General features: G+C 46.3%; 1 protein-coding gene across 1 annotated transcript; it reads left to right on the top strand.

The window, feature by feature from the left end:
• The first annotated feature begins 35,385 nt into the window (after nucleotides 1–35,385).
• LOC134387371 (protein FAM240B-like) lies at nucleotides 35,386–41,810 on the top strand. The gene is made up of 2 exons (XM_063109857.1): nucleotides 35,386–35,528; nucleotides 41,636–41,810. The coding sequence occupies exons 1-2, from the start codon at nucleotides 35,386–35,388 to the stop codon at nucleotides 41,808–41,810; spliced, it is 318 nt and encodes a 105-aa protein (XP_062965927.1).
• Nucleotides 41,811–72,089: the final 30,279 nt, after the last annotated feature.

The raw sequence follows: 72,089 nt of genomic DNA, 5'->3' as shown, positions 1-72,089 counted from the left end.
ACTTCTAATCTTTTTACATGTTAGAGAAGAGATAGAAAGTCTTTCCACAATTAACATTTTTCTTCTTATTTGTAATAAGTTCATCCTTTAAAGTATACTTCATAGTGTTTGATCACAGATGAATTTAGGCATAGTCACCCATCAGATGTCATTTCTAAACTATACTTATATATTCACTTACTTTTTCTTTCCTCTGCACAAATATCATGGTGGGGTTATGGAAATAAGATGCCCCCGGGTCCTCTCTTCTCGGCACATTCATAAAATGCTCTGAAACGAGACTTCCAAGGATGGCCACACAACAGTGCTATATTAAGTTTCATCATTAATAGTTTTTAAAAACAATAATAGGACACTGTCTTAACTCAATAGTTGTTCACTGATTGATAAGTCAAAGAAGCCATTGGAGAACCAAGGTTATTTCTATTTTCCTTTCATAGAATAGGCAACGGGGTTTCTGGACTTTGGTGAGAAGCTTATCATGTTCACATTTTGGAGTGGCAGAAGAAAATCCTATTAAACCTTGAGTCATCACTGTAAACGTGAATTCAGCTGGACAAGAACAGTGCTTGGCTCTGCCCAGTGAGGTTATCAATCTCCATGTTAATAGAAGTGAACATTTCTCCTTTAGATTAAAATTAAGTAAAATCCCTTTGCCCAGGATGCAATGATCTAATACGAGAAAGAAGAGGAAAAATAAGGGTATTCTTTCTTTACTCCTGAACAATAAATTTATTCTACTATCAGGTAAAATATTTGTTAAAATTCTCCTGTGACCTGATACTTTATTGTGTTTAGAGGTCAAGCTATACCTCAGTCTTGGTAGGCAAAGGAAATGCAAAATGTTTTAGGACTGTAGCTTTTTAAGATATAAATAACCCATTATTCAACCAAAATGTGGTAAGCAACAAAGGAAATTTTAGAGATTTGAAGATCTTAATTTTATTGTCTCTTATAGATGGCAAACTACATTTACTCTTTGGAAAATGATTATAGAGGAAGTATAGGCTCTGTTTCCTTTTTATGTAAGACAATAGAAACCAGTTTTCTATCTTTGTCTTTGAGCTTTGCCAGTTTGACTATAACGTGTCTCAGAGAGGATCTTTTTGGATTGGATCTGTTTGGTGATCCATGGATTGGATCTGTTTGGTGATCCTTGGGCTTCCTGCATCTGAAGGTCCATGTCACTCCCTATATCTGGGAAGTTACCATTATTATTTCATTGAATAGGTTTTCCATGACTTTTCCTTTGTTCTCCCTTTCTGGAGCACTCATGATTTAGTCCACCCAGTTAAGGTTGTCTGCTAGATCGCTTAGATTTTCTTCATTTTTTAAATTCTTTTTTTTTCTTTTTCTCTTTCTTCCTTTTTTTCTTATTTTTTATTTATTTATTTTTTGCCTGCCTGGGTTATTTCAAAAAGACCATCTTTGAGATCTGAAATTCTTTCTTCTGCTTGCTCTAACATGCTGCTTTTCAGTTCCAGAAGTTCTGCTGTATTCTTTTATAAGGTATTAATCTTTTTGTGAATTTCTTCCTTCATATCTTGGATACTTTTTCTCCTTTCATTACATTGTCTAACTGAGTCTTCTTGTAACTCATTGAGTTTCCTGAAGATTGTTGCTTAAAATTCCTTTTCAGTCATTTCAAGGGTTTCCTGCTCTATGGGTTCTAGTATTTGAGAATTACTGTATTCCGTTGTGTCATATTTTCTTGGGTTTTTTTTTTTTTTAGTATTTGGAGTATGTCTACATTGATGTCTGGTCATCTGGTAGAGCAGTTGCTTCTTCTATTACTCTGGAGTGGGTTTTGATGAGAGTTCCTCCTCTTTTTTCTGGACTCTGCTGGTGACTCTCCTTGTGTCAGTGCAGTCAAGTGGTCAGCAGACTGCCTGCATGGTGATTGTGGCTGCTGCCATGGTGGCAAGCTGCCCTTGTAGCAGTAGTGGCTGTGGCAGTGGCTGTTGTGGGCCACCCGCCTGGAAGCAGTATTTGTGGCAATGGTGGAGGCTATGGTCCCCAGGCATGCTCCTGCCTTCTGTCAGATGGGAGGCAGCCTGCAGGAGCCAAATTTTAAAATGCTCCTTATATCTCTGACAAGTTTAAAAGTATTGTGAATTCAGAACTTGGAAAAACCAGGAAGTTACTCATAATATTATATAGCCAAAAATCAAACATTTAAAATGTCTATTCAAAATATATGGCTGATTAAGTAAAATAGAAATAGAATATTTATAACTTACTTTAAAATATATACCCGTGAGAATGAGGCGAGCAGATGATGATTTGTCTTGAAAACAGTTGAATTCCATGTGACTGTTTTCTTTTCTTTTTTTCTTTTTTTTTTTTTGGGACCGGTAAGGGGATCATAACTCTTGGCTTGGTGTCACCCACACCACGCTCAGCCAGTGAGCGCACCAGCCATCCCTATATAGGATCCGAACCTGCGGCCTCTGCGCTCCCAGCACCACACTCTCCCGAGTGAGCCACGGGGTCAGCCCATGTGACTGTTTTGTGCTTTCAGCTTCTTTTGTACTCCAGCAAACTATGATCTCTGTTCTTGAGAGAATATAGTGTACATTCATTTAAAAGAGTCTTATTATGTTATGTGTTCCTATAGAGGTCTAATTTCCTTCCCATTTTTGTTTGGATTTTATCTAATTTTAAAGTGATTGAATTGGCATGAGTTTCTGATAATTTCCAAGCCACAGACTGGGAGAAAATATTTGCAAAACATTTATTTGATAAAGGATTATTTCCAGAAAATATAAAGAATTCCTACCAATCAACAATAAAAAAACAAACAATCCAATAGGAAATGGTTTGAATGACACCCAAAAGAAGATACGCAAGTGACCAGTAATAGCCAATGAAAAAGTATTCAACAATATTAGCCATCAGAAAAGTGTAAATGAAAATTGCAATTACACACTTATCAGAATGACTAAAATTAAAGTGCCTGACAACACTACACGTTGGAAAGAATTCGGAAGCCTCAAACTTTGTTGTTAGGAGTGTGAATTGGTACTATTGAAACCACCAACCAAGAACGGCCACCCCTTCACCCAGAAATAAAAGACTTGATGTGGGGCTTGGAAGCTTTACTGTCAGGAGGTGCAACCTGGGAGACAGTTTGGCTATAAACCTGTCTTGGAGGCTCAGAGCCTCAGCAAGGATTTTTAAAGGGAAGAGTGTGAGAAACAAAAGCAGGAAGCTAGTCCCATCAGAAAACTGCTACATGAGTCTTGCTCGTTCCGGGCTTTCTTGTCTTGGAGCCAGTTCTGTAACTCTTTCATCTGATTCTGTAATTCTTTCATTCATCCTTGAGTGTGAATGTTGTCCATCTCCCACAAGCTGGATAGGGGTTATCTGTCCACCCACAGCTACCAAAAGAAAAGGTAAAATTTCCAGTTTTAGAACACCATTTAAAAGTCCTCCGATTCTCAAAGGGATCCAAGAAAATAAAGAAAACCAGTCCTTAAAACCTTGAGCTCCCTGCACTTGTTGTGGCCAAGTAGCTTGTTGCCTGATTTTTTTCCAGATGGAGTTCAACCTCTGAAGAGGTGTTTATGTACACACAGCATAAGCTATTGATTACAGAGCCTGGTGTTGAGTCTAACTGATAATAAGCTTGACATAAAAGGGGAGACGGTGTCCAGACCATTCTCCTAGCGTGTCTGGGAGGCCAAAGACCACCAAGATAAGGGTTTGCTATACCAATAGTTCACATGTATATAGAACTGTTTGTCCCTGGTTTTGCTCAGAGGGATTCCAGCTAGTAAAGAGGCAATGGTTTTATTCACTGGATAGGAAAAGTTTCCCAAAGTGGGGTAATGTATAGCCCTTTACTTGGAATAAGGAGGGGTCATTATGAAACATGAAACACCCACATTTGGCTGTGTCATTAGCCTCACCCAACAGTGTCTCACTGGAGGCCTGAAACACTATTGGGAAAAATTGAAAGCTGGCATGACGAATGGGTCTGAGTGGTCCCCCATCAAATGCAGTTTGGGGTGACAAATGCAACAGTGTGAAGCATTCACGGTAGAGGCAATAGTCTGAGAAATTCTAACGAAAGCATTATTTTTCCAAGGATAAACGTGGTTAGGAAAGAAAAGAAAGCATGTAACAGACGAAGTTAAAATTTCCATGTTTTATTAGTTCTCTTCCATAATTGAGGCCTTCCGCAGGGCTACAGCTCCACTTCTGTCTTGAGGCAGGGTCTTCTCTGTCCAAATTCTCTACAGGAGGCACCTTCATAATTCCTGAATGAGAGATTCACGCCTCTACTCCTGCTGACTTTAAGGCAGAATGGGTTGTTCATCAAACATCGCAAGGCCCTTCCCGTCTCCCTCTCAGCTGCTCTGGGCCTTGTGCTCCCCAGGTTTGTAGAAGGACCTGTTCTCCTGCCCAGGAAGGGTGGAGAGGCTCTTGAGCAGGACAAGTTGATCTAGAGAGAGCAAACTGGTGCACGTTATTTAGTATTTTATTTAATTGTACTACCTACTGTTTAATAAGGGTTTCCTTTTCTAAATCCGGGTTTGACATTCCCTACCTGGCCTGAAATGGTCTCCCACAAGTAATTTCAAAAGGGCTCAGTTTTAACCCACTTCTATGTACCACACTGACGTGACACAGTGCAAGTGGTAAACCCTTGTATCATTTTAAGTAGGTTTCCTGACAAGTCCTTGTCACTGTCTTCTTCCAAGTGTGATTCATCTTCTCTGTTTTTCCTGAAGATTGAGATCTCCAGGAGGCATGTAGCCTCCACTTGATTTATAATGCTTGACTTAGAGTTTGTGTTATTTCAGACATGAATGCTGGTCTGTTGTCACTCTGCAGAGTGCTAGGCAGGCCAAACCTAGGAATTACTTCCTTAAGTAAAACTTTCACTACTTCTGTGGCTTTTTCAGTCCTCGTTGGAAAAGCCTCCACCCATCCCAAAAAGGTTTCCACCATGACTAATAAATACTTCAGATTTCCTGTGGACTTTGGCACTTGGGTAAAGTCTATCTGCCAATCCTCAAAAGGATCAATGCCTTTATATTGCACCCCTCTCTGCATAGAGTGCACCTCAATTTTAGGGTTATTTTTGGCACAAATCTGACACCTCTCAGTGACTTATTGCACAGTTTTCCTCGAGTGTGTTCCCTTCAGGTGTGGTCTCATGTATTTCATCAGAACATCTCTGACATAATGAGTCCCTTCATGTAGATGTTTTACTATTGGATACACAAGTGTCTCTGGAATTAGCACCGACCCATGTGCATTCGTTTTCCGTTTAGTGGAGGGGTCTGTACTGGTGAAACCCTGTTGTTGAGTTCTTCTACTGTCCTGTTCAGTGTACTTATGTGTAAACTCTGACAGGTCTACGTGAGGGACAAGGACTCCCTGTGCATACGTTTTCTTGGCAGCTTCATCAGCCACTTGATTGCCCAGAATTATCAGAGATGTATCCTTTTGGTGTCCAGGGCAATGCTTATGGCTACTTGGGCCAGCTGTCGACCTGCAGAAGTGTTAGAATTTCATTAGAATATTTTACATCCTTGTTTCTTGAGGTTAACAAGCCTCTTTCTCTCCAGATGGCCCCATATGCATGTACTGTCACAAAAACATACCTGGAGTTCCTGCAAAGTTTCACATTCTTCCCTCTGGAAAGTTTCATGGCTCTGGTCAGGGTAATTAGCTCAGCCTTTTGAGCAGAGGTGCTAGCAGGGAGTGGGCAGGCCTCAGTCACCTGGCTTTGGGTGACCACTGCATACCTGTGACGTCACCCATGAAACTGTTACCATCTGTAAAGAGTTTCCACTCCAGATCTGGTGGTGGTTGGTCAGCTAGGCCAGGCCTACTGGAGTAGACTAGATCCAACATCTCAACACACTGGTGCTGTTAGGGGCACTCTAGTCAGAGTAGAAAGGTAGCAGGGTTGAGTGCCAAGGTGGTATGCAAACTCATGCTGGGATTGTCCAATAATATGGCCTGGTATTTCCCCATTTGACCTGTCATCAGCCAGTACCCTCCCTTCTGTTTAATTAAGATCAATACCTAATGTGGAACCTATATGGCCACTGTTTGCCCAAAGTGAAATTCTCAGCTCCCTGTAAGATATTACAGGTGACTGCCACTGTACACAAACATGCGGACCATCCCTTGGTTGTTTGCTCCAGCTGTTCCGAGAAACAGGCAGCAGGTTGGGGCACACCCCTGAGCATCTAGAGAGGACTCCCAGCCCGAGGCCTTGCCTCTCATGTACATATAACTTAAAGGGCTTTTGGGGTTTGGTAAGCTGAGGGCAGGTGCTGACATCAGTTTCCCTTTTAGGTTCTCAAAGTCTTGCTGGCATTCTTTAGTCCATTCTAGGGGCTCTGAACCTAGCCCTAAGTCCATAATTAAGTATCCAGATTGGACAGAATCAAGCCATTCCCAGAAACTGCCATGACTGGCAGCGGTTTGTGGGGGCCTTGATGGCTTCTATAGCCTGTTTTCTTCCTGCTAAAAGGCTTCTCTGTCCATCCTGTAACTGGAATCCCAGAGAGGTGACAGACCTTTTGCGTATCTGAGCCTGCTTAGCAGATAAATTGTATCAACGTTGTCCTAGATGGTTTAAAACAGTTATTGTGGGGCCGGCCCATGGGCTCACTCAGGAGAGTGTGGTGCTGATAACACCAAGGGCACGGGTTCGGATCCTATATAGGGATGGCCGGTTCGCTCACTGGCTGAGCACGGTGCTGACAACACCAAGTCAAGGGTTAAGATCCCCTTACCAGTCATCTTTTAAAAAATAAAATAAAATAAAATAAAACAATTATTGTGCTTTCTAAGCACCTTTCATAGGTGGGACTGGCCAACAATAAATAATCTACATATTGTAAGAGGTGACCCTCGTTTAACTGTAGTCATCTTAAATCTGGGCCTCCCTAAACAAGGTCGGAGAATTTTTGAATCCTTGGGGAAGCATAGTCCAACAGTACTGGAAAACAGTCTTAGTCTCTGGGTCTTGCCACTCAAAGGCAAACAGTAATTGAGCTTCCTCATCTACAGGGATGAAAAACAAAGCATCCTTCAAGTCCAGCCCAGTAAACCAGATATAATTTCCAGGAATTGCTGTCAGAAAGGTGTATGGATTAGGTACAGTTGGATAGAGATCTTGAATGATTTCAGCTCATTTCATGGCTCATTAATCTTGTACAAAGGAGCATTCCCCAGTATGAGGATTTTTTACTGGGAGGATGGGGATATTGTATGATGATTGACAAGGTCTAATGAGTCCATGTTTTAGGAAATTTTGCAAGATTGACTGAATCCCTTCTAGTGCCCTCCTTTTTAGAGGACATTGTTTTTTCTTTGGAGTGCCAGCATTAGGTTTTAACTTAATTGATAGCAGTTGGATATTGATTGCATTTCCAGGCACCCCATCAACCCAGACCTGCTTATTCGCTTGTTCATAGATCTCAGGAGGCAGTGGCTCCTCCTGGGGTCCTTCTCGTCAAATGAGCAGCATCTGCAGTTGTAGCACCTGCTCAGGGGGTACTTGTACCTGAAGCTGCTGGTTTTTAGGAAAGGACACCTGGGCATCTAGTCTAAAGATCAAATGTCTTCCAAGTGACAGGATAGGGCACTCAGGCACAAACAAGAAAATGTGCTTCAGCACTGTATCCCCTCGATGTAAACTGTCTTTTGTTGCATTTTACCAGGTGCTCCTGCCACCAGCATAGTTTGCTGTGAGTTATGAGTCAGTTTGGTATTTAAAATAGAAAAAGCGGCCCCAGTGTCTGCAAGAAAGTCAATTCATTGTCTCCCCATAGTCAGTTGTACCCAGGGCTTTTGTGGGGAAATCAAAATAGGCCTACTTAGGTCTAAGGGAGCCCCCAGGCCTCTTCATTCCTCGTCAGAGCCACAGTTCTGTTCTATCATCTGCTCTGTGCTTTTCCCTTTCTTTTTACTTTCCTTTTCCTTTTTTCTTTGGGAAATTGTGTTTCCAGTGTCCCTCACAACAATAGGCACATTGATTACCCCCTGGTGCCTTTCTCTCTGCTCCCTGGCCACCCTTGCTTTGCTGCTTTTTGTTACTCCTCTTGGTCACAGTCTCTAGAAAGATGGTGGCTTGTCCAGGCTGTGAGTCTCTCTGGCATTGAATACCTCGTAAGCCACGTCCACTAGCTGAGAGGGATTTCGCCCCACAGCTTGCTCCAGCTTCTGCAGCCTCCTCCAGATATCCAGGGTGCTTTGGCCAAGAGAACACACGTTCACCACCCTCTTGTTCTCAGGAGCCTCTAGATCCCATCTGAACACTTTCTGTATGCTTGATATGTTTTTGCTGAAAACCGTGCAGGGTTTTCTGTAGCCCCTTGCTGCAATTCCTGGATCTTGCTCTGAGCTTGTCTGTTTTGGCACATCTTTCCTGAGTCCTGCCAGAATGCATCTCTTATAGTGGTCTAGTCTCCCTGTTCCCCCATTATTTGGGTCCCAGGAGGGTCCGCTACTGGAACTGCCCCTGGGGGTTCTAAGGAACCTCCTGGATCCTCATCATGGAAGTGCTGTGCCTTCTCATTAGACTTATCAATTACCAGTCACCGCTCACCATCAGTCAACATGACCTTCATCAGAACTTGTACATCTGCCCACATAGGATGATGAGTAACAAAGGTGCTAGTGAAGAGATCAGTCATCCTAGGAGGATCTTCTGTGTAAGGGGGGTTTCTCCAGTTGTGTAGTCAGAGGTGGAGAAAGGAGTGTAAGACCAGAAGTACCCTGCTCACTGTCCCTGTGCATTCAATCTTCCAGCTGGAAATTGTCTCAAAGGAATTTATCCTGCTCGACATGGGTATGCACCTTGGCCAAATTGGGTGCCTTGTGAGGTCTTAGAAGGAGAGACCATTTCAGTTACCTGACAATAATCAGATGGGGTGCTGGCCCCTTCCCCTGGGAGAGGCTCTTCATGTGGTAACGGAGGGTAGAGGGGCATTTCAGGTCCATCTGAAGGTCCTGGTTCAGGATCAACAGGTGCTGGGGCAAAGTCAGGTTGCTGTTGAGCTGGATTCAATGCCTCCAGCAAATGCTGATCCTTCACCTCCCATTACTCAGCTTGTTCAGTATCCTCTGTCAGTGGTTTTGAGTTTTTTCAAAAAAAACCTCTTTCTGAGCCTCCTGATTATGCAGTGACATAAAAGTTTGCATATAAGGTATTTCAACCCACTTTCCTGGTCTCTGGCAAAACAATTCTAATTGGAATATGGTATGATAATTTAAAGAACAATTCAATGGCTACTTTCCCTCAGAAGCCAATACACACATGCATAGGCCATACTGTATTACAGTAGAAAAACAGTTTGTCACATGAAAAAATGCTCAGCATTACTCAGCATTCAGGAAATGCAAATCAAAACCACACTGAGATACCATCTCACTCCAGTCAGGATGGCTAAAATCCAAAAGACTGAGAATGATAAATGCTGGCGAGGTTGCGGAGAAAAAGGAACTCTCATACATTGTTGATGGGACTGCAAAATGGCGCAGCCTCTATGGAAAATGGTATGGAGGTTCCTCAAACAATTGCAGATAGATCTACCATACGACCCAGCTATCCCACTGCTGGGAATATACCCAGAGGAATGGAAATCATCAAGTCGAAGGTATACCTGTTCCCCAATGTTCATCGCAGCACTCTTTACAATAGCCAAGAGTTGGAACCAGCCCAAATGTCCATCATCAGATGAGTGGATACGGAAAATGTGGTACATCTACACAATGGAATACTACTCAGCTATAAAAACGAATGAAATACTGCCATTTGCAACGACACGGATGGACCTTGAGAGAATTATATTAAGTGAAACGAGTCAGGCACAGAAAGAGAAATACCACATGTTCTCACTTATTGGTGGGAGCTAAAAATAAATAAATAAATAAACGTACAAACAAATGGTGGGGGGCGGGGTGGGGCAGGGAGAAGACATAACAGTCACAACAATTCCTTGAACTTGTTAAGACAAGTGAACAGACGTGATGTTGATGGGTGTGGGGGGAGAGGGGGGGCGAGAGGAATCGGTAAAGGAACATGAAAATCAGCTACACTGTATATTGATAAATTAAAATAAAAAATAAATTAATTTTTTAAAAAAAGAAAGAAAAGCAGTTTCTTTTTACTGATGGGGGACAGCTAAAATTGGACCACTTAGTTAGCAACTGCCCCAAGGCACTCTCTTGGATGGAACAGACAGATATCCTCCCATATGTTTTAAATTCCTTGGCTGATGACACATTTTAGGAAGGAATCTCTTGCCTCACCGCACCAGGGAGCTCCAGTCTAACATATGGTGCCGACTGCCTAAAGGAAGTCTTTTGTGATTGATAGGAACACAGACATCACACTTCTTGACCCAGGTGAGGTCACTTACCTGGAGTACATGGTACTGACTCCAAACACCCACAGGGTGGCAGGACATGTGGGATGTGGGACAGAGGCAGGCACCAAGCTGTGCAAAGAGAGAGCCAATCTCCCTCGGTGAGAATTCCGCACTTCTAGGATGTCTACAAGTTTACCCTCCTTATCCAAATGACGTGCTGGATAACGGGCAGGCATAGGCATCACTAGAACCTTGGCCAGAAAGTGTAGATCCTGATGCAAATAGTTATTAACCACTAGAAACAACTGATCAAACTGCCAGTCATCCAGAAAGCTCCCATGGAAGTGAATCATTCTATGAACGTCCACCAACGTGAGAAATTCCTCCCAGTGAGTTTGTTTACCATCCTTCCTCCCTTCCCGTGGTAAAACTGCCACACTCGAGGAGCAATTCCCACACATCAACCTTCTGTCCTAGTGACCTGGAGGTCAACAGGCAAGGAAAGATCTAAGCCACTTTGGGTTTCTGACATGACAGGCAGACACAGACGTAGTCAAAGCACACAAACAAGCACCCAGACGAAACATTCGCAGATGGACAGACTGATCAGTAAAAGGCCCCTAGAAGTCTTGACTCATGCCTGGGGCCACAATCTGCAGGCAGCACAGACAGAGGACCTGCGGTGTGCACACCAGTGAGGACTTGCCTGATCCTGGGGGCTCATCAGCCCCTCTCGATCATCTTCACCTTCATCCATGAAGTGAAAACAGCAGCCGGTGCTGTGGCTGAGAGGCAGGGATATCCTCAGGATGAAAGGTCCTGGTGGCCACTTTTGGGAAAGTCCCAGAATCTCTGCTGCAGGGCCCACTTGCCAAGAGTGGCAGGTTCTCCGTTTGGTACAAGGCAGTCCCCAGAAGCATGATTACACCGGCCCAAGCATGCTTCGGTGGCTCACTGCCCTAGCCGTTGGAATCCGGGGAAGCCCAGGCCACCCGGGGGTGGGGGTGCGGGGCGGGCATGATCTCCTAGCTGGTTCATCAAGCTGAAACCAGCAACCAAGAACGGCCACTCCTTTGCCCAGACATAAAGAACTCAAGAGGCCAACGTCAGTGCAAGATTTGGAAGCTTTATTGTCAGGAAGCACAACCTGAGAGACAATTCAGCCATAAACTATCCCAGAGGCTTAGAGCCTGGGCAAGGGTTTTTAAAGGGAAGAGTGTAGGAAACGAAGTGGGGATTTAGTCCCATCAGAAAGACGCTGTTTGAGATCTCGCCAGTTGCGGGCTTTCTCTGTCTCAGAGCTGGTTCTGTACGTCTTTCATCCAATTCTGTGATTCCTCCATCCATCCTTGACTGCAGGTGTTATCTGCCTCCGACAAGCTGGACAACTGCTGTCCAGCTCCTGGCCAGATGTGCTTCAAAGGAAGAATGCTTAGTTCTGTAAGTTACTGGTTCGCTTCTATTTTCTTTGTTCTTTCTAAGCACCGAGGTCTGCAGCATTTTCTCAAGAACTACACTGCCCGTTAAAGTTACAGAAAGAAACTTTTTGCAGCTGGCATTCTGCTGGAAGCTGCAGGTTACTCGATAGCTCGTTTAAGGCTAATTATCTTTGACTATTCACCGAGGTGGGCTGTTATACTATCTCTGCAGAAAAGTTCTATCAGGTTCTTATGTAACTAAGCGTGCCCCTGCACTGTGCCTTAGTAATTACACTTTTATGTATTTACTCAATAGAAATTAAAATATGTTCACAAAAAGACTTACACAAAAATGTCATAGCAGCTATATTCATAATAAACAAAAACTGTAAACAAATGTTTAACAGGAGACAAACCGTGACACAATAGAACACTACTCAGCAACAAATGAATTACTGACACAGGCACCATTAGGGATGAATCTCACAGACTTTATTCTTAGTGAAAGAAGCTAGACACAAAAGAGAAACTTCCTGAATTACTGAATTTATATAAAGTCCTACATCAGGTAAAACTCATCTATGGAAGAAGACTGGGTTGGAAAGAGCACAAGAAAACTTTCTAGGGTGATGAAATTATTTTATATCTTAATGGGGATGTAGTGACATGAATACATGCATTTGTTAAAACTCATAGAATTAAGCATTTAAGTTTTTTACATTTAATTGCAAGTAAATTCTACCTTAAAAACAACTGTAAAAATTATTGGACAAAAGGTAACAGTTTTGTTTTTCACAGTGGCATAGAAAGAAATCCTCAAACTACTTTCAGTCTATTCTAATCTTCTGTAATGAGCAAATAAATATATTGAAGATAATGCATCCCAGGTTTCTCACTGTTGAAAAAAGAAATTACAAATATAAGAAAGGAAAAGTCTAAATTATATCTTGTGGTGTTGGGCTGGAAGTGGAGAGACATCAATATATCTATGGTCTTTGAGATGCATGCTGGAGGTCAGACAGGTGGGCAGGCACACAGAGGATGGTAGGAAGACAGAGGCAGACAGACAGACGGACACGTAGACGCACACAGAAGCCATGGCCTAAGCAAACCCCAAGCAGGAGAAAAGAGTCAAAAAGAAAAAAAATCATAAAATACACATATCAAAGGGATAGAGAAAAGATTTACAAAGACAAATTTTGTCAATAAAATGCTCTAAGAAAAGAAATAGGGGCAAATGTATTTTTCTTTTGGCAACAGAAAAATTCATTTTTTTTTTTTTTTTACCCTTATAGAACCGTCACCTGATTGAGAGTTACCTGCATGAGAGGACAATTCTGATTGCCTAGGTGACAGAGATAGATTTGGTGAATGAAAATTCTTTTCCTATACTCAAGTATTCAGACATAAAAAGTGAGTAGATAGATTCCCTGTGCTTAGATGTCTGGTACTGGAAATACCTCACTGGGAATTTAAAATGCAAAATGGAAAATATATACTCAAATGCAGATTGAGTTTGCTGAAGAATAAATTTCTTGTTTTAAGGAGGTATAATTTTTTTAATTCTAACAAAAAGTACAGATGGAAGCATTGCTTCAAGGTGAGAAGGAAATGCTGAGAAAATTGTTGTGTCATAGGTGTGTAGAAAAACAGACACAACCATATTGTTGACCTCAAAACCTGAGCCAGAGAAGGAACTAACATTTATTGCATCCCTCCTAATCACCTGGAACTTTGCTATGTGTTTTACATATATTCCCTAATTTAATCCAGACAGAAACGTCTGGGAGGTTGTTGTCATCTACATTTAACAGATTAGGAGACAGTCTCATGCTAGTTAAGAAAGTTGCCCAGCTTCAAAAGCTGCCAAGTAGTGGGACGTTATTTCAAGATACCAAAATGTAAAACTAAGAAAATATGAGTGGTAAAGGTTTTTTCAAACCAGATCTTAAAAATGAATATCAATGGTTAAAAAGTGTTCTTTGATCGTTTCCCGACAGCACCCTCCCGGACTGAATAAGACATGTGTTCCTTGAACAGCATGGTCCACTTGGAGTCTAAAGCCTGGACCCCAGAGAGTGGGGCTCCTTGGGTCTGCCCTGCTCTTGTGGCAGGGACACCTTATCGTGCTCCCAGAGGCCTGGAGGATGCTCTCTTGGCTCCCCCAGCCCTTTGTTCTTTCACCAGCCACTTTCTGGTTCGCAGCCAGAACATTGGGCCTGAGGCCCACAGTGAGTCACCAGGGTTAACGTATTTTACATCGATTCATTGCCACATCCAAACTGAGTTATTTACTCATTCAACAAATATTAATCGAGCTCTCAGAAATGAGGGAACCGAAGTTATTTGAACTGCCCAAAATCCCCAGTGGAGGGGCAGGATTCCAGCAAACGTCCTCTCACCCCAGTGAGCTCAGCACTGCTTCCTCTGCGTTAACCCACGCCAGGAATCTGAACCAGACCAGAGATGAGCACTTTTCTCATGCTGTGTGTATTAGAAAGGTTTTGGGTTTTTTTACTTAAAAAAATTATAGTAAAATATACATAACATAGAACTTGCCATTTTAACCACTTTTAAGCACAGTTCTGTGGCATTAAGTGCATTCACACAGTTCTGCCTCCGTCACCCGATCCATCTGCAGAACCTTTTCGTCTTCCCAAACTGAAACGCTGCACCTATTAATCACCACCTGCCCGTCTGCCTTCCTCAGGCCCTGGCAGGCGCCCTCCTGCTTTCGGTCTCCACGCATTTGACGGTCGAGGTAACTCGCAGGGTGCAATCAGACACTGTATGTCCTTTTGTGACTGGCTCATTTCACTTAGCATAGCGTCTTTGACGTTCATCCGTGCTGTGCATGTATTAGAATTGCCTCCTTTTAAGACTAATATTCCAATGGATGTGTCACCACATTTTATTTATCCTTCACCCATAGATGCAGACTTGAACTGCTTCCACCTTTTGGTTATTATGAATAATGCTGCTATGAGCGTGAGAGGAAAGTGTTACTCTTAAGCTGCTAATATGTCATCAAGGCTGGTCCAGCCAGCGAGCACCCCACATCTCAGCTGAAGATACTGAGGCAAGAGAAACGCCCGATTGCTGAAGATTCATTTTTCATGGCAGAGATTTTCCAAGGCTCCCTCTTGCCGTGACTCGCATCATGGCCCCCCACGTGCACCCCAGCACCCGTCTGCTCCATCCGAACCTCCGGCCACACTCGCAGCTTCTACAAGGACAAGTCCACTAGGGGACCTGCACCTCTGAAACCCCGAGCAGCCCGAATTGGTGTGGGCGGCGGAGGGATGGCGCCGCCCAGGGGCTTCCGGACACAGCTGGGCCCCGAAGCCCAGAGCCCCCCGCGTCCTCTGTCCCTGTCCCTGCCGAGCTCCGGCGCCCCGTTACTTCCACTTAACTCCAACTAACGAATGACATCGAGTGACCAGAAGTAACCTGAGCCCATAAACTGGGAGCCGAGCAAAGGTTGTGTTTGCTGGAGAGACCGTGGTTGCCTGGAGAGGAAAAGCTGCTGGGAGGCTTCCATTTAATTTCTTCTATTTTAGGAATAGAAAGACTAAAGGAAGCGAATCATGACCTTTGCAAAATTCTTCTTTCTCAGAGGCTTTATGATGCTGCCAGCCTGTAATTCCGTCACAAATTAAGAACGAGTCGCTGGGCACAGGTGTGTGGGCGGTAGCGCCCGCCCTCCCTTGGCTGACAGGGCGGGGGGCGGGCGGCGGGCGGCGGGCAGGGGGGGCAGGGGGCAGAGGGAGGGCAGGGGGAGGGCAGGGGGCGGGGGGAGGGCAGGGCGGCGGGCGGGCGGGGGGAGGGCGGGCGGCGGGCGGGCGGCGGGCAGGGGGAGGGCAGGGGGGCGGGGGGCAGGGGGAGGGCGGGGGGCAGGGGGAGGGCGGCGGGCGGGCGGGGGGAGCAGGGGGCAGGGGGGAGGGCGGGCGGCGGGCAGGGGGAGGGCAGGGGGGCAGGGGGCAGGGGGAGGGCAGGGGGGAGGGCAGGGGGGCGGGGGGCAGGGGGAGGGCAGGGGGCAGGGGGAGGGCGGCGGGCAGGGGGAGGGCGGGGGAGGCAGGGGGCAGGGGGGAGGACGGGGGGCGGGCAGGGGGCGGGCAGGGGGCGGGCAGGCGGCCGGCAGGACCAGCTGCGTGGACGGCTCGTTTCCATCCTGTTTCTGGTGCCTGAGCCCAGAGTGTGGGGTAAACCGAACTTCACACACAAGGGCCGTTTGGATCCGACCTTCTAGAAACCTTTCCTCAGAGGCACTGAGGAGAGAATAGCATCCGCCACCTGCCGTGGCCGTGGGCAAACGTCTGGAAAGCAGCGGCCTGTCAGGTGGAGAGGACACGGCTCCGCTAACGCGGCCACCGGGAGCTGCGAGGTGACCCTGCGACGCGCCCATCCGCGTACGTTTGAACTGAAGAAAACCTACGCTTTTTTTTCTGTCTCATTCATAAGTGTTTCTGACAAAGTCTGCAGGTGATGCATGCAGTATGCTATTCAGTTTTAATATTCTTTGAAGATAAGTTTTATGCCTATGTGAATTGCTATTTGTGTATTTATTTTAGGTTGTGAACTTCAGTAATAATAATAAATAGAAATTTTTGTTTTTCAGGCTTCTGTTTATGAACAACTTGGTGTTATAGAAGATCCACTGGGAAACTATAAGGTACATTTTATTTATACTTTTGTGGATGTATAATATTAAAATATTTTGGCTTCCGATCATTTTTAGGCTCAGCTTTCAATAATTTGCTTGGAGCCAGCAAGAAAAGAAATACAAAGGTGATGAAGGCAAATCAGCACTGCCAGTCCTAAAGCTCCAGCAAACCCAGGAGGACCTAGACACTGTCACTGATGTGGCCAAGCTCGGGGACCAGACACTGTCTACTGTGCAGAGAGAGGTGCAGCCCAGGGAGGCCGTGCCATGTAGTCCACTCAGTTTTCTCTGGGTTCAGGATACGAAAAGTTTATGGGTTTAAATATAAAAACTAGAAACTGAGTAGACAATATTTTGTCAGTTTTCGAGCGGGCATAAACTATAAAGATGACAAAATTGCCTAGAGAAATTTAGAGGAAAAATGATTTTCTATTGCAAGCAGAAACATTTTATTTGTTCCCAAATGGTTTTCTCTCTCTCTCTCTCTGTCCTGTAGGCCCAGCTAATATTGTGATTGAATCATAATTTTTTAAAAAACAGGCAAAACAATGGTTATAGCATATTCCTGTTTGGTTACACACACGTTCAGGTGAGAGATTCTCTGCTATAACCAATTACCCAGTGCAACCCTTTGCAATGCTATTTTTCCTAACAGAATTAGCTCTTTAAAGCACTTGCGTTAAACATTTTGTTAAACTATTATTGTTTATTGTTGGAGTTAAAGCACATTTTATAAGGAAGGGAGGGAGAGCGAGGAAAGATCCCTGACTGTAGGCTTCAGAATTATTCCTACAGCGTTTATAAAGGTTCACTTCGTGACCAGCCAGTGTCCCTAGTAGTTTGTCTTTAACCTCTAAATAAACAAATGGCTTTAACTGAGCAACACTATGAAAGCTGTTGGGCTCCAAAGATGCCTCTAAGATCTCATGGCAAGTTCAAGGTGACAGCAGGAGGCAGCCAGGGGCTGGGCGTGGCTATTCTCGGTCACAGCACCACTGACTGGGTCCTCAAGGGTGCCCGCAGCAGCAGGACCTGCATGCTGGGCATTTCCTAACCTGCCCAGCCCACATCTCCGGCCAGGACTTGAGCGCAAGGACTGGGAGGGATGAGAGGGGAGTTGGAGCCTCTATGAAGTGGGGCACAGAGTTGTGTTGGTCCCAGAATGAGCGCCTGTGTCCTCAGGAGCTGTGAGGTCCGTGTGCATGGAGCCTGACCCAGGAGGCCGTGACTCAGATGTGTGCAGGGCCCGTGCCAGCTCCCAGCTGGGTGCACAGCACCTGCACTCTGAGGACTTCCCGGGATTGTCTGTCGTCCGACAAACCCATGCCACGGCCATTATTTTATTATTTGTTCATTCAACAAATATTTAAAAAGCACCTGTTAGGCATTTAATAAGACAAGGGTCCTACCCATGTGTAGCCTGCATTAGTGAACGCATTATATTTTGGGGGTCGGGGGAAGTTATTACTACAATGATTATTACTGAGATTTCCTAGCTTGAGAATGTTGGTGTAGCTTCTGTGTCTGAGTGAGACCCTCATGGGTAGTTCAAGGTGAGTCAGATGCAGGATCTCCAGCTCCCCTCATGCAGCAGCTTCTTCTCCCACACCCAGGTCAGTTCCCTGTCCTGCCCGCAAGCTGGAAAGACGGGGCTGGCAGATGGGGGGCACTGGCTTCTCTCCCTTGGACAGGGCTGTGGGGGAAAAGCTCGCCCCATGCATCTAGCCCTGTGATCACACACGTCTTGGACATTCCAGGACTGGGTAACCCTAAGGGCAATTCAAGTGCTGCCTGCCGTGGTTCTAGGGGAAATGTGTCAAACATCAGGCACAAACCCCGAACCCGCATAGAATTCAGGAGGACTCAAAACATGACTATCAGCCTTAGGACATGCACCCGCGAGAGGAGCTCATTCATTCTTCGCGCTGATGAGGCGTCCTCTGAGCAGTCGCTCCCCCACAGAGCTGAGCAAGGCTTACTTCCAACACCAGAGAGGAAGACAGATGCCACAGCATGGGGAGCAAGGCTGGGACCTTCCTACGCCGGCCGCAGTCGGGGCTGAGGAGCAGCTCACAGCCCCTGGATGGAGATGAGCCCGTTCCCCCCGCTGCCCTCCCATCCTGGGCAGGACCAGTGGTGCCGGACAGTGGGGAAGAAAGAGGGGCCCGGAAATGGTGCGTATTGCCCCTGACACCCACCCCCTCCTGCAGAAATTACCCAAAGCTTCTCCTGGGCTAATCCATGGGGTTGGACCCACTGACCCTCTGACTCACTAGCTCCTGAGGCTGCTATGTTGCCCCCAACTACAGCAGAGAAGTCAGAGCAGGACGAAGCTCCACATGGTGGAGAAACCGTTCTGTGCAGCCTGTTTCTCCCCCACGGCAAGAAGCAGCCAGGAGTCAGGTACAGCAGAGGTCACGGTTTTGCACAAAGAAATGTGTGAACAAACCCCAAGGCTTCCACCCCCTCAGCAAGATGCAGGCCTGGGATTGATGGACCCCAACATACCTGAAATCAGCAAGCCTGTAACAGCCGCTCTGGACTCCAGGACAGCTGGGACCGCTCTCGAAGCAGCCCACCTTCTGCTTAGTTGGGAAGAGAGTGGGCGGTGCCAATTAGCACAATCCTGCCACGAAGCGTTTCAAGTGTGCATCAGGAGCATTCGTGCTTCTATGTCCCTCAACCCCAGGGCCCCACCTGAGGGAAGGCAAGGATGGCCAGTGGGTGGGTGGAGCACACGGACCACTGTTGTGTACTGGGCTCTCACCATGGGCTGGGCTTTTATACATTCAGCCGCCTTGCTCCTCACTCAGGGCCTTGCAGGTAAAGGGTTATTTAATTAGAATCATGGCTTCTTGCACTATTTAGTTGATCATAAATTAAGAGTTCCCCGGCAGTGGGTCTCATCTAATGAATTGGTCCATTAGCATCACCAGGCAAGCTTTTAAAATCAACCCTTGCCTGGGGCCCATTACCCTTATGATTAAATTTTTCTGGGGATGGGACCCAGGAATGGGAATTTAAAAGCTCCCCAAGTGTGCAGCCAGGCTGAGTCCCCTGCTCTACTGCAAGCCAGGTGACCGTGGATCCAGATCTCAGGAAGGAAGCCCACTGGCCATGTGACAGAGTATGGAGAACTAGTACTGAGGGTGCTCGGATCTAGGACTGTTGTGGGGTCACATGAAATAACTCATGCACATTGCTGAACTAAGCCTGTCTCATGAACTGGTCAGTGAATGCTTGACAAACAAAATAATTATAATTTCTTACTTAGGAACATTAGTCATTTCTTCAGGGATATGTTTATTAAGGATGTTCCTATTCATAGAAATATTATTAGGACTAACTTCAGGTAAGGCTGTTTGACCCTCCTGGAGACAGGTGGCTCCTGAAGGTGCACCGTTCTCCATCAGAGCTGCCTGGCATCAATGGCCAAGTGATTGAAGTAGCTGTCTCTCCAAAAGACAGTGATTCTCAGCCAAGGCTGCACCCTGGAATCACCTTGGGACTGTTAAAAAAATAAATAAATAATGAAGTGAGGACTTCCCAAATAGTGGAATAAAGAGCTCTTCAAATCCTCTCCCTCCCAAACAATTAAAAACTGGACAAATTGTCAAATACAGAAACTTTTTTAGAACTGTGAAAATCAACCAACGGCGAAAAAGAAATCGAGAAGCATTTTTTCAGGAAAAACTAGTGAACCTAAGGAAAGAACAGCAGGAGTCCGCGACCTTCTTGCAGCTCTTCCAGCATAGGGCAATGGGTGGGACAACAGCCTGCAGCCAGCAGCCACTACCCTCATTTCGAGTGGCGCTCAGAAAGCCCAGGCCGTTGGAAACTGTAGTGATCCCGGTTGCCAGTGGACAGGGGAGACCAACAGTTGAGACTGCAGTTGTGGCAGGGACAAGCCACACAGCGGCAGGTTAGGAAGACATCTCCTTGAAGGTCTGGAAACACCTGAGCAAGTGCAAGGACGCTGGCGGGCCCGTGGCCAGGACCAGGAAGAAGCCGAGCTGTCCACCTGTTCCTGGCTCCACGGGAGGCCATGCGGATACACAAAAGACACAAAAATCAAAGTGGGAGCAGAGCTGTGACCTGCCTCGATATGAACACACTCCTCAAGCACACACAGGTGCCTCTGCACGGAGGGAAGCTAACCCTTGCAAGGTCTCGGAGCACGGACGGTGACCAGTCATTGTTTCACCAGTAAGCTCTGCAGACACAAAGACAATCCTATAAAGCCAGGCCTAAGAATACAAACAAGAATAAAAAGTAAAAACTGAGCAGAGACACTGGCAGTCCCACAGCATGGGAGAGAAGGGCTCCGCGGACTTAGTCCATGCTGGTCACTCACCGAGCCACCAGCACGGGCGCCTGCCTCCCCTGTACTGAACGTGATGCCACCACAGAGACTGTGTCGCCAGAGCCCAGCACAGTGAAGGGCTATAGAGGAAGCGCTCATCTAGTAAGAATGACACCCTACCCACTTCCCCCTGGGGTCCACCCCGATGGCCGGCAGGGCCACCTGTCCCCTCCTCCTCCAAGACAAAGCCTGCAAACACTTTCTCTTCTCCAGCAGCTCGTCTTTGAAAGCCGGATAATGTACAGTTTTCATGTCCCTGCTTCCATTAGGTTTCCCCTTGGAGTGTGTGTTATTTCTGATTAATAATTCTATCTGTCATCATCATTAGCCATTTTACAAGACCCATGTCTCACCATCACTTTCAATCCTCTCTATCTTGTCCTCCTCGGAAATCTTTCTGGATTTAAGTGCCATTTATTTTGGAGATTTCTTCACCAGCTTTCTCCTGACAGGGCAGTGCGAGCATTCGCTGCGAGGGTCCACGTGTCCCCCGATGTCCGTTTTGCCCTCACAGGGGTAGGAATCCTGGGCCCCGGTCCATTTTCCTCCTGAGCACAACGCGTCACTCAGACATCCTTCCCTTTCTAAGTAACTTATATTTTCCCTTCGAACTGTCAGCATGTCAGGGACTTGTTCAGAGTATTTCTGGGTGAATTTGTTTGTTTTCGTTTTTCATTAATTCCACCCTGGGGGCCTTTGTTCAATCTGAACACGAGATTTCCTTGGGTAGAACATTTGCTCCTGATGCATCTGAGCGATTGCTTCTCTTCCTCTCTCCCTTCCTACTCTGCTACGATCCACATACTGTCACCTTTCACTTGCATACTGTCACCTTTCACTCGTGGTTTCCTTTCTATGCTTGTTCAACTTCCTCCCCCAGGAGAGCTCTTCGGACCTCACCGGTGACTGCTGTCTTTCATTGATGTACTGACTTCTTGAAGTTTTCGAACGTCACGCCTTGGTAATTTCTGGACGTTCTCCACAGCTAGTCGTGGCGACAGCTCCATGAGCCTCGTGCCGCGTCCCTGCAGCCTCTGGGGGCCGCCACCTGTTCCAGCACAGGCGGTTTCGCAACTTCTGTGCCACCATTAGCTGGGGTGGCATCTGCTTAGCACAGAACGGCCGGGATCTGTATTTGAGCTGCACTTGCACAAGCACAGCCTCGCCAAGCTGGAGGGACTGCTGGAGGGGACGGCTGAAGCTCGGACAGCCTTTGGCACAATGACTGACTAGGACTATTCAGCTTTCTCGTCCTCCCACGAGCTGTTGAGTCCACATGGGCTGTTCTCCCGTTGGGCAGCGTATTCCTTCACACCTACGGCCCCCGGCTATGTGAGCCTCAATGTAGAAAGCCGAGAGCGAGTGGGAGCCACAGCTGGTTCTATTGCATGGGTTTGGCAGAGAACAAACTGCTCCTCTCAGCTGAGGGTGGGAGGGACAGTGTTCCACCTCCTTGGCTCTCTGGGGCCAAGGGCCACCTCTCCTAGCTGGGGTCATGGAGCGTAGCCACTCACTAGTGCAGATCTGTCAGGTTAGCATGGCTGGTAGGTCCCTCCTGTGCCCCCAAACACAGCAGACAGGGGCAGGCCCCTCGTGAGTGGGCCGCAGAGCTCGCCGGGCTTGGTCATCCACAAGCCTGGAGGATGGACTGGGCTCCTGTGCCTCCAGCTCCTTCCCCCGCCTGGGCCTTGGAGAATGAAGCGCCAACCTGCTTCCTCCTGTGCAGCTCTCAGAAGAATGCACACCTGCACACAAACCCCCAATTTCCTGGGGCCCTCAGGAAAAGGGGTTGAGAGGGCACAAGGTCAGGAGAGCGCACCGAGGCTGCTGCTGTCTTCCCGGCACCCGGTGCTGCCCTCCAAGGCTCCGTGAACCCTCATTCACCCAACCCTGGTGACCTCGTCCCACCGTGTGACTGACATCCATCAGGTGTCTGGGCAGATGGGGTCCAGATAACTGGGAATACCTCATTTGCCCCTATTTCCTCCCACACGCCTTACAGGTAAGTGAATTATAAGAAATATGAGAAAATTGTGCATGTTCCCGGTACCATCTCTCTAAAAACCTTTTATTAAGTTATAGTTTCACAAACTAATATGGTAGTGGTTTTCATTTATTTATTCCTAAGGTCTAAGCTGTGGACATTTTTTCCTCTTTGCTTTTATCATTTTTCCAATTCCAAGCGCAATAAACGCCTATTGAAAGAAAAAACAATATACACTTTTGTATACGGAAAAGAATAAAACTCTCCCGTCTGCCCACGCCTTTGAGATGACCACTACAAGTGTGGTAGATAACTTTCCATGTTTAAAATACATTTATATACATCTCCTATATATGCATTTGTAATTTAATGTAAATATACAGTTTATATCGATGTGCACATCAGTATATATTTATTTTACCGAGGCAAGTTAATGTAACTCCTGTTTCCATTACAATATTTTATGGAACATACCCATAGACATTCCTCAACCAGTTTTTAATGGCTGCTTAGCAGACCCTGCCGTGTCAGAAGGATTTGCAAGCCAACCTTCTCCTCCTGGGTTTGGGGTCTGCACCTAATGTTTCTGCCCTAAAGTCCAAGTAAGGATAGTAGAAATATGAGGGCACTTCAAAAAGTACATGGAAAGATTCATGTTATCTTTTAATTCTATTTTTCCACAGACTTTTTGAAGTGCCTTTGTATAACCACTGGCTTTTACTCACAGAAGAGCCTGATCCTGTGGCAATCCACCCCAGAGCTGGCCAAACCACTGGGCTGAACTTGCCTCCCAACAGGGAGGGTCTGGGCACCAAATGGAACCCCCAACTGATACCATGAAATCTGTCTTCTATCACCTCGTCCTAGATGTCATCTGTTTGGGAAAGCTGGAAGCTGGTGCTAAAGAAACGCAGAGGCAGCTGGGAGTCGAAGAGCTACAAACATTAGATTTTGAAGTTTATGGGCTTTAAAAATACCCCTTGAGCCGAAAGTTTGCTTGACATGTCTAATCTTTTTGTATCAACACACTATAAATTTGTATCATAATGCCTTGAACCCATGTCCTGTCATTGGAGTAGTTGGTTTCTGTTTCTTCACTATGATTAACAAGGCTGTTCTGACTCCCCTTATCGTGTGAATGTGCATATACACACACACACTCACACACACACTCACACACACTCACACACATATACACACTCACACGCACACTCACACACACACAGTCACACACACACACACACACTCACATATATATATGTATGAGGGTACTTCAAAAAGTTCGTGAAAAAATAGAATTGAAAGATAATACAAATCTTTTCATGAACTTTTTGAATACCCTTGTATATACACGTGTATACACATGCATGTATACACACATATGTGTGTATATACATATATATGTACATATGTACAAAACTTCATTTCTGTGATTTCAACATACTCCTTGAAAACATTTTTTGAGTTTTTTCTTCTTTAAATTGTTGCTTCCGTATAGGTGGAACCCTGTGACATGGTTTCAGAATTAACTCCTCTAGCTAGTTATGAAAAAATTCTCATTTGTGAAATTTGGTTGTACTATTAAATTAGGCACCTAGTTTAAAGTAAACAGGCTTATTAAAAATAAACTTTTTAAACTAAGTAAATGAAAGTCATAAAGTAAAAAGCACTTAAACATGTATTCAAGAAATAACTAAAATACTGTCACAGACTCAAACATTAAGTATTACCACTTCGGCAAGATAAAATCTGAACATGGATATTAGATGAGGTTGTCATGTGTAATACAAGTTATAAATGTATAACCCACTGAACCAAGCAATGGATATGCAATTGGTAGCACAGTCAAAGGATTTGATGAAAACCAGAGCTATTTCTGTTATCAGATGAGTGAGTTTTCTAAATGTTTTTCCTAAGGACAAAATGTCCTCCTCCATAATGGGATAAGAGCCACTCTAAAATGAGAAGTCGATCTCACTTGGATGCATTTTATTGGAAAACACTCCCCAGGGTCAATTCCTGTTTCAACTGGTAGAGAACTAAGCAGACCGTGATATGTCATCACCAGATTCCATTCAAGGATTAATGGTTCCAAAGAACAAGATGCCTCTCTAAGTCTTCCTGTAACGTTACACCCAAGTGTGACTTGTCCCACCATCCCAGTCCCCTTTACACAGCAAGGGGCAAAGAGTGGCTTTTCGCAAGTCACAGAGGAACAGGGCACATGGCTAATCCAGAACATGTTCTAAATCATCTCTGCCGCGTGAGGCCAAGTCACAGCACTCATGGGACCTGCCAGAACAGAAGCTCGCCTGCCCTGGGGCGGCCAGGGCAGCAAGAGTTGGGATTTGCTTGAGCCACCTCTCGCCACAAGGGAAGGCTACAATGTCCCTGGAAAGATATTGTCTGATTCTGCTACTAATTTGGTTCAAATGACCTTGACAGACTGAGGGATTTCTTTAACTCCTCCACTCCACACATAAAGGGCTGTGACAATGAGATTCCAGAACTGTGCCCGTGGCCTTTGCAGACCGGAGCTGAGAAGTCAGCAGCGGCCTGGGATATTCGCCCCCTCGCAGCCCAGCCGGAGGTCTGTTCACTTGCACGTTCATCTCTGAGGTAGGGCGGGTCGAGCTTGTGCTGTCACATCTTGGGTTGGGAATGGAAACAGATGCCACCTTTCACATGTGTCCTTTTTCGCCACTTAGACCCATTTTCTCCTCGCCTTAAACATGCCACCCTGTGCCAGTTGGGAATAACTTAGAGGGACCAACAGATTTTTTTCCATCTATTTCTAAATTTCAGTGATGTACAAAATTCGAGTTAAAGGGCGTGAAAAAGCCAGAAATCAATGTCATTCTCACTGAGCAAGGCTCTGTTAAGAATAACCAAAATAAAGAATATATCCAATGTGGATTGATGGACAACTTAGTCCCTGGTAAACATTCATTACAGGTGCCAGACCTCGGGAACCTCTCAAGAAGCCGATGGGCAGAAAGACTAACCTTTAATGTGGAGTTTTTACTTGACTAAGTAACCTGAGACTTGGGAAATTAAACTGCAGAATTTTCTTTTGTTTTAGTTTATTTATACAGTTGACTCTTCCCTCCTTAGATAGACATAAGTGCATGACCCTCACACAAAGTTAGAGTTCCACAAAGGTTATTTGATTAAATTGATATTTAATTTAAAATTTACTTAAAAATGAGTTCTAGCAATCTTTAAGTGTAAGTTAATCAGTAAAGTAAATTTTTAAAGTGCCATCAGAATTATGATTTTTCCAAACTGGTAATGATTTACTGCAAATAGAATGAATTCTCCCAATAGATATGAACTCTAGTGAAAACTACTTTTGCTGTAGGGGATGCAGAGAAGTAGTGCTCATGTATCACAGTCCCCTTTTGCTAGACCTATTTAATTATTGACATTTGGCTTTCACAAATGTGCAAGGTAACCAGACGTCCTCATTTGGAAGTGGACAAAGTGTTATAGAAAGTCCCTGTAACTTTGAAGGTGCAGACTGAGCCAGAAGCACCTCCAGGAGCCTCTAGACCAAACATCTCAATCCACAGACGAGAAAACTGAAGTAAAGTCTCTTTGCCAAAGTCTAAAAAAGAAACTTTTTAAGCAAAATGAATGAAGCCCGTAACACAAAAAGCACTTAATAAGGATTTAAGAAATAACTAGATGTTAATAGTAATAGGGTAACTATAAGCTAAATACCATTCAGAGAATAGGAGAAACAGGAATTACAATTGGCCATTTAGAATACTTATCTACTGTTAGATCTTTGGACATTTATTTTCATTTACCTCACACTACGTATCTTTCCTATTAGTATAATCGTGCAATAGAAGTGGTTACAGTTTATGTTTACTTGTTTAAATGATGATGATTTCTCTTTATGATTGAAGCATAGCTGAACTGAGACATGTACTGACTGCCTGTCCGTGTGACAACAGAGGGCAACATCAAATTACCCTTAAACATTTCATGCTACGTGGGCTTTGACCTGCATTTGTGCTTCTAGAAGTTTATGCTACAGACATACTTGTATACGTGAACGAAACATTTGATTCGCTCTGGAATTTTTTGTAATAGGCCAAACAGGAATTAATTTAAAATGTCCATTCATACGAAAAAGGTTGCATAAATTATGGCTTATCTATATGCACATTACTCTGCAGCCATGAAAAACAATGTGTGCTGGTAAGGAAACATTTTCTTAAGTGAAAAAAGCAAAATGCAGAACAGTGTATATAGTACAGTCCTGCTTGCATAAAAGAAAATGTTATGTACACATATATATGCACAGATATACTTTTATTAAAATGAAAATATAGACTGGCCGGTTAGTTCAGCTGGTTGGAGTGCAGCCTCGTTAACACCAAGGTCAAGGGTTCCGTTTCCCCTTACCCGCCAACTGCCAAAAAAAAAGATAAAATGGAAACATAAATAAGACATTATTAAGAGTGGATGTCTTTGAGAAGTGTTACTGGCAGTGGCAAGGAAGAAGAGACTTTTAGTTTTATAATCTTCAGTACTTTCTGAATATTTTACCAGGTGTATTTACATGGTAAATGTATGTGCACTTATGTTTTAAAAAATATAATCTTAAAGGAGCATCTTTGCTAATAATGTAAAACTTTGTAACACTTTGACCAAATAATCCTGAGGATTTTCTATGAAAAGACTGGATAAGTTAAGGCGTGCAATAATTTTCATATGCATCCCCAAATGTATGGACCACCATGAAAAAAGGAAACAAGGAACAAAAGTGTCCTAAAATACTCGGGGGGAAGGAAAGCAAATGCTGCCCTGAGTGTCCAGGTTTTTGTTCTCGTGGGTCATTCCCTCCAGTGCCCCCCAAGGATGCTGAGTGAGGCACCCCGACAGCTCACTCGTTCCTCCGCCACGCTGACAGTTCTCCCGGATCCATCACAGTTAGACACAGCTGCCTCCTCAGGCCTCCTGAGTTGCTGAGAAATTATGCTTTCTTGCTCAGGAATAGTCCAGCTTTTTCAGAAAGTGCACCCTGTGTGGCAGGGATGTGGGACCACCACCACCACACTTTTATTTTCACTCAACAGGGCATATAGAGATGACTGTGAGCCTTTGTTCCAGATATTTTATTTTCTAAAGGAAAAAAAAAATGTTTCTGGAAACACAACTGTTTTGGGAAATCAGACCCTGGCTACAGCCCACTCTTTTAAAAGAGACACATAGCCCCTGTTCTGTTTAGAAAAAAATAACATTGATTAGTGAGAGCCACACAGCCACTGGGCTGGAAGTTTGGTGAGGGGGAAAGGAGAAACATTATTTCAGCCAAATTTTGTATTTTAGCAAAGTTACCTTTTTATAAGTTTTAACAGGAGCAGAATATAAAATTTCTATGCTGTGATTGAGACAGGATTTTAAACCTTCTGCCTGGCTTCTTGTCTGGTGCCTGGGGAAATAATCAGACTATTCCCAAAGCTTCTGATATCATTAAATGAGATCATCTTCAAGGTCACATTAGCAATTGCAAAACACGTTGGCACATACGTGTGATGCAGCGCCTGATGAGTGCACAGCCTGGGGACTGTGAAATCCACAGGGCTGGGAGCGATCCTGAAAGTCAGTCTCCCAGACTCACTTCCTCATGCACAGATACAGGCATAATACAGCCTCTCACAATACGTCAAGGTTTAAATGAGATAACATCTGGTCTGTACTCAGTGCAGGTTGCTGATTGGAAAATAGATGATGAGGGGCCGAGCCCGTGGCGCACTCGGGAGAGTGCGGCACTGGGAGCACAGCGACGCTCCCGCCGCGGGTTCGGATCCTATATAGGACTGGCCGGTGCACTCACTGGCTGAGTGCCGGTCACGAAAAAGACAAAAAAAAAGAAAAAAAAGAAAATAGATGACGAGGAAGAGGAAGAGGTGCGTTTACTACGGACCAGATATTACGTCAAGTGCTTTGCATGCTATGTTATCTCACTTAATTCTCAGAACAATGCATTTTTGACTTGAGAAAATTAAGCTTCAGAAAGGTTATTTAACTTTCCCAACGTCACATGGACTCAAAGTCATGTGAATGCCCTAAAAATTGTTGGTTTTCCTCCTCGATGACTTAATGTCACCCCAATCAATTCAGGTAAACCTCAGAGGGAACAGCAGAACTGAGTCCTTACGGACACGCTCAGTACAAGCATTTTTTTCTGGGAAGCCCTCTTCTAGTTAAAATTTCCAGCTGTGCAAGAACTCATGCATATTGCCCCAGGCCATCTTTCATTTCCCCTGAGCCTCTTCACAAGACCAACAATCATTCTGCCAGCAAAATCTGAGGTGACCTGGAAGGATATTAAATGAAAGGAAAATTGTAGGAAGGAACTCAGGACTTAAATATAAATAGTCGGATGGAATTTTGGAGGGAGGTTAAAAAGAAAATGCTTTCTGCAAAGCTGCTGAACTGAGAACCCCTTTCACAAGGTGCTTGCAGCTCCCTCTGCGAAGGCAAAGGAGGGAAGCGGGACCTCAATTCACTCTCTCCAGTGGGGCCTGAAGGCAGGACAGGAGGACACACCCGTCCAGATGGCTCAGGGTCACAGTCAGTTGCAGCCACAATAGCAACCAGACACAGCAACTTCAGACCTAAAGGTGTGTTCACCCTGCGGGAAAAGCCCACCTGAGAGGACATGGAGTGACAGTGCGACCCCTGCACAGTAGACTCCGAATCTCCAGGTGATGGGGACTAAACTAAACAAACAAACAAACTTTTGTGCGGGATGGTGGGGAGGGCACGTTTTACAAAGTGCTGGTGTCGGGAGGAGTCTAGTTTTTGTTTAGTCCTTGTCATAGCACATAAACCTGGTAACACTGGGCAATGTGACAGGAAGCATTGGAGACGAGAAGGGGTGAGCCCAGAATCATCCTGGGGAAAAAATCTAACCCTGGTTCTGGGTTGGTGAAGAATTGATGATTGGCACAGCACTTGGAGCAAACTTCATGGGATGCCTGCTTCTCACACCACCCAGTCTCCTCACGTGCCACCCTGCCGCCTGGCGGGTTGGTGGTGTGGCAGTGACGACCCAGGCTGCAGAGCTGGGCAGGGTTTGAATCCCACTCATCACCATTGACAAGGTGACCCTGGGCAATTGCTATCTCTCTGTCCTTCCTCTGTAAGATGGGCCTGAGAGTAGGGTTGTTGTGAGAATGAAGGTGAGATGTTGAGCACTTTGGAGAATGAAGGGTATTCAGTAAGTGCTCAGCAAAGAGCATAAAAACATGAGGGTACTTCAAAAAGTTCATGGAAACACAGAATTAAAAGAATATCATCTTTCCTTCAATCTTTGTAAGCCAGAGATCCCAGACCCACAGCCCAGCAGCCAATAGGAGACAGGTTGGTGGCAGGTGTCACCAGACCCCTCTGTGGGGCAGGCCCGGTCCATCCCTAACTCACTTCCAAACCCTGTTGTCGCCTCAGGGCTGAGTACCAGTTGCCCGCGCCGATGCATTTTACCCTACTGTCCACCCTAAAGAAGAGAAATATTTCTCTGCACCATGGGTTTATAAAAATTGGGGAAACAAAAAGATAAATGCAGTAAACCGGATAAAATTTCTAAAGGGGAGAGGGGGAACAGATATTACTCCTAAGTGTTTATTATGAAAATAACCAGAATAATTCATTCGTGTGCCCTTCTGGCCACTACAGTTATTTAAATTTACTGCTCCTGATTTTCGAACCAGTGAGGATGGAAGACAATACATTTATCCGGGTACCAAGAAAAACAGTTATCCCATATTCTCAGAGAACCTCAGGATTAGAGGAAACAAAAAGCCATCAGAAGCACAGCCTGCTCTGGTCTTCACACAGCACAGGGTGAAGGACGCAGGCCGAAACTCGGGAGGGGTGAGTGGAAATATCTGAAATCGGCCTCATGAAAACATCAGCTGCACGAGAACAGGACAGAGACACCTGAGTTTGGAAAGTTTCTCATGCAAAACACAGGGGCTTGATCTTGTAAATGTTTCCAAGGAGCCCAGGAGGGCTCAGGACCCTGACAGGTTTTCGTGTCTACACCCTCCTTAGTATTTCTTATTTGTGTGACTACGCAAACACCACCGATCCAACCATGGAAGATCACAGAGGCTTTCCCTTCTTCTGACTCCACAGGGAAGAACCGGAGAGTCAGGCCTTTGCACTCTCTCCTGAGCCGGACAGGGCAGCACCACGTGCACACCGCGTGGAGTCCATGATTATCTCTGCTTGGAGCAGGTGCAGGTGCAGAGACCACCTGTCAGGGATTAGGTTTTCCATCAGTACCCCCAGGGAAAACTGGGCACCTCTTATTTCCTGCTTCCTGCCTTACTTTAATATTTTCCTAAAAATGCTTTTCTAAAATTACTGTCAATTTTGTCTCTTGAGGGTACAAAGCAGGCAATGCTGGCTAGTGCTGTGCTGCTTGGAGTGAGCAAGGCAAATGCAGGGACAGGTGTAAAACAAGTTTGAAAAGGGGGAGGGGAGGGGGGTCGATGGTAAAGCTCGTCTAAAACGAAATGCATGTCCTCTTACAGAGGTTCTTACAAGTTGTCATCATCCTTGTCAGGAAAATAGAATAGTTTGGTCAGGCCCCTTGCCCTGCCTCTGGTTGGGGGTGGTGCAGCACATTCTTTGTAAACAAGCTGTGTGTGGGTGGAGTTGGTGTGCATGTGCCCCCATGTGTCTTTTTAGTTTTGCTGCTATTGTGTGTTTTCCAGTTTGTGGAGCTGCTGTCTGAACTGCTGGTCGGTAGAGAGCTTGTGTCTAAAAATAGAGCATGTTTACTCTGCTGGCTGCTGCTCATTTTTTTCTGTGGACTTTGCTGGTAGCAGAGTTTCTGAGTTTCTCTTTGGACTGCCTAGCTCCTAGACGTGTGTGTGCTGAATAAAGCCTATCACTTTCTTCAACCAAGGCTCCAAGGACCTTTTTGCCTGTTACCCAGCTCATAGACCTGCGTGTGAAGGGTTTGTGAACGGCTCGAGGGGTCTGTGAGCTCCAGACCCAGCCCTAGCTCTGCAGTCCTAAAAGCCACAGTTCAGGTTTCCCAGCAGTTTCCAGCAAAACGAGCTGCTAGGTCATCAAACAACGTGGGTGTTGAGCCCTGTCGCCAGCCTCACGGCCACAGTCAACTTTTGTGAGACGGTCACTTGTTAAACATGCTCCGCACCATGCAGCGGACGTGATCAGAGGGCCTAGCCACACACAGTGCAAATTCAGCACCATCAGTGCCGTGTGGTAAATAGGCACCAAGAGCTTTGCTGGCGGCGTCCCTGTCCCCTCCGGCGTCCCTGTCCCCGTGTCCCAGGTTTTCCAACGCTGACGGCCAGCGATGCAGGGAGAGAAGCCTGGAGCACGGGCTGGGTCAGCGGAAGCAACGCGGTTGACGTCGCGGGTGACGAAGGACGCCGAGAAAGTGCCCGCAGGTCCCCGGTAGCTCGGTGGGGCTCGGGGAGGAGCTCCGGTCCCAGCTGCTGCTCAGAGGTCGCTCGGTGCGGGGACAGGACGGGGGCTGCCGCGGGGGGCTGTCAGGAGGGAGGGACAGAGGGACAGCCGAGCAGCCCGGTGCCCGCAGGGAGGACCCAGCCCGGGAGGGCACGTCGCCGCCCCCGGCTGCAGCCGTCTTGTCGTGGCCGCAGGGCCGGGCCCTCGCGGGGGGACGAGCGGACGCGCGAAGGGCGCCCCTGCGACGCCTCGGGGCAGGGCCGCAGCCGAAGTCCCCCGCAGGTCGCGGCCACGCCGCGGAAACCGGAGGGAACGCGAAGCGGACCCCGCCCCGCGGTCGGTGTCCCCCCGGCCCGGCCCGGGCACGCGGCTGCGCGGCCGCGGGAAGTCCCCCTGCTTATCCGCCCACTGCTCCTCCGGCAGCGCGGTCCCCGCGCGGGCCGCTGCCCGTCCTCGCCTTCCCTGTAGCACTAAGTGCTCGTCCTCGTTTGGCCACGTCGCCCTTTCTCCGGACACCGGATCCCCGACGTGCGCTGGACCCTCAGGGACCTGCGAGCCGGTCGCGCGCGTCAGAGGCGCCTCCCGCGACTCAAGCTGCACGTGGTGCGTGTGACGTTCCTGCCGCTCGAAGCGACACTCGCCTTATCCGTGCCTGGGGACAAGGGGAGGCCTCAGGTCCCCGGAGCTCGGGCCAAACCCGCGGGAAGCCCCGCTGCTGTGGAAAGGCTCACACGCCACGTTCTGCTTCCGTGAACGACAGCACAGGATCCGGCCTTCGTCTGGGAAAGGAAATTCGTGGGGAAACGCCCTCAGGGGACGGGGCCGGGGTCGGGCCTGCCGTTCCCGGACCGAGCGGCGCTCCGGGGACAGCCTCAGCCGGCTGCAGACGGCGCCCAGGTCGGAGCGCCCCTGACCCGGGGGGCGCGGGCACGGAGCCCCCGCAGACCGCCCCCCAGTGCGTGGGGGACCCACTGCCGGGCCAGCGCTCTCTGTGAAGAACTAAGGTGGAAAAGGGTCATCTGACTTGACTTAACGGAGAATAACTGAACACCTCCTAGATGCTCGAGACATTAGAAAGACCAAAGTAAGACCAAGTCCCTCCCTTCTAGAAGCTCCACCCCGCTGAGTCAAAAGGCCTCAGTTTCTGAGTCACAGGAAAGAGTGACATCTCAAGGCCAGCACCTCCTTCTGGAGGAGCGTCTGGGTGTGGTGGGAAGAGCCTGGGCCCCGAATTCGGGGCCCTACCCCGTTAAGCCAGTCAATGCCTCTGAAAATCACCTTTTTCTGCAAAGTGAGATGTTAATGAGCTTGATTTAAAACCATTCCACAATGTGTACATATTTCAAAAATTCACTTTGTGTGCAATAAATATATATAATTTTGTCTATTAAAAACAAATTAAAATTTTTAATTAAAAATAAAAAATAAAAATTTTAGTGAGAAAACAATGGCTCTCACATAGCTGTGTGTGACAAGAGTCACCCACAGAGCACCTGGCAGATAACAGACACTTGTGAAATGTTCCCTCTCCCTTCCCTTCCCTCCACCCCATCACCAGGACCACCCACCCACATGCTCCTGGCACAGTTTTGCCCAGGGCAGCTCTGGATGCAGAATTGACCAGGTAATTAGGAGAGAAAGAGAATGACAGAAGTGGATTTTTAAAATACCCAAAGCTGCTTTCAGTTCAAGCTTCTTCTTACCTCAGGACCTTTACACATGCTGTTCCTTTCGAGTGGGAAGATCTTGCTGCCCCTCAAATAAAGGCATCAGTTTCTATTATTATATTTGTAATATAAATATAGATTACTATATATTTCAAATATAAAATAATAAATGTGGTTTATTCCCTGAAGCTTTTTTTAAACTCCTCTTCCATCCCAAATCCTCTGGGTTGACTCAGGGAAACCCAGCTTGCATGGGGTCACTGGGACTCTGTATCAGGGGAAAAAGGCATCGGGTCCCTTCCAGTCTCCAGCCAGGGCTGGAGCTCTTCTCCGAGCCAGTGCTACCAGCAGGCAGGGATGGATCTTTTTCTCAGTACTCCCCATCTACCTGCCCTGTGGAGTCACTAAGACCCAAAACCTGGGCAATGTTCAGGTAAAAAGTAAATATTTTTGAGTCTTCAATGTGTGTACTTGCATGGAACACACACACACGTGCCAGAGGTGCTTGCTCTGGAGAGAGTCATTTCCAAAGACAGTGGCCATTTCTCATAGGGAGGATCTATAGAGCAATAAGCTCCACTTTGGAGATGAACAGCTTTTCCAAATTCTATTTCTCAAGTTTCCTCCCACCTCACAGAGTTGCAGTGAGGATCAAATGAGCCCATCTAAAAGGTCTGTCACACATTAGGTGCTCAATAGATGGCAGAGGTGATTGTCATTCTGCGAGGAAGGATGGAAAGCGCAGAGCATTTATGGAGTGCCTGCTGTTTGCCACACATTGTGTTTAGAGCTTTTGCTTGTACCACTCATTGTACACACCAGTGCACACACGCGTGCACACACAACGGAGAAGCAGCTGTTAAAGGGCAATTTTTAAAGAAAGTTAAAATCATGATCCTTATGCAAATATACAATGAATTCATATCAAAACTTTTATTTAACTTATAAATAATGATAAATCTAGTAATATATTACAACTTATTTGAATGAAATTTTTTAAAACACATATACAGTACAGGCAATCAATACTGAAATGAATCTACAAGTAGATGAAAAATTGATATTCATAGGTATATCCATTGCATTCTGCTGGACAAGAGCTATTGGAATTTCTATGTTCAATAATTACTTGCATTACTATAATTTTTCTTACAGAATCTTTACAGAATTTTAAAATCACTCGAAGACAACGAAAGGGGCAGGCCCATGTAAAATCGGGTAATCTGTGTTACCAGACACCGCTTTAATTTTTGTGTATTTCAAAATTTTTTGCAGTATTTTTTGACATAACTAGTGTTATTCCCATCTGCAGTTGAGCAAATGGACTCATAATATGAGGAATGATGTGTCTATAGTCAAACACACGCAAAAAAAAAGTGTAAATGGTAGTGTCTGCATTCAAATTCATCTTTCTATCTGTCCAAAACTAGAGTGGCTTTGTTTGAAAGGCTGAGATTTGCTTTTTCTTCTGTATCCCAAGGGATGAACAATCAATACATCCGCCGGGAAGTCTTCTGCTGTGAAACCTGCCAAGAGCTCAAAAGCTTCTGGGAAAAAGAAATTAGTAAACAGACTTGCTACCGAGAATTGGAGGAAGATCGTCAGGGAAGAAGCGCTCTGAAAAAGTAAGTGGATTGTTTCTGTAATATTATTTTTAAAGCAGGTTTCCCCAGAAATACGCCAGATGTGAAAACGGGACGGGGAGGGAGGTTATCCACTGTTCTAAGGATGTACGTGCTGAATATGGTGTCGCCAAGGCTGCAGGCCCCAGGAGGAGGTGAGAACAAGGCTTGGACAGATCCCAGAGACGGGGGTCACCAAATGCCCCACAGAGCCGTGGGGGGAGCACCGGGTTTTGGTCAGGTGCCAGAAGACAGGAGCTGGGGAAAGTCTGAACCAGGGTCTTTACTAGGGTTTCCGTGCGTTGGCTCGTGTGAGTAATTCCAGTGGGCTTTGGGCCATAGGAGTAGCCTCTAGGCTCCCATGTGCCCCAGAAATGATCCCCTTCTAAAGTGTGGGGCAGTTTTCTCTTCCTCCTATGATCAAAAGAATAAAGCTTCATAATTTGCTCATCATGAAACAGTTCATCATTGTCTCTCCCAAATAAAGGTTGAAAGATGTGGGCGCAGCAGCACTCAGGACAAGGCAGGCCGTGGGCCGGGGAGTGGAGGCAGCTTCCTGTGTCTCCTCCGTGCCTGGGGCCACCTACCAGAGCTGTCATCCTTATCAACCGTGAATTAAAAACCCAAAAGCCTTCTTACTCTGGTAAACAAGGAAAGAAAACCTAGCAGTTTTGCTATTACTTTTTGCTGGAAAACAAAACTAAAACAAACACACACACACACACACACACACACACACACACACACACAACAAAAAGAATCTAGGTGTTTTCAAAGCAAAACCAGAATGTGGGAACTTTTGTTTCAATCCATGCTGATCTGAGCAAACAGTCTGAAACACTGTCCTAACAGAGCAATAATATCCCAGCATAAACCTGCAGACCACCAAATGTCACAACCCCCCGGGTCCCTATTCCAGCCCTGCGGACGACACCTCCCCAAACTCCACTTCCACAAATGCCCACCTCGACACACACACACACATACACATAACACCCACACCCATTTTATGCTGCCCCCCGTTTATAAAAGGTAAAGCCAAGCCACTGTGCCATCAAGAAATTATCTAAGTGAACAGCAGAGAGGAAAACCTCAAAATTTTCCACCAACCGCTGTATCGATAGGAGAAGAAAGCCAACAGTGTCTCGTGTCCCTCTCCGTCTGCTGGCCTAACTGGCACGATCACATGCCCAGGCTGGCGGAGTGTGTTTCATACACACTTGAGGGTCCACTAGATGCAGAGCAGGCAGCCGAGCTGGAGAGCGTCCATCTCCCTGGGCACTGAAGCATCGCCAGAGGCCATGGACGTGCGATCACAAGGTGAAGGGGGTGGCCCCAGAACTGAAGACCCTCTACTTTCCCTGAGTCCGGATGGGTTGGTCCTCTGGAGAAGCTGAAACTGTTTCCAAGCAACTCACTGAGGCAATTGGAACAGTCAAAAGCACTGTGGGTGCTACGCATGTCCATACCTCCTGGTTCGCCTGGACCGCCTGGTGTACACCTGTCCTGCTGGGATGGTTGCATTCCCTCTTACTTTCAGAAGTATCTCAGTTTAGATGATAAGTCATATGAACACCTAAGTCTGAGTAACCAGCCTTTAGTTATAACCAAGAAACTGCACAGAGCTTATGCGAAAAAAAAAATTATAATATTTTAACGCAAGAAGCGTGGTCTTCAAAGTACTTCTTCAGAATTTAGCAGAATGTGCAACGTTAGGTAGATATTAAATCTGGTGGATTTGAGAAGGGGTGGGGGGTGTTTTCGAGCCTCAGCCTAGGACCACTGACTGCCCTCTGCTCTGATGCTTGCCCATCAGCTGTGCCCATCAGTCTGCTTGCAGCTGCAGGCAACAAAAATCTGACTTCACAGTCTGCTAGCTAAATGCAATCATTATTTCAAACGTTTGCTAAGACAAGAATTCATATCCAAAGAATAAGCAGCAAGAAATGTTGTAGATTTTTCATTCAAAGTGACAGGGTAGAAAACATGGCTAGTAAATTGAACTGGTCAGATCAGGGTCCAAAGCTTGTCTGTCAGGCTGGGTTGATCAACTGAGACCCAGGCGCGTGGCCTGTAGTGGTAAAGTAGGTGCAGGAGAATCGCCCTCCGACCTTTCATGGTAAAGCAAAAGAGCAGAGATTAGGGTTGGAGCAGTGAGACCTGAAATGCCAGAGTTCAGTCCACTGTGAATTCCTTGGGGACGGGGACTGCTATTTCCTACTCTTCTTTATGTAGCGCAGTGGCCACAGCAGAGCCCCGGCGGCCGCCCTTATGGATCCACCACCGCACCCAGGCCGAGGCCACGCTGCCCGGACGGCCCTTGCCAGGGGCTGGGCATGAGGGGTTAGGGTGGCAGGGCCCCCTGTGCCAGCCAGAACGTGCTGCGGGCACCCCCAGCCCTGCCGCCTGCTCAGGCTGCCGCTGTGTTTTTCACAGGCCTTTTCCCCAAATATGCTTCTTGGAGGACCCAGACTTGCAGGTGTGTCGAGTGCCCATGGCCAGCAGACGACAGGGACGGCTGATCCTCACATAAGCGTTAGGAATACGGCTTAAGGACCTCACAGACACCACCCTGCTTTCTAGTTAAGCCCCAGACTTAGCAAGGAGAATCTGCGTTTCTACATATCAACTACAATTCCTCCACAAATCCGAAGAATCCAGAACAATAAATACTGAACATTATCTGGTCTCTATTTGAAATGAGGCCAGTGTTCCTAGGCTTCAGGGAGAAATGTTCTCTGAGCTTTAGTGCCAGCCGCATCGTTTCTCTGTGGCATCTGCATTTTCACACCAATCTTCAAGCATTGTCTTCCTCACATTGACCTTCCCTACTGCAAAGTAAAGGCTCCATATAGGCATTCGTCAGTTTACTGAGAGCCCCAGAGTAAACAGGAGCACACAGAGATGAAAGTTGTTGGCCACAAAGGGGCAGCAAATATTCTAAATAGTCATAAAATGGGATTTAAAGGTACTTGGGGATATGGGGACCTGGATCTTCACCACTGGCAGTAAATAGTGGCATGGCTGTTATAAAAAGTGAACAGACGTTATGAACCCCAGATTTCTAAATTCTATTCTTAAAGGAAATGCACATATCAGATGTTCTGATTCAGGTTCTCCAAGGAGTAGAGGCCACGGCAACATCAGATGTGCATGCGATATGCTGGGGAGCACCTGTGAGAGGGAACAGAAGGAAGGTGAAGGGTGCTGAAAAGTGTCTGACAATCACCTCTGGGGGAAAATGTGTGCACGTATATACATATGTAAGTTTATTGTAAGTCTTACTGATATAAAGTATATGTGGCACCCAATTCACAAATAATAAGAAAATGCGCAATGCTCTTACATAAAATCTGCATTGCCACCTGATTCTCACAGTATGCTTTCGCTCATTTTTGCCGACCTCTCGTATCTGTAGCCAACCAGAGGTTGCAATTCAACCATGATTTGACAAAAGTAGACAATTAATAAATGCTTGGTTACTATTCAGTTCAGCAAGGAAGTCACACCATTGACATTATCATTGATAATAGTTTTTAATACTGGAAGAATATTTCCTTTTTTTTTTTTTTTTTTTGCTATTCGTACTCTCATAGCTACAGACATGACACACTCCTAAATTTAATCTGAATTATTAAGATTTGCTCCATCCCTTTTTAAAATCTAGACCAGGGGTCAGCAAACATTTTCTGGAAAGGATCAGGTAGTAAATATTTGGGGCTTCATAAGTCATATAACCTGTGTTGCAACTACTTGGCTCTGCCGTTGCAGTACGAAAGCAGCTACAACAGTATGGGAACAAAATATGGAAACACATGGGCAGGGCTGTATTCCAGTAAAACCTTATTTACAAAACCAGGTGACTGGCCAGATTTGGCCTGAGAGCCAATCCTTAGTGCAGACAATGAACAAAACAATAAATCAAGCCATGCATGATGTAGAGTGCTGGCAACTTCCGTGGTATAAATATTCCCACCATGGGCTGTTTCATCCAGTGAGATGTCAGGGGAGATGAGTTCGGAAGAGGTGTCAGCTGTAGCACCTCACTGTGTAGAGCTTTTACCCTACAGATATAACAGACCCAAATAACCAGAGAGAACACTGGTCATTGTAAAGTCTACGAAAATTATTAGGAAGAGATGAATTATGCATAGTTACTGTCTGTTTTAATATAATTTAATTAATTGTAAGTTTACATTATTTACTTTTAATAATGTCTATATTTAATAATCAGCTCACAAAATTCCTGAAAAGTTCATAATTGGTCCTCACGGAGTGTTAGGAGCCAGCTCCGGCATGCCAGCAGGAGGAAGCCAGAGGTGGGAAGAACAGTCCTCAGACTGTGACGTAGACCTGAACGCTGTGAAGGAGAAAGGGACGGACAGAGGACTGGTGACAGCAGGGCAGGCCCAGGGAGTTTTGGACAGACTAATGGCGAGTCCTTGGGCCAAAATCGCCTGGTAGAGAGGTGGTGCATCTTGCAGGAATTGGCCTGTAGTAACGCCTCTGCCCTGCTCAGGCGCTGTCTGGGAGCAGCCCACAGGAAGCGTGGCCTTGGCATTTGACCTGGGCAGACACAGACGGGAGGTAGCTACAGCCACCAGCCAGCCACACTCCCCACATCTGAGCGGCACATTTCCACGGCCACCATACCAACTAACAGATAAAGTCCCTTCTGTTAATGAACAAACGCACATTATGTTACGAAGTCCACCAGGTTCAATGAAGCGGCCAGGCAGCAACCCTTACGAGCCAACCTTACAGGATCCCACGTGGCAGACGTCATGTGGTCAGAGGCAGACTTAGTTACAGAGCTTCTCAGAGACACTAGCAAGGAGAGCTGTGAACCGGGATGTTCTCCAGGTGCAGAAGTGGATCACGAACTAGAATACAGGACGGATACTTGATAAGCTCAGGCAATCACTTCTGAGCGCTGGGGCAGGGCGTGCTCAGGGACTGCTCAGGGAGCAGCGCCCGCCCTGGCCGCAGACTGCACCCCGGTGCCACTCACGCTCAAGGTGGAGGAAGGGGGTGGCGACAGCCAACGCCTTGACCAGGCCCCCCCCCCGCGCCTCTTACTTTTCTGTCAGTATTTCAACTTTCAGTCCTCGGTTGCTAACGTGCTTATGCAACAAACAACGTCAGACAGTGGGCAGACAGGCCACGTTCCTCCCAGTCTTTCCTAGGCCCGTAATTGAGCAGAGTTTTAAGTAAGTTTTCCTGGAGCCAATTTGGTAATAGGTGTCTAGAGCCTTCAAAATATTTATCCTCACTAAGGTGTAATATTTCACCTCTGGGAATCTCTCTGAGGAAGAGAGGCTGGGAGATGGAAAGAGTATTAAGTATTACACTCATTTTAGGGTTATTTGGAAGAGTGAAAAATTAAGGTGACTCCAATTTTTCTTTGTTCTTATTTGTGTATTCTGATTTCTCTGTAATAAGCGTGTATTATCAACCCCCAGGACCTCAGAACATGACTCCAGATGCCTTCCATTTTCTCCTGGGCCCATAATTGAGCAGAGTTTAATACCATCAGCTTTGGGGCTAGAATTTTAGCATATGCGTTTGGGGGGACATAAACAGTCACACCATAGCGGTTGAAGGTCCATTTTTTGACTATGATGTAGAATGTTCCAGCACCATTTGTTAGAAAGACCATCCTTCCTGCACGGCGTTGGCCACATGCATGTGTATTTGTTTCTGGACCCTCCAACCCAGGCTATTGACATATTTGTCCGTGTGCCAAGGCCACACTGTCTAGATGACGGGAGCTTTACAGCAACTCTCAAAATCAGGTAGTGTGAGTCCTCCAACTTTTACTTCTTTTGCCTTTCCATATAAAATTTAGAACCACCTTGTCGATAGTTGCAGAAAAATCTTGCTGGAATTTTGACTGGAATTACATTGACTCCCCATAAACGGTTTGGGAAGGATCCAATGTAGAGGAAAATCTCTTCATAGTCTCTGCCACTCGCTTACTCATTTTTTTTTCTTTATTCATTTGTAAAAGCCGTGGAATTCTTTTACAAATATTCTTGAAAAGAAAAAAAGCCCTTCAGTGGCAGCAGATGCAGGGACAGGTGCACTAACCACGGTCCGTCCCTCCCCAGGCTGCGGGCGGAATGGAAGCAGAGGCTGGAGCAGAGGCTGCGGGCGCTGGACGACGCCAGAGACGAGGAGAAGCGGGCAAAGCCCGCGCCCGAGAGCTGCGCCCTGCGGACCCCACAGACAGCAGCCACCGAGGGCACTTTTCTAGGAGAAAAACTGACGCCCAAGTTATGCTGACTTCCTGAGCAGGACACTCTCTACTTGCGCTCCCATTTGTGAAGGGATTTACATGTGAAACCTTCCCAGTGCTAATGGGAGTTATTATCCAGCTCAATCCTCTCTGCTGCAGGACAGGATGACCACAAATGGGATGGGAAGCTTGGGCTATTTAGTATAAAAAGCTCCTGGAATTAGCACTCCCCCGGTTTCAAAGGCCATGTAGCATAATGCATTTCCACATTTTCTTCTCATTTTGAAATCTGAGTGTTTTCTTTAAGCTCACTGAGGGCGATGACCTTGATGGGAATCTGGGTTCCCCAGGTCTCCTGGAAAGAAAGTCATGAAGTCCTATGTTCCCTTCCCCACTTTCTGTGAATGCAGAAATGCAGCTGCTTGCAGAAATAAAACTGATTGATGAATAACACAGATCGAAAATGAACTAAACTAATGCTTTCTCTTCCTGTGAATTGGGTTGTGTTCTTTTTCATAAACTTGTGTCGTTAGAAACATGTGGTGAAGTGGGACAGTACTCAGTGAACTTGGTTGCTGCTTCACTGTGCTAACTCCCTTCACAGTGGCCTTGGTCAGCTCTCTGGGGTCACAGCAAATGTCAGCCCTGGCTACCCAGACACATTCTGGAACTTAAAGTCATGCTTACTTTAGCCTCCTCTCAGCCCCGAACATGATGGCAGGGCGCGTGGCCTCCTTCCACGGCAGTGACAAGGGCTCCTCACAGCAGGGCAGGAGCAGAGGGTGTTGAGCAGGAGCCCTGGGAAGCCAAGGAGGGCAGATGGCTGGAGGGATGCAAGAATGCTTCTGCGACGGTGCTGGGAGGACATCCCAGCCCTCACAGGTGCCACATGCTGACAGAAGCTGCTTCCCTTCGCCTCTCCTGGAAAACAGAGGCCACATCACAATGAAGAGTCATGGGTGGCAGGAAGGGCTGGAGAGTGTTTCCACCTCCCCACAGTGACAAGATCCAGGGCACCTTGCTCAGGCACCTGCTGTGGGCTCTGATTCAATTCAGATATGACAAATAAGCTGTAAATTACAGGAGGGAAATTGAGCAAAGTTGGAAAAGGAGTCTAATGAGAAAATAGCCTTTCAATGACTCTATAAGGTCCTAGAACCATGGGAATAAATATCAGGATACCGAACCATTTCTGGGGCTCAGGGAAAGGCCCCTGAGAAACTGATGCTTCTGCTGAGATCTGCGCTGTAGTAATCACTTCACTGCACGTGGGAACATCAAAACCTCATGCGGTGCACCTTCATACACGAGAGCACTTCAGAAAGTTCGTGGAAATATTTGTATTATCTCAATTCTATTTTTCCATGAACTTTTTGAAGTACTCTAGTATTAAATAAATAAATAACTGTGAGTAAGATTTGTCCAGGACAATAGGACAGAGGGGGTGTCTCGGGCTAAGGGGAAGGTACGTGGGACGAACTAAAGAGGAGCAAGAGACCGTGCAGGGTGCGGGGGAGCAGGGCCCCTGGGGGACAGGGATGGGACGTGTGTTGTTCACAGAGAACAAGTAGGGAGCAAGGGTCTCTGGAGCCAGGCTCAAGAATCTGGATTTATCCACAGGGTAAAAGGGGGCCACTGGCAGGTTTTAGGTAGAAGACTGGACAGATTATGTTTGCATTTTTAATTTTTTCAGATTTTCTGATACACATGCACCTACTGTGCATGCTGATGTAATCTTATCACAGCCTTTTATTAACTTTTCCTCCCTTGTCTTGGTCCTGGCTGGCTCCGCCCCTTTTGCTCACTCCTACCTTCAGCCACCCTCGTGCCCCTGTGACCCACGTGAACAACCTTCCGTAGCTTTCTCCACGATCGCGTGACCACGCGGGAGGGCACCTCAAATAGTTCACGGAAAACAAAATGAAAAGATAGTACCAGTCTTTCCATGAACTTTCTGAAGACCCCTCACACACACACGTGCACACGCACACACACACACACACACACACACTCTTCATCTAAATGGCTTTGTGTGAGTGTGTGAGTGTGACAACAGTTTACAAAATAGGATCATATTGTACTTTTCTGTGTCTTGCTTTCCTCACTCAACCGTACCCCACATAAATGCCTCCAGGGCCATTTAGCTCCAATTCACATTCTTAATGGGGCCATATGACACCATATGTAATATGGTGCAACATGGCTCATGAAAGGTTAATAAAAGCTGTGATAAGATTACAGCAGCACGCACAATATGTATGTGTATGTGTGTTAGAAAATCTGAAACAATTAAAAATGTGGTTGCTCCATAACAAAGTTAACAATTATTTTAGAGATGGACAGTCACATAATTTCCAGGTTTTTGCCATTCAGACAAAGCAGCAGTTATTATTCTTATCCATAGGTTCTTTATACTAGTGGGTTTGTACTGGAAAATAGGTTCCCAGAAAGGGGAAATTAGAACAAACAGTATTTGCAGTTTTTATTTCTGAGATGTTGCTGGAACACACTCCAGAGAGGCTGGGATGTTTCCGTTCGAAGCAGCAGTTATCAGAGTGTGTTTCTCCCCACCGCTGCCAGAAGTAGGTGCCTTGGCAATTTGGGGCATTTTCTAGTCTAAGGGGTGAAAAGCGAATCCCTTTGTTTCTTTGACCACTAGTGATTGGGGGTCTCTTTTCATTTGTTCGTATTTTAGGTGGATTTCCTCCTCTGTGAATTGCTGATTCATGCTAATTGCCCATTTTTCTAAGGTTTGCGTTTCCTGTCGATGTGTGTAAACTCTTAATATATTGTAAAACTTCACCCCTGGACTGTCACTGGCATTAGAAATTTAGAGGGCTGGGAGGGATTGCATAAATACTCATTGACAAGTCTGAAAACCTTGAAGCCATAAAGGAAAAAGTAGACACATTTGTCTATATAAAAGTGAAAAGCTTAAATGTGGTAAATGTTCCATAAGCAGAGCAGCTTTGGCAGATTGGCAAGTTTAGATGCTCACTCAGCTGCTACTGGGAAAATGGGCTCACGGGGAGATGGCAGGAGACAGCGGAGATGCATCAGGAGGGTGTTTCTGGGGTCTTTATGGCAGAGAACGGACATGAGCAAATAGAACGGTAGGGACTGCAAGCCGACTGAACGTAGAGAAGGGAGGCACAGAGCTTCTGTTCGTTTATTTTAACTAGCAGACATTTCACATGGGCTAAATAAAAAGAATGTGGAGCTTTGGTTTCCTCGTCGACAGCAAAAGGCACACAGCATCTGTATCCTGAGGTGGCTGAGATTCAATGAGCAGGTGCCTCAGCTCCTAGGGCACGACCAGGCACAAAGTGAGCCCTCGTGCACCTGAGCTCCCGCCTCCTCCACCCCTCCCTGCATCCTCCCAGCTGCCTCTGGCCTTGTCCTGGGTTAGGGGGTACCAAGCCTGCTGGCCAGTCAGAATCACCTGGAAAACTGTTTTAAGAACCTAGATTCTGGGCTCACTTCCAGAGATGCTAATCCTGCTGGTCTGATGTTGGGCTCAGGGATTCCACTTTTATCACACTGCCTGGAAGACCCCTCCTCGACGCTTAGACAGACTTGGGATTTGTTTCCCCAGAAGTTGCAGAACCTAGAGGAGAAGACAAACTCTAAGCTGAGTCTGAGCAGTAAGGTCACTAAGAGCAGTGTTCTGGGGGTGCAGCCTAGGGGTGGTCTCCCAGGGAGGGTGAGATCAGGCCTTGAAGGAGGGCAGAGGAACCAGCTCTGTGAAGGTGGGAAATGGCCTCTGGGCTGCCAGTGTGGGGAGTGGAGGGATGGAAAAGGAGGGGAGGTTGGAGCTGGGTGGAGAAGGCCCTTGAAAGGCCACACTAAGAAGCCTGGGCTCCATCACACTGGCAACGGAGACTCGTCAAAGGTTTCTAGGCAAGGGAATAACTTGCTAAGATCTTGTCTTAGTAGCTCAGCCCAACGACGCTGGCAGCAGTGTGGAGAATGCACTCTACAGGTGTCAGGGATTGTTGTTGTTAAAACCATGATTATCCAAACAGCTTTATTTGGAAAATATACCCTTTAGTGAACCTCCAGTCTGTTCAAGGTGAGTGAAAGCACAAGTGAGAGTGTGGTCTAAGAGATAAGATGTAGGGACCAAAACATGGCAAATCTGCCTTACGCTGCGACTTTAATCTTCCAGCTTTTTATTCCAAAATTATTAACCCTTTTCCTTTAGTAACCTTGTGCGAAACATGAACTGAAAAACAGCAAAATTGTGTCAAGTTAGAGGTGAGCTGCTCAGCTACTCTAAAAGGCTTTACTGAATTTAACCCATAGCATTATGTGACAATGAGTTGCAAGCAGAGGTCGTTTTGTCTTTTGGACAACTAAGCTTGATTCAGTATCAGTGACAGAAGAAATTAAAGCAGAAAATGTCCCTTTTCGTAAAGCAATTTAATGGGAAGATTGAAAAGAGCTCTAGACTTCCAGACCAGTGCACAGCCCTTAGGCTGTTTTGGTGCAGACAGGCTGAAATGCTGAAATGCGAGTGCCCAGCCCAGGAGACACAATGGCACTTGGAGGCTTTGCTGCTGGCAACACGCTAGATGCAGAGGGGAGGGAAAGGAGGGAGACACTGGTTAGAAAAGATTTACTGTCCTAGGCACACACACGACAGGGCAGCACCCAGAGACGGCTGGACAAATCAGAGGATGATTTACAACAGTGGGCTGCCTCCCCGAACACCACAGAGACTGAAACGCTGCTAAAGTGGCTGCCAGGCACGAAGCCAGGCTCCCCAGATGGCCGTGACAAGGACGGAGAGGGTGTGCCAGGACAACTCCCTCAGCCCAGGCTCAAGAAAATAGATTCTCCCGCACCAGGAATCTCACATTCACTTAGAAAATGAGAGTTTTCTTTGAAAATAATAATTTACTTGACTTTTTCTGATTATAAAAATATACATGTTTGTGGTAAAAATTGAGAACAGGAAAAAGAAAGTAAAAATTACCCACAGAACCACCACCTGGCAATAAACACTGCTAGTGTTTTGAAACCTGACATCTCTCTATTCACATATATTCAAAAAGAGAAAAATAATTTTTAAAAAGCGAGATTTTACCACCGGTTTTTGTCACCTGTTTTTCCATTCAATAGGATGCTGTGGACATCATAAAACCGATACAGATCTACGTCTTTTTTTGTTGTTGGTTACCTAGTCCTTAGATGTAAATAATTTATTTAAACAATTCATTTTTTAATAAAAATTTCAATAAAAGTTCAGAGTTATAACAGATGAATTACTTAAGCATATTCTACTTTATTAGAATTTACAAGGGGTTCCTTGAAAATGCTATTGCAGACGTGATCACACAGGAAGGCTGTGTGCATCCCTTTAGGGTATTTCCTATTTTATTTAACAATTCCCTTTTGCCAGAATTTCTGCTCTTTCACTCCTACAAGCAACGTTGCAATGAGCATCATGTACCTACTTCTGCATGATTGTTAGTTACCTGCTAAGGGTAAACCCTAAGCAGGGGAACCGCCATCGGAGGGCGAGCCGCACAGTAGGCGACTCCTGGCTCACAGCAGGGCCCCCTCACTGTGGACACTGTCGGTCTTGCCTGCCCAGTGCCCTTCCCTTCCAGCAGACTGTGACAGGCAGGGAGGAGGGAGACCCCACCTGCAGCCCACCTGCCATGTGGTGAAGGGGGGCTAACCCCACCCAGGCATACGACACAAGCCGGGCCAAAGAAGAGCCCCATCCTCTCAGTGCAGGAGACTGGCTCAGAGATGGTCCCGTGACTCAGTGGAAGCCCAGGAAGAGCCAGGCAGGGCTTGGGCCGCAAGTCTAGTACTTCCTGGTATGTGATTATCAGACCAGTGGTGGCCAAAGGCTTTTAAAAAATGTTTAATAGATGTGAATACATATTCATATATTGGTAAAAGTAAATTGAGATGTAAAGGGTTTTGGTGTTGGGGTTTTTTAAATGCATTTACTTAAGAAAAGAAAAACAAGCTTATTTTCTAAAATACGAAGCAAATAATAAGACAAATGGGACATGGATAAATTGATAAATGCTTGTGTCAGCTGTATTGGAGAAGCAGAGGCTTGGGGACCCTGCTCCACAGCATGGACAGGAGGGCAGTTTCCCCTGCTCTGCTCTGATCAGTGCGTGGTAAACTGCTCTTGTCACTACAGAGCACTAAGTACGTGTTGGGCAGTTGCATGTTTATTTCAATATATTAAAAACTCATGTAGAAGCATATACTCACGGTAGAATAGAAGTCCAAAGTGAACAGAGGAATCCAATGCAAAGGAAGATTCCCTCCCCACTACCCCCAAGGCAGACCCTCCCCTAAGGCCAGAGAACACGGGAAGGTGCATGAGCCGCAAGGAGAGGCCGGAACTGGGGATTCATCAACCTCCCTCCATGGATCAGGATTTTTTTCTCTTTTTTTGTAGAGGATTGTTATTAGTCCACCTATAGAATAAATAACACAAAACAGAGTTTGTTGCTGTGGTTGTCACTGTCTGAAGAAATGGACTATATTCAAAATAAATATTGCCTGAATGCGTCAAAATGATTGCATCCTTTTTGCAAATCTTGTTTCCTAATACAAAGATCGTAAGGATTCAGTCCATTGGACGAGATGTTGTTTTTAGACATGATCTGCCTCTCTGTTATCCAATTCAAGAAGTAGGAAATTATTTTTTCTTTCTTGTAGTTTAAATTTTTTAAAATTATTTTTAATTGAAACGTCTTGTACATATTTATGGGGTACAGAATTACATCTCAATATGTGCATACGGTGTGTAGTGATCAAATCAAGGTAGTCAGCAACTCATCATTGCAAAAATTCACCATTTCTTCATGATATGAACATGTGAGCCCGTCTCTTCTAGCCACGTGAGAGCATAAAATAAATGGCTGTTAATCGCAGATGCTGGCATTACTGTACACCGTAGAACTTATTTTTCCTCACCGTAATTCTGTGTCCATTAGCCAACTTGTCATATCCCCTTCCCCGCTCCCCTTCCCAATCTCTAGGAACCAGAGTTCTACACTCTGCTTCAAAAATTTCCACTTCTTTCTTTTTTTAGCTCCTGCACATGAGTGAGAACATGTGGTACTTAACAAAATGTCCTCCAGGCTCATCCGTGTTGCCCTAACCGACAGGATTTCATTCTTTCTCATGGCTGCTACATACGGTGTTCCACTGTGCATTTACACTGTATTTTCCTCATTCACTCATCTGTTGATGGACACCTCAGTTGAGTTGGTGTCTTGGCTATTGTGAATGGTGCTGCAATAAACCTGAGGGCACAGATCTCTCTTCAGATGCTCATTTACTTTCCTTTGGATAAATACCCAACGGTGGGATGGCTGGATCATATGGTAGTTCTGTTTTTGGTTTTTTGAGGAACCTCCATACTGTTTTCCATAATGACCACACATTCCCACCAACAGCGTCTGAGTTCACTTTTCTCTCCATCCTTGCAGGCATTTGTTGTTCTCTGACTTTTCAATGATGGCCAGTCTAACTGGAGTGAGATGATATCTCATTACGGTTTTGATTTGCATTTCCCTGATGATTAGTGGTGAGGAGCATTTTTTCATGTACCTGTTGGCCATACGTATGTCCTCTTTTGAGAAGTGTCTATTCGAGTCATTTGCCCATTTTTTAGTTGGAGTATTTGAGGTTTTTATGTTTTTGTTTTTTGTTATTTGTTTGTTTTGGGGTTTTTTTCTGTTCAGTTGTTTCATTCCCTTGTATATTCTGGATATTAAATCCTCGTCAGATGTATAGTTTGCAAATATTTTCTCCCATCCTGCCAGTTTGCCTTTCACTCTACTGTTTCCTTTGATGTGCAGAAGCTTTTCAGTTTGGTGTAACCCCACTTCTCTATTATTGCTTTTGTTGCCAGTGCTTTAAAATCTTCTCCATAATTTCCTCAGACCAATGATTTGGAGTGTTTCCCATATGTTTTCTTCTAGTAGTTTTATTGTTCCAGGTCTTACATTTAAGTCTTTAATCTACTTTGGGTTGATTTTGGGAAATCGTGAGAGATGTGGGTCTAGTTCTGTTCTTTTACATATTGATGTCCAGTTTTCCCAGCACTACTTATTCAAGAGTTTGTCCTTTCCCCAACGTATGTTCTTGACACCTGGGTCAAAGATCAGTTGACTGTAAATACATGGATTTAGTTCTGGGAATCTGTATTCTGTTCTGTTTGTCCATGAATCTATTTCTGTGCCAGTACCAGGCTGTTATGCTAACTATAGCTTTGTAGTATAAAATCAGCTAGTGTAATGCCTCTAGCTTTATTCTTTTTACTCCAGATTGCTTCAGCTAGTTGGGGTCTTTTGTGGTTCCATATTAATTTTAGCATTGTTTATTCTATTTCTGTGAGGAATGTCACTGGTATTTTGATGGGGATTGCATTGAATCTGTAGATCACTTTTGATAGTGTGGTCATTTTGACAATATTAATTCTTCCAGTTCATGAACCAGTTTTTATGTCCTTTTCTTTCATCAATGTTTTGTAGTTTTCATTATAAAGCTCTTTCACCTCCTTGGTTAAATTTATTCCTAGGGATTTCATTTTTTTTCTGTAGCTATGGTACATGGGATTGCTTTCTTGATTTATTTCTGCTAGTTCATTGTTAGTGCATAGAAATGCTACTTATTTTTTTTGAGAGTTTTTAAAAATTTTATCAATATACAATATAGTTGATTTTCGTGTCCCTTTACCAATTCCTTCTTTCCCTCCCTCCCTCCGCCCCATCAACATCATATCTGTTCACTTGTCTCAACAAAATCAAGGAATTGCTGTGACTGTTCTGTCTTCTTTCCCCACCCCCACCCCCCATATGTTATGCTACTGATTTTTTAACACTGATTTTGTATCCTGCAACTTTACTGAATTTGTTTCAGTTCTAAGAGTTTTTTGGTGGAGTCTTTAGGTTTTCTTATATATAGGATCTTGTCATCTGAAAACATAAAAAATTAGACTTCCTCTTCTCAGTTTGGATGCCCACATTGCTGTCTCTTGCCTAATTTCTCTGGCTAGAACTTCCAGTACCATGTTAATGGGAGTGGTGAGAGTGGCCATCCTTGTTTTGTTCCTGTTCTTAGAGCAAAAGCTTATAACTTTTCCCTACTCAATATGACGTTAGCTGTGGGTTTCTCATATACGGCCTTTATTGTGTTCAGATACTTTCCTTCTACACCTAATTTGTTGAGTGTTTTTATCATGAAGTAATGTTGAGTTTTATCAACTGCTTTTTCTATGTCTTTTGAGATGATCATACGGTTTTCATCCTTTATTCTGTTGATGTGGTGTATGACATTTATTGACTTGTGTATGTTAAGCCATCCTTGCTTCCCTGGGATATATCCCACTTGATCATGGTGTACAATCTTTTTGTCGTGCTGTCGTATTCTGTTTACTAATATTTTGTTGAGGATTTTTGCATCTATATTCTTCAGAAATGTTGTCCTGTAGTTTTCTCTTTTTTTGTTGTTTCTGTGATTTTGGTATCAGGGTGATGCTGGCCTCATTGAACGACTTTGGGAGAATACCCTCTGCTTCAATGATCTGGAATAGTTTGAGAAGAATTGATGTTCTTCTTAAAAGTTTGGTAGGATTTACCAGTGAAGCCATCTGGTCATGGGCTTTTCTTTGTTGGGACACTGCCGATTACTGCTTCAATGTCAGTGCTTGTTACTGGCCTATTGAGATTTTCTATGTCTTCTTGGTTCAGTTTTGGTAAGTTGTATGTGTCCAGAAATTTATCCATTTCCTCCAGATTTTCCAATTTGATGGCATAAAGTTGTTGATAATAGTCTCTAATGATTCTTTGTATATCTGAGGTATCAGTTGTAATGTTTCCTTTTTCATTTCTAATTTTCATTATTTGGGTATTCTTTCTTTTTTTCTTAGTCTAACTAATAATTTGTCAATTTTATCTTCTGAAAAAGCCAACTTCTTGTTTCATCAATCTTTTGTATTGTTTTTTGGTCTCTATTTCACTTAGTTCTACTCTAATCTTTATTATTTCTTTCTATCTACTAATTTTGGGATTGGAGTGTTCATGCTTTTCTACTTCCTTGAGATGCAGCTTTAGGTTGTTTATTTGAAATTTTTCTACTTTTTTGATGTAAGCACTTATTGCAATAAACTTCCCTCTTAGTACTGTTTGTGCAGTGTCCCATAGGTTTTGGTATGATGTGCATCTATTTTTACTTGTGTAGTTGATTGAATTATGTCCCCTCAGAACTCATTGGAGCTTGAACTGTGTTCCCCAAGTTTTATATATTATAAACTCAGTCCCCACTGTGATTGTTAAGAGGGTGGGAAATACTAATATGGTAATTGAAAGGTGGAGCCTTGAAGAGGTCATTGGATTGTAGGACTGTGCAGTAGTGAATGGGTTAAAAATGGTGGTCAGGGGTGTGGTTCTGAGGGCTTTATTTATTATTCATTATTATAATTTTTTCTTTGCAATTCAATAGTTTTCATATATTTACAGTTATGCAATCATCATCATAATCTAATTTCAGAACATTTTTATCACCCCAAAAAGAAACCTTGTACCCTTAACAGTCACTCCGCATTGCCCACCCTCCTCCTGAGTCCCCCAGCCCTGGGCGGCCACTAATCTGCGTTTTGTCTCTGCATTTGCCTATTCCGGACATTGCATGTGAGTGGGATCATATCACGTGCAGTGCTTTGTGACCGGCTCCTGTCACTTGCTGTAATGTTTTCAAGTTTCATCTACATTGTGCCAGTACTAGAACTTCATTCCTTTTTATTGCCAAGTAATATTCCATTGTATGGATACGCCACATCCTGTTTGTCCTTTCACGAGTTGAATACTTGGGTCACTTTAGGTAGTCTATGTCTTTTAAAGACGCTTAGCCGAGCCTGAGCCCTGCTCCTGTGGTGCTTTGAGAGCGGGTTGCAATACTTGCTACCTCAAACGCGATCCAAGTCATCATTCGCAACTGTCCTTGAAGTTGGACCAGCCTGGTGGCCACAGTCCCCTCCTGCTCAGTCATCTGAGCCGACATGGGGCCACTCGTGGCGTTTCTCATTGCACCCACGTCCCGCTGCAGAGATGCCGCCGTGTTCAGTGGAGGTGCAGCCCCGGCCACACGGTCCACGCACGCATGCTGTCCTGGAACATGCACAACTCCGAGTCACGTCTGATGCTGAGACTGCGGGCTGAGGGGCTGCGGCGTCACCGTCTGCAGAGCGGCTGCTTCTCTCCAGGACGGAGAAGTCGTCTGTCTCAGCCTCCTCTGCCGGGCCGCCCAGTGTGAGCTGCCGCTGGGACCATGGGCACCGCCGGTAGTTACTGAAAGGAAGAAACCCCAGCCCGAGCACAAAAGAAGCACAGCAGGACACAGGGACTCAACCGAGTGCATGAGGCAGGCAAAATGAGCCAGCGGGCTGCCCCCTGGAGAGTGGGAGCGGCAGCGGGGGGAGTCGGGCCGGACCTTTCACCCCCAGCGAGGCTGCGCTGGGCGGCTCCTACCGGCTAGGAAGGAAGCGGGGCGGGGCGGGGCGAGCGGGTGTAAGCCGAGCTGGGACTTCCTTATGACAGGTGGAGAAATTCGCAGGCGTGGGAGCGGGACGTGGGGGTGAGGGAGAAGGGGGAGGGGTTGTTTGTGATTCTCCGAAAACGTGCCTTTCTAGGGACCTGACACTCGCCGCAGCCGTTTTGGGTGTTCCTCCCGTCCACCCGCTGCCGTGCTAGACAAACGTAATTGCCTAACAGTGACGACGCCTGTCGACGTCCGTGTCAGAGTCCCTGTCACCACACGGCCCTCCGCCTTTACAAAACTGTGAAAGCCTGCGGGAGTAAACGCTGGCGCCCCACGGGGAGCGAGCCCATCCACGTCGGGGGACGGTGCCCGGGCAGGGGGACCGGTGCCTCGAGGACACCCCAGGAACCGGGGCCGGGGGCCGTGCCCACTCCCTCCATGGCCCTCGCGGTCCCGGGGTGCTGACCACCGAGAGTGCGCAGAAGAACGACTGCAGCCCCTGCAAGCGCACGGCGCACAACGCCAAGCCCGGTTCGGTAGCTGCGCCGGCAGCCAAAACATAAGAGAAGCCTCGCGTTGACTCTGGGATTCCCCTCGCAGACGCTCAGCACAAGGAAGCTAGGCGGGCGACCTCATCGGTACAGAAGTGCCCGCGGCAGGACCCCGGGGCAGTGCAAACCCCGCCAGCACAGCGCTCCCCTTAGCTCGCAGGGAGCCCACAGCCTCCGCGGTGCACCCACGCGCAAGACATGCCGGGACTCGCAGCCGCCGCGACGCGCCCACGCGCAAGGCAGGCCGGGACTCGCAGCCGCCGCGACGCGCCCACGCGCAAGGCAGGCCGGGACTCGCAGCCGCTGCAGCACACCCACGAGCAAGGCAGGCCGGTACTCGCAGCCGCCGCGACGCGCCCACGCGCAAGGCAGGCCGGGACTCGCGGCCGCCGCGACGCGCCCACGCGCAAGACATGCCGGGACTCGCGGCCGCCGCGATGCGCCCACGCGCAAGGCAGGCCGGGACTCGCAGCCGCTGCAGCACACCCACGAGCAAGGCAGGCCGGTACTCGCAGCCGCCGCGACGCACCCACGCGCAAGGCAGGCCGGGACTCGCAGCCGCTGCAGCACACCCACGAGCAAGGCAGGCCGGTACTCGCAGCCGCCGCGACGCGCCCACGCGCAAGGCAGGCCGGGACTCGCGGCCGCCGCGATGCGTCCACGCGCAAGGCGTTCCGGGACTGCAGTGCCTGCCCGGATGAGTGCCCTGGGGGCTTTAAAAGAAGAGGAGAGTCTCTCCGCTCTCTCTGCTTCCACTATCTTTTGAGACCCCTGGGTCACTGTCACCACCACCAGACGGACTTTGGACTTCGCAGCCTCAGAAACTGTAAGCAATCAATTTCATTTTTCTTTATAAATCACCCAGTTCCATGTATTTTGTTATAAGCACCCAAAATGGAGTAGTACAACTTGCTTCAGGGAATTTTTTTATTTCCTGCTTCATTTCTTCTTTTACCCATCAGTTGTTCAGGAGCATATTGTTTAATTTCCATGTATTTGTAGTTTCCAAAATTTTGCTTGTTATTGATTTCTAGTTTTAATCTGTTGTGGTCTGAAAAGATACTTGACATGATTTCAGTATTTTTAAATTGGTTGAGACTTGATTCGTGGTCTAACGTGTGGTCTATCCTGGAGAATGATAAATGTATTTATGAGAAGGATATATATTCTGCAGTAGTTGGAGAAAATGTTCTGTAAATGTCTGTCAACTCTATTTGGTCTACAGTGCGGTTTAAATTCTCACAATTTTTGTCTGGAAAAGACTATTTCTCCTTTTCAAGAATGGCTTTACTAGGTATAGTGTTCTTGGCTAGCAGATTGTTTTTTTCTTTCAGTGCTGTGAATGTATCCTCCCACTCTCTCCTGCACTGTAAGGTTTCTGCTGATAAATCTGCTGTTAGTCTGATGGGGATTCACTTATAAGTGACTTATACAACTTGCTCTTTTTAGAATTTTCTCTTTGTCTTTGACTTTTGGCAAGTTGATTGCAATGTGTCTTGGAGAGGACCTTTTTAGGTTAAATCTTTGAACCTCTTTAATCAGGAAATCCGTATCTGTCCCAATACTTTGGAAATTTTCAGCTTCTATTTTGTTAAATAGGTTTTCAATGATTTTTCCTTTCTTTCTCTTCTGGAACACCCATAATATGGGTATTTGTATGCTTAAAATGGTTCTATAGATCTTGTAGGCTGTTTTTATTTGTTTTAAATTATTTTTCTCTCTTTTTTGTGTGTCCCAATGAGTTCTTTCAAAAAACCTGTCTTCAAGTTCAGAAATTCTTTCTTCTGCTTGATCTAGCCTGTTACTTAAGCCCTAGCTGTATTTTTTATTTCATTTAATGAATTCTTCAGTTCCAAGATTTCTCCTTGGTTCTTTTTTCTGCCCACAACCTGGCAACCTCACCTGTAGCAGCCCACTTCAACAGTGAAGCTGCAGAGCTCCCTAGCATCTCTTTTTGGGGCAAAGGATTCCACTCACCACCCCAGCAGCCTTACCCATAGGTGACCCACTCCAGCTGAGGAGCCACAGAACACCCCGCTGTCTCTCTTGGGAACACAGGTTCCCACCCACAGACCCAGTGACCTCACCTAGTCTTGCCCACTTCAGCTCAGGATCTGCAGAGCACCCCAGTGCCTCTATTGGTGGTGCAGGTTCCAGCCCAAAGCCTCAGTGACCCCACCCAGAATTTCCCACTACAGCTGAGGAGCCATTGGGCACCTTATTGTCTTCCTCAAACTTCAAGGTCCTGACTGTGACCCCAGCAATCTTGCCAAGGTTGCCCATTTAAGCTGAGGAGCTACACAGCATCCCAACATTTCTCCTAAGTTCTCAAGACCTTGCCCACAACCCCTGCAACCCAGCCCAGTGTGACCCCCTCCAGCAAGGAGGTACTGAGTGCCAAAGACCTTCAGAGGCACTCTTAGACAATTCCAACTTTGAATATACACAGAGAAATCATATAGAAACTACACTACTGTGTTCACCTGGCACCAAAACTAAAACACCCTCCCTGGCTGACACAATAGAATACATCTACGGCAAAGAGTCTCTCCCCTCAAAAGCTACTCCAGAAAATTGGAAGAAGTGGCTTTTCCACCAGATACCCAGATATCAACATAGAGATACAAGAAACATGAAAAAAACAAGGAAACATGACACCACCAAAAGAATACAACAATTCTCCAGTACCAGACGCCAAAGAAAAGGAAATCTATGAAATGCCTAAAAAGAAATTCCAAATAACAATCTTAAGGAAACTCAATGAGATTCAAGAAAGTATAGAGACAACACAACAAAATGAGAAAAACAGTTCAGGAACTGAAGAAAAAATTCAACAAGGACCAGGATTTTAAACATTAATACTCCCCCTCCCACTCCCTTGCCTCCCTCGAATCTTTATGTTTCTGTGTACTTAGTTTTTTCACCTCTTTCTCTAGTTTAAATAAGAGGGAGTGGAGGAGCAAACATTTTTTAAGGCCAAGACAAACTATTTTTCTCTAGTTCCCTTCTCTTCAGGTACTATTCTAACTCACGCCCATGCCTGGCACAAGGGATGAGTCCAGTGCCACCTGTGCATGTCCTTCCAAGTGAGGTCCCTCAGTGCCACCACACATGGTGAAGCCTTCAGGATCATATATCATTGTTTCCAGGGCAACCAACATGTGCCCCTCCAGGTTTAATTTAACACCTAAGATCTGACTCTGAGGATTTGGACACAAACACAGGTGAGAAGAGAACTAGGACCCCAGAGAAGTTAGCCTTGGTGCAAACACTCAAAACCAATGGTGACACCTCAAAGTCATGTCAGAACTGAACCTTCTCATCGGCTTCACAACAGGAAAATGTCCAGGTCATGAGGTGCACTGACCTCCTTTATCCTGAAACCCTTTCTTGTAAGACCCTTTGAAAATAAATTACAATGCAAGGACTCTTCCACTGGGTGAGCACTGAAGACTGAGCAGATGGGGTTGGAAATCTTTTTAGTGAGAATCAAACAAATCACAGAGTTTAGAGTTACTCTGGCTTTAATCTTTCTAGTCCAGCCTTCCTTTGTTTGACATTTGCCTGGCATCTCTTTTCCATTCCTCTGTTTTTTGTTGTCCTGCATCTTACACACCAGTGTACATAAGCATAAAACACCATAAGTGAAACATAACTCTTTGTCCCTATTAACTGCCTAGACGGCCTCCTGCAGTACAGCTAAGTGCACTAAGTGTTCCCAGTGCAACACCCTGACCTTCTTTACTCATGCAGTTCTAAATGTGATGCTGAGAGGACATGTAAGGACTCAGAGAGGTCACTTTAATTCTCATATTTGATACTTATCCTGCCAAGTCTTATGATTGAAAGGACCATGCCAAGTGTTGGGTTGGGTGTTAAAACTTGGTTAAAAAATAAATAAAATAGATTAACAAGAATTAACTTTTTACCAAGTGTGGCCTGATAATATTTCTCTTTCAAGACTTTCCCCAGGATTAAATTCCCAGTATTTTTAAGTAAACATTTAATGATTAGCAGTTAACAATTAATGTGCACGTTTCCAGTGTGGAGCAGTGGTTGGGAGTGTGATTAACAAAGGAACTGAAATCTACAAATCTGGCTTTCAAGTGATGCTTGCTGGGACTGTGACCAAGACTCAAGTACAAATACCAGTTGTTATTCATAGAACCCAGGTATCAGTGCATGGGCTTTGGAGTCAGGCAGCTTTGGGAGTTCATCTCAGGGCTGCCACTCACTAGACACATCATCTGACCTCTGTGAGCATTGGTTTCCTCACCTTCAAGATGAAGCAACAATTTTACTTCACAGGAATTTTGGAAGGATCACAAGAGTAAATATTCATGGTCAACTTCAAAATTAAAGACCTGGTTCATCAGGGGCTGTCATTTGGGAGAATGAAGGGCCAGGCCCTGGAGTAAAAAGGGGAGAAAGTCCTAGAAAGTCCTGAGACGCACTAGAGATGAGCAGATAACTCATGGAGGGATGAGCAAAAGAACTGAACAGGCACTTTTCAGGGGAAGACACCCAGCTGGCCAAGGAACATAGAAGAGGGTGTTCAACCTCACTGACAATGGGAATGACAAGCAAAACCATGGTGGCTGCCATACACACCTGCAGGATGGGGAACATGAGGACAACTGGCAACACCAAGTGGTGGAGAGAGTATGGAGCATGGGACCGAATGGTGCAGCCACTTTGGAAAATGGTTCAGCACCATTTGCTGGAGTGGAGGGTGCACACAGCCCATGGCCAGCCATGCCATGTGCATTGGGGATGTGTGCAACCATGTTCACAACAACACTGTTGCCATGACCATAATCTGGAACTGGCTCAGAGGTTGTTCAGCCATAGAGTGGATAGTGCATTGTTTTTTATGCAATGAAGACTAATGAATCGCCGCTATATGCAACAACATGGATGAATTCCAAGCATGCTGTTGAGCAAATGAAGCTGGACACAAAAGAACACATACTGTGAGATGCCTTGTGTGTGAAATTCACAAGATAACAAGTCAAAAGCCAACTTTGGAGATGTATATTTGATGATGAACAACCACAAGGAACAGGAAGTCATTACCTTAAGTGGTAGGGTGAAGGCTACCTTTGATGAGGATCAAGGGGTTAGTGATAAGGAGGGGCATGGGTAGTTTTGGGGGTGCTAGCCAGGTTGTATTTCTTTTCTAACTTAAGTGATGGTTATATGAGTGTTTGCTTTGTGATAAATTCACTCAGATGTGTATTTTTGTTCTGTAAACTTTCTGTATGTGTATGTCATATTTCACAACAAAATGGCTAAGAAAAAGAAAATGCATGTGTAAACCCTTTAGTGTAGCATAAGTTCTCATTAAATAAGATGCTTATTAATTTTTTTAATATTAATTTGGAGATGTTTAATTGGAACTGCAAAACTAGATGAACCATTTGAAGCTGGCAACTTTCTTGCTAATTGTAAAGGCTAAGAGTGAGACAATGTGCCTCTCTCAGGAATGCATCAGGAGGGAGAGCCATGGACAGGCGCTTCCTGGAGGTGCTCATGGAGCCAGCAGGCTGCACGCTGATACAGGACTCAGCCTTGTGGGGCCACACCCAGCAGCACCAGAAAAAATAAGTAGCTGGGTGGGCAAAAAGTCTGAGGGTGGGCACAGCTGTGAGCATTACACTAAACCTCCCTGGTGGTCCGGCACATGGCTCACTTGGCAGAGCATGGTGCTGACAACACCAAGTCAAGGGTTAAGATCCCCTTACTGGTCATCTTTTTAAAATAAATAAATAAATAAATAAACCTCTCTGGTGATTCTAACCACACTAGGGTTGAGGAACCTGTGCCAGTGCTGAGGTGGGGCTGGGGGAGAGCAGAGGCCATAGGGGTGGAGCAGAGGCCCCCGCAGGCCCATATGGCAGAGCGTCTGGTGCAGCATGCTGAGATGAGTAGCACTGGGGGGCCAGTCCCCAGCTCTGCCTCCTCTGAACGACAAGCTGGGAAGAGTTGGTCTCTTGAGATAGTGGAGCTCTGTGTTCATAAGTCGTCCCCTGACTACTCATGATTGATCCTGGATTAATGTTTTCAATATCACCTGGCTGCACAGACATCAATTATTGAAAATATAGTTTTCAGATCTCCTGAGAAATTGTGACTTTTTAACTACTTAAAAAGAGAATTAACAAGCTATTTCAATTGTATAACAATAAACAGAAATGCCAATTTATACATTTATGAGTTTTTCTCAAGACATATTAGTCTCTAGAGACAAAAAACATGGAATGAAATGAAGTTAGGAAAACTAACTTACGTGGGGGGTGTGGCCCAGCAAGAATCCATAGGCAATCGGCAGGCAGGGAGACCCCTTTCCCCTGCCGCAAGGGAAGGGCACACTGCACACTGCAGTGCAAAGCACGCTGATTTACCCCCAGAGTGGGCATCGCACCTCGCCGGTCAAAGGGCAGGAGCCCCAACAAGACCACCCTCCCTTCAGAGCCTCTAATCACCTGGCTGGTGTTTCTGGTGACCAGTCCCCACTCTGAGACAGCTTGTTAGGACAAAGTTGGGTGTGGTCCAAGGGGCTCATGAGTAACAAAGACACTTTTGTGACTCAGGAAATCCCAAGGATTTAAAGTCTCCCTCCCGGTAGCCAGGGACAGTGGCCAGTCAGATTCTCAATTATATGACAAGCTTCATACTCTGGGACCCACATCAGGAAAAAGGAAAAAAGGATCGTGATGTCTCAAAGACGGAACTTTTGCCCCAGAGCCATACATGAGAATATTTAAGCCAGCCCTGATATGGAACGGGGACTCTAGACCAAATGCTCAAGCTTGAGAATGGTCTGTTCAAACTAAATATTGATAATTGGCAAGTCTTAGTGTCCTGCCGCCCCATGGACCGTGGGCTTGCGGGAAGGATCCGAGCAGTTTCGAGGCTGTCCAGCCAACTGGCACCAACGTATTGACAGCTCCAGCAGATCTAGCTGACAGCGTCATAAATACAGTGGGGAACACACTGACTGGGTGACTCAGAGTCATTGCTCCAGCCTGTTGCCGCCTCCTTCCGTCGCACCAAAGCCACCAAGCAGAGCCGAGTTTGCAGCAGAGTGGAGCTTGGTGTGCGTGGACTGAGACTGTGTCACAACGCCCCACATTCTCACTTTTCGGCCTGTTCCCCACACTCCAGGTACACTGTCACCCTTCTATTTTCAAAACAGACTGTCTCCTTAGTCACGCGTGTCATACGTGTCTATGTGTAGCCTTGCTCACGTCATGTGTGTTCCCAAGGACACGTCAAGGTCATCTTGGTTGACTTTGTAGATTCACAAGTTCCCTCCGTACACATTTACCCTCAGGTCTGAGGGCAAGTCACTGCTGCAAGTGGTTTATCTCATTCCTTCCTCACTTTTCAGTCAGTTATGACCAGCCACTCCCAGGGCGTCACATTCCTAAACTTGCCCAGAATTTGGCCTGTAGGCTCTTGAACTCTGTGAGCAAACTCAGTCCGTGGGCACAATTAAAAAGCTGTCATTCAGTCTGGCCCGTGTTTTCTTCTCTAGGCATGTGTGACCCACGGCAGGCATTTATTACAAGCCTAGTTGCCTGGGTGGAATGTCACCAAATGCTGTTTCCTTGACATTGGATTGTTCAGTTGAGGCCTTTACACGTCTCTCGCCAGAGGAGCGTGAACAGAGGGTGAGGTCAGTCCATGGTGGTGCAGGGACGGTCCCTGGACTGCAGAGGAGCTGCAGGAGGAGAGACGCTCACAGACGCAGTGGCCCTCCTGCCTTGGCTAGGTCTCAGCCACCTGTGTATCTAGTTCCCCTGACGGTTGCATGAAAAGGCAGCTGTTCCGGGGACCCGAGCCCATGACTGGCCGTGCTGCAGGGCTTTGCGCACCCGGCTCCGGGCACCTGCCACCTGCCTTCCCCCCCCGGCGTCTCAGAGGCCCCACGGCCGGAGCACAGTCAGGCTGCTGGAAGGACTCTGTCGCGGATCTGCTGTGGCTTCTTTGGGGACGGCCATTCGGAAGAAGAAGAAACTTTCTGTCAGTCGCACGCTGCCCCAGTCTTCTCTCGGGAGTGGTCCTGAGCCCCCCCACGTGTCCCCTGATGGACATGCCTCAGAAGACAGTGCCAGCCTGTGAGCTCAGCGTCGTCCCTGGAGGCCCCTCCGGAAATCAGTGTGGCCTTCGTGAGGCTGGAGCCACAGCCCGCACAGGAGCTCCCACAGGTGCTGCGAGCCCCACTGAGGCACAGACCAGCTCATCCCAAACAAGAATCGAGCCGCTCTCTGAGCTTCCTGCCCACCACCTGCCATCGGTGGCCGCAGCTCTGACCCCGAGCCCATCAGCGAGCTTGGCCACTTGCTCTACAGACTTTTCAGATCCATCCCATTCTCTCATCTGAACCCCAGAGCCCTCGTCTCAGGGGCAACTGCCTGTCCCCCAAAGACCTCTGACACCTTCCTAGATGGCCACCGCCCACCCCCAGCCCCTCTCCCCTGGACCAGAGTGGTTTGTTCAGACACTGATTCTGCCACTGCCCTGATAAAAGCCCTTCGATATAGATCACCTAGAATCTGCAGCGTGTGGCCCTGTGGCACCCCACACATCCACGCTGCTGTGCTAACCGTGCAACCCTCCACGCACTGGGGTGACGTCCCCGTGCAGGGCCATGCTCTTTTCCCCATATTTCTCCCTTTTGTCTATAAACTGTCACCATTCTTCAGACCTCAGCTTAAAAGTCTCTCTTCAGGGCAGCCTTGCAAGACCGGGCCCCACTCCCATCATGCCCCTCGGCTTTGCAGCACTGAGTGTCGGGGATGTGACTGTTGGGTGGCATCTGTCACCCTCACTAGGCCGCGGGCTGCAGGAGGGCAACCCAGGGCCAGAGGAGGCCGAGACAGGGCGAGTGCACCCAGCTGAGTGGACGAGTCCCTGGACAGAGGAGGAAGAGCCGTCAGGCCCACGGTGACGACCACCTTTGACATTATTATAGAAAAGCATGAGGTTCTGCATTGTTTCAAACTCCTTTCATGAGCAGGATCTTGGCTTCATCTTTGCAAAATAAAACCAATACTGAGGTGTCTTTTTTTTTTTTTTTTTTTTTGTCTTTTTTCAAACAGAAGAGCGGTTTTCCTTCAACTATTAATTTGGACTTCATCTCTCACAAAAGAGAAAGCCACCTGATAGTTTTTAAACAGTAGATTTTCCTTTAGTTCTGTTCATCAGCATTTCAAAACTATTCAATCTAGAATCAGACTTCTGAAGCAGTTTGTAATTTCTGAATACTAATGCAAAAATAGAGCTTCTTTTGCATAGACACTAAGCCTGACCCTGTCTCCCACCGCCTCTTCAGAGAAGCACCGTCCCACCGGTCTGGATTGATCTGGGGTCTGGAGATAGTTCCTGGCAGCTGAGGTGTGTCTGGCTCCACCAAGTTTATGGAAACGCAGTCGCACCTGACTCCAGGAAGCCCAGCTCTGGGGCCAGACAAGGTGGATCCAGGAGTTCATGAGACCAAAGACTCCAGTCCTGAGTTCCAGCAAGAACAGCTGACCTCTGCATGACCCTTCACACTTGGTATTACACCTAACACCAGGGGCTGGAGATTGACATCATCATCAACAGCAGCAGCCGCAGCCTAACTTTACAGATGAGAAGGCACGCCAAGGTCAAGCAGCTGGCCCAAGGTCCCTCAGCCAGATTTGGCATCTTGTTTTAGTGCCGAAGCCCTTGCTCTTTTCACTCCACTGTGCTCCATACACATTCAACACCGCATTTGTAGAGGCAGCTTCTTGAAGCAGCACCCCCGAAGTTATGAAAATAAAGATCTTCCAGTCATTTTGCACCATGGGCAAGCCATGGAAAGTAGAAAGAAACGTGGCCTGTGACTATGAGGCCCTTTAATGTGACCGGACACTTAGCACCTGATTGCACACTCTGCAGCTTCAGCCAGTGTATGCTGACTCTGGGCTGATCAGAAGTCTGAGAGAGGATGATCAGGAATGCCTAGTAACACCCAAAACCCTGCACGGCCCGGGCCCAGAGCCACGGCGCAGCCTCCACCTGCACCATCCAGTGTGTCCTGCACAGACACAGGCAAGGAGCTGGAGCCTATCCTGGTTTTCTGCAAAGTTTCACTTCATCTGGGGGGCACAGCTCGGATGCCCCCTGCCTCCAAGCACAGCCTCCAGCAGGCTGGGTCCCCCAGGACGGCTCTGACTCCTGCCTGCCTCTGCCCTCATGGAGAACATGGTGATGAACACTAATCTCTGAGCTCAAAGTGAGAAATGAAACGCACAAGGCTCCCGCTGCAGGATCAGCGTGTGCTGAGATAACCCTGCGGGCTCAAGGCCCAGGAGGTGGTAAAAGGGAGACAGGTGCCTGCCACAAGGTCACCAAGCGTGACCTCTTCACGCCTGTCACTCAACACCACCCGCCATCCAGCCAAGGCCCCCCGAGCAGAGGTCCCAGTGACCAGAAACATCCCCAGTCGCGCATTTCCCACCTGCCTGTTAGGTTTCCGTTTCGCATCTTCACTTCTGCACGTTTTCCCTCCTCACCGCCCTCCCAACCCTCACGGCTCATCTCTTTCAATGTCTGCTTTTCTTTTCCAGACTGCAGCTGGAGCAGAACGTGGCTAACTGAGCTGTGCTCACACAGCAACACACACAGGCTCTCCAAAGCTCCTTTGAAAAAGAAATCTTTGCAGGATCCCTTCCTCCTACCCCAGGGGTCTTACCTTCCAACGGCTTCTGAAAGGACTTCAGCTGTTCAGGGAGAGGAGAGTGTTTTATAATTGTTTATGCTGTTTTTATGATTTTTTTAAAAATCACCGTCACCGTGATCACAGTTATTATTTAGCATTGATTTCCGCCCTGATCCTTACTCGCACAAGTCTCTCTCCTGACATAAACACCTCCTGCTTTTATATTCCTTCGAATTAATGGTTTATTGTTGAATCTTAATTTTGTCAGCTGAGAAATAGTTCCCACTGACTTCTGTGTTTTGCCATCAGAACCTGCTCATTTTCCCCTCCTGGTGTGTTTTGTGTATAGTGACCTCACCCGAGGACACATCCTGTGTGTAAAGGTGTGAGGGACACGCTGTGGTCGAGCGTCATAGCTTCTCAGAGGCAAGGGCCGGCTCTAGTTGTTCAGGTTTTTTCTTCCTGATCTTTGGCTTTTCCTAACCTTCCAGGTAAAACTGATGCCCTTAAAAAGCCATCAGTGGTTGTAGGGAAATGCTAATTGTTTTTTGAGGGGAAATCCTTAAGTACAACTAGTCCACTACCAGGTGCTTACTTATTTCCAGCACTTACACTTTAAAGCATTTTACTGTTAAAATTCATGACCACGCATGTTTAAGGGCTCACTTAAAGAATTTACTGTTGAGAGTTGGGGACAGTGGCAGGGCGGGAAAGCAGCACCCAGGAGGACGGCACCCGGCGCTGAGCTCATGTGCAGCAAGAGCAGCTGGCGCTGCAGAGCCCGGCGTCCTGTTGGGGACCAAATGCTTCCTGGTGAGCTGAGCATTAAGCACAAAGAGCGCTTGCTGCCCTTGTCTGTGTGTGATTGTCTGGAGCATGACAATGACACAAGCCGCAGCGGGTTCCTGAGGCCGTAGGTGCTGCCTGGACTCTGGTGGCAGCAGCAAGGCCGCTGTGGTGCCAACCAGACCTTCCATCATCTGGTGAGCACAGGCCTGACTTCTTGGTGCCTCCGAAGCGTAAACCAGAAGATGACTTATAGGGACTCAATGTCTAGTTCACAAGAACAAAATATAGTGAGACCAAAATACAAGTCAAAGGTTAGGAAATGTTCTCCAAGAAGGGGGGACCCTTTCCCTTCCCGTTCTTTCTCACACCGCCACTCTGCAAAAGATGCCTCAGTCACTGTGAGAGGTTTGCTACTCCGGGACACATCCTCGGAAAGTGCCTTTCTTATGACTGTCTCCTTCTGACTCGGTAGTGTGTTCCAAAGTCACCCACCATGGCCATAGAAAACCGGTTCTGAATATGTGGAAACTCTGTGTTCATTCGGAGCCCCAAAGTGGAAAGGGGCAACTAGAAAATGAATGTTACTTGCGTTTTTTATTTTCAAGCAAAGAGATGTTTTAATTCAAATAATGCCGTATACATAGCACTAAAAAACTGGTTTTCCAGATTAGAGTATGAGGTATAATCTCAAACATTTCAATCATTCCCAGTCATGAAGTATCCTACTTAAACATAACCACTGACTCTGAAGACAAGTATCATCTATTATTTGTGTAACAAATTACTCCAGGACTCTCTGGCTTAAAATAACAATATGCATTTATTATCTCTTGCAGTTTTTTGTGGGGCAAGGATTTAGGAAGCTTAGCCGGGTGGTTCTGGCTCGGGGTCTCTCACAAGGTTGCAGTCAGGCGTTGGTCAGGACTGAAGGGGTCTGATGGCTGGAGGGCTGGGGGATCTGCTCACATCCTGGCCAGCTCACTCGCTGGCAAGTCGGTGCTGGCTGTTGGGACGAGGCTTCAGGTCCTCACCGTGCATGCTCCTCCACAAGCCTGGCTTCCCACAGAGCAAACTTTCTCAGCGAGGGCCCCAGGTGGAAGCCACATCCTTCACATGGCCTGGCCTCAGAAGCCACAGAGCACCTTTTCTACCACCTCTGTTCTCCAGCCGTGAGTCACTAAGACCAGCCCACACTCAAGGGGAGGAGGATCAAGGCCCGCACTTTGAAGGGAGGTGTGTCAAATAATTTGCAGACATGTTTTAAAACCATTGGTGGTTATATTTTAATGCAAATGATTTTTAAACCATTATAAATTATTTGGGGGTACAATTTGTATAAAGTAAAATTTACAAATCTTAAGTGTAAAGCTCAGTGATTTTTTATATGAACAAATACTTTGTAACCATCACCTAGATCAAAATGTAGGATGTTTCATCACCTCAGAAAGTTCCATCACATGAATCTCTTTGAATTTTCTGTGTACACAACCATCATCTACATATAAAGATAGGTTTAATTCCTTTCTAATTTCTACAACCCATTTATTTTTCTTGACTTGCTGCACTGTCTGGGACCTCCAGGACAACGTTGAATTGACATGGTGTGAACGAACATCCTCGTCTTGTTCTCAGCCTAGGGGAGTGTGTTCAGTATTTCATCATATGTATCTGTAAGGCTTATCAGATTGAGTAAGTTTCCTTCTACTCCTATGTTGATTAACCTTTGCAATACAAGTAAAAGTGGAATCACAATTTCTGATTTTGCTGCTTGATCATGGCTTTAAACATTAGCTTGGATATTGCCTTTAACTATGAATGTCCCCTATCTAATTTACAAAAAAAAAAAAAAAAAAATCATGCTAGGTCCACACATGGAAAAACATTTCCCAGGTGGGTTCTCAGTTTCCAAATATGCCAATCTTCAAATATGTATTTGTCAATTCTTTGGAAATTGCAAGACTTTTTCACACAGAAGCTGAATTATACTTGGTGCTTAAGTATTTAGGTCAACTACAAAAGCCTTTTTACCCTATTGTATGTCTGGAGTGTGGCTGTGCTACAGTGGAGGGGAGTGGGCAAGAGGCTTTGATGAAAGTGAAGGGAAAAGAGACAGGAGCCCAGGAGCCGAAGCAGCAGCAGCAGCAGCAGCAGCAGCGTGTGGAGACGGCAATTCTGGGAGTCGCCCTAAAGCTGGGTGGGGCTGACGTTTGTGAATTGGCACCTTGTAGTCTGGGCTCTGTGAACTCTGCCACATGCAGTGAAGTTTTTAAATGTCTCAACACTCAATTTGCATAGGTCTAAAAGCAATAAATTTTAAAATGGGAGTGTTTGAACAGCACTAACAAGTGTCCTCAAATGCATTATCACTTTTACTCTTCACAGCAGCCTGATGAGGTTCGTATTCACGCCTTACAGATGAGGACGCGGAGACACAGAGACATTCAGTGACTTGCCCCAGATCACACAGCTCGGGCATTCTCTGCCGAGGGCTGATCCATGACTTGGGGCATGCAATCTGTTCACTGCATTGTGTCGGCAATGACTGCCAAACAACTTTTAATACATATTTTTTAATTGCTGCAGTAGATATGTTCATGCTTGACGTAACTTTAGATGTTGCTTTGCTTCCCATAAGTTGAAGCGGCTGTTCTTAGGCTCCCAGCTCTTGGCCGTGGTGCATTTAGCCATTTGGCTGAACAATGGAGGGATGGTTTCTCTCTCCTCCTCCCAGCACATGCACCTCCTTCACGTTGTAAGAATTCCGCTCCAGGCACCCAGGTATGAGAGAGGGATAAATCTGAAAAGAGAATAATTCTACAGTTTGGCAAAGACTATCCACCATCAGCCTAATAATCAATGAAAATCACTTAGCATCCATCGGTTTTTCCTGTTTCCCATCACCACATGACTGTCTAGTACTCCAGAGAGCAAATCTCAACTTACGAGTTAGTCCCTAATGCAGATGTCAGGATCATTCTTGTCTTTCAAATGATAAAACACACTCCCGATCACTGTAAGACACACACATTTTGGATGTTGGATTGATTTTCACCATAGGCAATTCTCTGCAATGCTGGTAGAGAGGCTCCTTTTGATAGTGGACAAGCCAGCAGTGGACAGCAGGGCGGGTGTCTCGGGTCTGCACCAAGAGTGAAAGTCCCATTCAGCCCAGAGCACTCAGGTGAGCCAGAGGGGCCTGCTGAGCCCATCGTGAAGTGAGCTTGAGGTTTCAGAGGTGACTGCAGGTCCTCAGAAGGGCTGGGCAGAGACAGCTGGGCCAGCTGGACGTGCCTGGAATGGCTGGAGGTGCTCAGTGCTTACATAAGAAATGCTGACCTCTGGGGAAGAGTGACTCACATTTCCTCACGGTTTTCTATTTGTACCAGATGAACACATTGTCGAATACAAAAGGGCTTCTTTCCAAGGGCCATTAATACTAGTCTCATTTACTATGTAAACAAAGACAGATGGCCTCAAAGCCAGAATGCCTTGGCTTCTGAAAGTTCAAGTGCAGCTGCCTGCTCTGTTTTTATTATCATCATAATTAAAATATTGATCAGATCATCTCATGACAATGAAAGTTTACAGCAAAGAGTGATTTTTCCAAAAGAGGAGCTGCAACATTGAGTTTGGCTTCTGCCTACCCCCCTCAGAGAACAGCCCAGTGGGTAGGATTGAGAAGCCTTGTTCAGGGCTCTGGTTAATCTGGAATTTGTTTGGTTTTGTTTTCTTAAACTCCTTTAGATATTTATCTTGAAGTGCCCCTGCCATGTCTTTTCCGACTGTCCACCTAGATTTTAAACCTTCCTAGCACACACGATTAGGATAAATCCTTTCCCCACAGGTAGAAGGGCACTAAGAATCCCTAGCCCCCATAGGGTGGATCAAGAGGACAAACACTGGAGGGAATGTGGTCCTTACCGGGGTCACCTCAGAAAGTCAGATGTCCTGTTGAGCGTCCCCTGACAGTGATTTCCTGAGCTAATTATCTTCTCCATACACAAACCCTGCGTGAGATACTGGAGGAAATGGGTTCTAGACTTTCTTCCACCAAGTATTTCTCCCATTGTTTTCCAGTGAAATTCACATTTTATACCTTGATGTCATCTACTCACCATTTGTGACATCTTTCCAAGCCCTGGTTCATATTTTTTCATGCTCCCTCCTGATTCTTTCAGAATTTTGACATTCTGCTCTGAGGCCCATGCCTACCGTGGGGAGAGAGTTCCGTGCTGAGGAGGTGAGGTCCCGGCTGTGCAATTTGGAGGGTCCGTTGTAGCTCACCCTTCTGAGGCCCTGCTTATGCCAGGTGCATTGAACGCCTTCACTTGGTGTTTAGGGCTCTCCCACCCCAGCACAAAAGTAGGCACCAATAATCATTTTGTCAAATAACTGCCTCAGAACGTTAATAAAGACTGATACAAGTATGTTAAGACCTGTGTAGCGGATTGAATTATATCCCCCCAAACTCACTGAAGCTTGAATTGTGTCCCCAAGTTTTATGTATTAGAAACTTAGCCCCCACTGTGACTGTTAAGATGGTGGGAAATCCTATTATGATCATTGAAAAGTGTGTCCTTGAAGAGGTGATTGGATTGCAGGACACTGCAGCAGTGAATGGATTAAAAATGGTGGTCAGGGGCGTGGTTCTCAGGGCTTTAAAAGGAGAGGAGAGTCTGTCTTGCTCTTTCTTGCTCTCTCTGCTTCCACCATCTTGCAATGTGAGACCCCTGGGTCACTGTCACCACCACCAGATGGACTTTGGACTTCCCAGCCTCAGAAACTGTAAGCAATAAATTTCATTTTCTTTATAAATCACCCAGTTCCAAGTGTTTTGTTATAAGCAACAAAAATGGACTAATACAGACCTGAATTTATTTTCTCCTAATTTATAAAGTGTTCTGCTTTGCTCGCTTACTGATTACCAATGTAGTATATAGGGTTGGATAATAAAGAAGGTGGTTGAGCTGTGGCACAGGAAACCCTCTCAGTGAACTTTTTAAGAGTACAGGTTATGGTTGAACGAGGCAGAGGAAAGCCGTGGGCTGTGGCCACTGTCACTGCTTTTCGTCTCTTTCCTGTTATTCACTGTTTGGGGCTTTTTAGTGAAAGGCATTTTTCTATTCCTTTCCACCCCTTGCTCATCCATAATTTAATAATAGTTAAGTTAGAAATGTCTTACATGAGAAAAGCTCACTGCTAATCAGATTTCTAATTATTCCGCAGAATCCAAGTTCCATGTGCTGTGAGATTGCTTGAAGATCCTGATACCTGCTGCCCTGAGTGTTCTCTACTCACTAGTAATGGTGCACTAATGTCAATGTTTGTCTAGTGATTTATGTTATTTCACACATTTCCTTAATGGCTTTTTGCATAAATCTGGGAAACAGTGATTAAAGTATTGCAGCCTTTGGAAGTTTTACCATGAGTTTGTCATCTCTTCTGACAAAACCACAAGTGCTCGCTAGCAGAAATGGGGCAGGGCTTTGTCGCAGGGCTCTCTCTGCTCTTACCAGGCAGCGGGGTGGGGACACAGCGCCCAGCTGCTTCCTTGGGATGGGTGCTGCACGGCCAGACACCACACCACTCTCTCCGCCTTTCCCGTGGGGTCACACCCACTGGATGCACATGATGATCCAATGTCCTCATTTTTAACACACTAGTGCTCCAGGAATGGGAACTGCCATCAGCGTCTCGCCATCACCTTTGCCATAAGCCACTGGTAACTCTGAAACTGCTCCTGGGGATGGAATGGGCATCTCTGAGCTAATACCAAATGTGTGGCGCCTACTCTGTGAGGATTCTATTTCTGAGAGTATGCTGTCCTGCCCCAATCTTCTTGTCCCTCTGCCCCAGAGCCGCTGAAACTATTCAAGCTGGCCCAGCCTAACCTGCTTACCCTGCCTTACCCATCCTTCCTGCAGAAACTGCAGTAAAGACCCATGCCCACACTCCCCTCTCCGCCTCTGCCTCCTGACTGATCCTGGTGCTGCCCTGCATGGACCCCCATGTGTGCTGTGCCCCTTCTTCCTGGGACATGTGAGTAGCAAACTCTCTTTCCAGTGGCCAGCACCTCCTGATTTATTAGCCTGACTGTACCTCATATTTTCTGTTAATACACTATATTTTTAAATAGCATCATTAATCATTAAGAAAAAGCAAATCAAAACTTGTAGGGTCATACAAGAAATGGTAGGGTAATGGTGAGAAGTGATTCAGTCTTTATAAATGTCCTTTTTCTAGAAAATGACTAAGAGCTATGTTTTACAACATCCTAGAACGACAGTCCATAATGCAGTTGGGCAAAAGAAAAAGAACTGAAAAGAATTGAATGCTGTGCACAACAACCATAAAGCAGTGATGTCTGCATCAGCAGCAATGCCCAGACCTCTTCAGAAACCTTTTCATTCTCCAATTAGAAATTAACAAAGTGACCTGTGTAGAAAACTCACACCCGTTGCCTTGCTAAACACCGGGCTGGGGAGGAGAACATGAGGTTGCAGAACATCTACTGTGGACGCTAGAAGCTGGAACTGACATGCTTTGCCATCACCACTCACGTCCTTCCTGATGGCCTCTGCCTCTGACCAGGGCGCTGTCCTCAGGACGGCCATCCTTCACTAAATGTGCATGTGGTCAGACAACAGGTTCTTGCTGTGTCATTCTTCCACCCCTAGAGCTCTGCTGCCTCCCCCATTACAAACCCCAGCCTGAGCCCCTGCTCAGGCTTCTGCTGCCTGCTCCACATCTCAGTGCAGCCCACCCAGGAG

The sequence above is a fragment of the Cynocephalus volans genome, chromosome 10 (genome assembly GCF_027409185.1).
Source record: "Cynocephalus volans isolate mCynVol1 chromosome 10, mCynVol1.pri, whole genome shotgun sequence".
Taxonomy (NCBI): domain Eukaryota; kingdom Metazoa; phylum Chordata; class Mammalia; order Dermoptera; family Cynocephalidae; genus Cynocephalus; species Cynocephalus volans.
Note: the sequence above shows the minus strand (reverse complement) of the source record. Positions and strands in the feature narration are given on the sequence as shown.

Excerpts from the sequence above, each read along its gene's own strand:
- LOC134387371 (XM_063109857.1), top strand. The coding sequence starts at position 35,386 with ATGAACAATCAATACATCCGCCGGGAAGTCTTCTGCTGTGAAACCTGC. Across the intron at positions 35,529-41,635 it reads GGAAGAAGCGCTCTGAAAAA|GCTGCGGGCGGAATGGAAGC; the intron begins GTAAGTGGATTG and ends GTCCCTCCCCAG.